Source organism: Scleropages formosus, chromosome 23 (assembly GCF_900964775.1).
Source record: "Scleropages formosus chromosome 23, fSclFor1.1, whole genome shotgun sequence".
Classification (NCBI taxonomy): domain Eukaryota; kingdom Metazoa; phylum Chordata; class Actinopteri; order Osteoglossiformes; family Osteoglossidae; genus Scleropages; species Scleropages formosus.
In genome coordinates this window covers 8,478,139-8,542,191 of record NC_041828.1, presented here as the reverse complement: position 1 = coordinate 8,542,191, position 64,053 = coordinate 8,478,139, and the positions used below count along the sequence as shown (strand labels likewise).

The window sequence follows — 64,053 nt, the reverse complement described above, 5'->3', positions numbered from 1 at the left end:
GAGATAGGACTTCTCCCTAAATTACTGTCATGACTTGCAGCTCCCTCCCTGAATAATGAATAACGGAGCTGCCTCTTGTAGCTAAATAAATAATGGATAGGATTATGTCGACTTTTCAAGTGCTGGATTTAAGAGATGCTGTTACAGAATTTATATATTCCAGACTACCTGGTAAGGTGATCCAGCGGCAGCACAAATCAAAGGCTGGGCTGGACAGTGTTTCCATCACCCTGGGAAGTAAACCATTTTTATGATGACAGACTTCTTGTTATATATGCACACTTCAGTTCAGGTGGCCTGGAGCAAATCCCTGTGTCACACTGCCTGTGTAGTAATCTGATATTAGAGTTAAAAATAAATACACTTTAATTATAATGGAATTTAAAAAACCAAATCCATCTGAAACATAGAATTGTATTTGTTACAGAACAAGTCATAATTATTAACCTCTGCATGGCTGTGCTCTGCGGCCAATGGACATCCTGTCCAGGGCATACCGTGCCTTGTGCCCTGTGTTTCTGGGATAGGCTTCAAACCACCATGACCCTTCATTCCACAAGTGGTCATTGATGGTAGATAGATGGATTTATTGTGCTGATATGTCTGTCCAAGGGAAATGATAGTGTTAGAAAATCACCTATACAATGATTTACACATTTGTACAGCAAGGTATTCTCACAGTAGGTGTGTTGACCAGTGGTCCTGCAACAGGAGTGGTATTTGAACCTAAGATGTTTGGCTTGTAAGGGGACAGCCTTAGTCACTACACTACCTGTTCACCCTTAAATTTGCTCTTTTAGTCTTTTACACCAAAAGGACAAATTGCTGAACTGCTAACATTAGTGTTTCCTGTGCCTGCAATAGTTTCTGACCGTAGGGAAACGAATGACTTGACAGGGAGAAAGATTTTCTGCCTTTTTAGAAATACCGGGTAATATTTCGCGAAATGTGCAATTCTGGACGAAGAAAAATGAAGGTACTTCTTTTAAGTAACCTTTAAGGCTTAATTCTCTGACCTTTTCTTTGCGTTGCTGGGCTGGTAAAAAGTAGAAGTGAAAATCTGACAACTTACACTCGATATGATTCACACTCATCTGTACATTTTTACTTCCCTCTGCTGTTTAGAGTGCAGCATTTCTCTTATTCTGTTTTTGTGCTTGACATTTGGTTTCCCGTGATTTCTGGAAGGGGCAGATGAGGACAGTATCTCCCCATAGTGGGGAAGCAGCAGTATCTGTTGTACTGAAGAGGTTGTCTAGATCCCACAGTAATCTTTTCGCAGATTTCTTGAGAGATTAAATTTTAAATATCAGACACACGTTGTTTCCATGCTTAGTGTATTTGTACTTTTTTAAATGAAAGAGATTTTGCTTTCTGTTATTTTGGTTCAAATGGTAAAAAATGTCTGATGTGCATATTTATTGGCCTAAGTGAATTTGCAAGAATACTATTTCTGGCCTTTATACATGAGAAAGTTTTTTCAGTCGTGGAGTGTTTTTTAGTAATCTTGCTTCCTTTCACCTATACCAGTGTCGTTGTTGTCGTTCTAGTTTCTTTGTGGTAGAAATATGTGAGCAAGGTAAAAGGACATTTCGATACGCCACTGCCCCATTAGAAACCTCTATAAACAGGAAGTGGTTAACGCTCGCCGGGGCCAGCTGTGCCCCTCTCGCTCGGCTGACTCGATCTTAGGTTGGCAAGTTAGCAAACAGGCACATGAAAACTAGTAAACTTTTTGGTTTGTTCCCTAGTCCATTCCTGTTCATTGTTAAGTGCAACTTTCAGTCACGTCCCTTTGGGGTTTTTTCCTGTTATATAAATATGTGCACAGATACTGCTGAACGTAAAGAAAAAGAATGTAGTGCTCTTTTTCGTTTGTTTTTATTCATTTGTTTCCCATTTTACATTCTCTTCTTCAAAAGCCTCATTTTTATACGTTTAAAGAAGTATTCCTTAACAGAACAACCACATAAAATAGATAAATGACAGCAGAGAATCATAAAACATGTAGGTGAGATCTGAAATGTACTTTTGCGCTTCTTTTGCTAAGAATAGTTTCTGTTGCCTGGCCTGAGTCCCCGCCATTCGGTTTTATCATGTGCTCATACTCTGGTAATTGGGCTCCCACGCACATTCCTCATTGTGTAGTTTGAATCTCTTTTGTTCATTTTTTTTAAAGTTGTCCTGTTCACACAGTGGTGGATAAACTGGCAATATCCACTATATATGCGCATCGTAACATTTACATAGTGATTTTCAATTATTGCACTTCTCTCCAGTTTCACTGCCTCATACCCACATCACGTCTCTTGAGAAACCACCATTCTGCTTCCTTTGTGTTGATATTTTGAAACACATTTTTCTTTAATCACACATTGAGATTTTGGAAATCCCTCATTTGTCCTGCTACACAGATACCAGGGGAAAGAACCGGAAGCAGGGGACTTCTAACCATTCACTTTCATATATTTCCTCTCATTGCACTTTCATATATTTTAGGTTTTTCTTGTTAGTGTGCTGTAAACAGACAGGGTTGCCGGTTAACATATTCATCAAGGCAACAGACCTAGAACCCTAGGTCTTGAGAAATGTTGTTAACCTGAATTATTCCAGCAAAAGATGCTGTTTTATAAATGAATAGAGTTTTAAGTAGCTCTCATCAAAAGCAGACCTAAACAATAACAATAATAGGTTTTTTGTCTATCTGGGTTCAGGGTGCTGCTTGCTATTAAGGACATAACAGGATTCTGCAGGCAAGATGAGCCTTGTTTCAGAGATGATTAGTGGCTTTGTATCCTAGAAAAGAGTTAATACCTACACAAACCCCACAGACAATCACTGAAGTGCTTTAATTGATACAATTAATTACAAGGCAATAAAGGTAAGATAAAGTATGAGAAGAGGAGACGGCCCTCTGGTCAGAAATCACACGGCTGCACGTCACTGTTGATGTCGTGATGGCAGGTTTGTGTGGCTCTCTGATGGCGACTGATCGAAGTTCTCCACAATTCCAGCGATTAATGGCCGCCTCCTCGCTCCGTGACTTCATTCGTCCAGCCGATCTGCTTCCGTGTAGAGCTCAGTGTCACTTCCAACAATAACATGCTTTAAAAAGCCACCATAACTCAGGCCTTTTATTTGCCATTTTCTCTTAACCTGGGCTTTAATCAATTGTTATGACATCCTTTTATTGCCCATATATTTCTTTACCCAATCTCCACATCAGCTCCCCGGAGAACATGGACCGGTAGGTTGCCCTCAATGCATTTGCTCTCTATTGTATCAAAACCCTTCAAAAACTGTGATTTTGTATAAAATGGTTTGATAACATGGGATTTTAAGGACATGTTGTGTTTCCTGTACTAGCTGAAATGCTCCACTCACACACATTTCATTTCTTACAGTGTACCAGAAAAAAATCACTGAAGGGTGATGACAAAATCTGGAAATGAAAGCAGACTGAAATTTCTAACTCTGAAGGTTGAGCAAATTAGATCATTCTTTATGCTTTTCACCAGGCAGTGCCAATATTTAGATCTGAGAAGGCTCCTTCACAGAAGCAGTGGCAGACACTGTGAAAGTCTATGGTTGGACTGGCATGTGGCGAGGTCCTTGATAACACCTTAGAAAATGAAGCACCACTCTGGCAGGTGAACACATGTACAAATACATATTGTCTTACTAACGCTGAGACTTTTTACTTACAGTGTGAATGTAACCAAGACCCAGAGTGGTACCTGAAGCAGTCCATTACAGCCAGGAATGTGGCCAGCAAACTTCAGCTTTAGACTCTTGAACGGAAGAAGCATGTTTTCTTATAATCAGTGCCTGCCTCGGACCTGGCTTGGAAACTACACTTCTGGACATGATGGTACGCAGGTCTACACTCGGATATATCATTTAGCAAAGGTTTTGTGTCCTGGGGGGGCTTCCTGAAAGGCATGGCATGCATGCCGACAGACACTGGCCCACACACAAAGCGAGAGCGGAGGACAATACGCACGCAAACACGCCAGCTTCCTGACTCTCATGGCACCAGTGTCCGCAGTGATCAGTGTGCCCACAGGGGTTAGCCTGTTTCTGGTTTGTGTACGTGAGGGGATCTAGTTCCAACACAGAGCCATTATATGCTTTCTATCAGTCAACTGTGAGAGGATCCAGGGTTCTTAAATGACAGAATAAAACACAGGACTGCAACAAGGAAGTAGATGGAACAGATATGCTGTTTTTTTCATCGGGATCAGATCTGTTGTGACTGTGCCAGACATGTCCCAAAACATTTTAATTTTTTTCTGTCCAGTTGACTATCAATTATGATATACTTCGTAATCTTGCTGTCTTTAGGACCCAGGGAAAGAACTGATGAGGGGTGGTCGTAGGGTGTGGGCGGGACTTGGAACTTTTGGACCAATGAAAAAGAAAGCAGCTAGAAGAAGCATGTTAGGTAGATCTGGGTAGAAATTGTTCTCTTAAACTCGAGGCCAAACTTGCCTAGCAAAAATCCTGACTTAACTCAGGAAGTACAAGTGGTGCTGAAATGTCACCGACATTCCTCTATTATTCATGGCACATACTATCACAAATTTTCACTTTGCTCGTGCTTTAATCAAAAGTATCTTGTAGTATTTCACTCATGTATACAGCTGGGTATTTTTACTGGAGCATCGCAGGACTAAATGCCTTCAATCGAGGGCAGTAGAGCAGGACTGGGGAGTTTGGCTTGAATCAACAGCCTTTATCTTACAAATCCACTTCCGTCTCCCATTCGGCCTCCACATTTTATGGAAAGCACCCTACCGGCCCCAGTTCAACGCTTCTCGTTTATAAATTTGCCAACAAGGTCAAGGACCTGTAGCAAATGTGTTGAAGCCACTGTTCTCCTACGGATGGAACCGAGCAGCGGGAGCAGCGTGTGATGTCTAATAATGACAAGGCATTTACAAGTTATATACTGAACAAAAAATAAACATCAGTGAAAAACTGTCACACATCAAAGAACAGAGTCAAATTGTAAACTGGATGTACATAAAGAGAATTTTTGAACTTTTTTCTAATTTCCTATATATGTCTGTTTTTGCCAGGAGTCTTTTTTTTTTTTTGTCTCGATGGAATACCCAAGACTTACGTTAAAATATAAAAATGAGCTGGTGAAAAGGAACTGGGTTTTTTTTTTTTTTTTTTCTGTGAAAACACTCCAAGACGCCTCCAAGAGAGCGTCCTCTCCTCCAGTTTGAAAAATACACTCGTGTTTTCAAGCTGTGTGTCTGGTAATATTAAATCAGGGTCTTTCTAGGGACAGGAACCTTAATCAACCTTAAATTACAGAGATCCATCAGTTTTCCATTGTAATTATTTTCTTTTTCAAAGTAGAATTTACCTTGTTTTGAAGGTCTGCGTTGAGCATGCATATAACACTGGTAATGTCAACAGGTTTCAAGTGTTTTTTTAATTAAACTGGCATTGCTATCTGAATATCTGGGTTGTTATCCTTGTTGCATAGCAACAGAGTCCAAGGAGAATTAGTTAAATGACGAGTGTTTAAATGGAACTGTGTGAAGTTATGTTTTCTGGGACATATCCCATATTGCACTCCTTCACCTCTGGAAAGAAACAGCTCATTAATGGCCTGTTGCCTGTTGCCCATTTCAGATTACAGAAGGGTACTGGGCAAAGCCCTCTAATAAGCAATTGCACACAGTCCTGGGAAAGGTACCAGGTCCGTTTCGGCTGCCAAGAAACGTGAGGCAAAGCATGGAAAAATATGCCGAAAGAGAGTGAGAAGTTAAGAAGAGATGTACCAGAGAAAGAGAGGAATGAAGAAAAATATTGTATTTCTGAACTGAGCGTGTAAAGAGCATCAGTGACAAAAACACTGAGCAAAAACAGTCCTTGGTACAGTGCTGGGTTTTTAACCACTGTATAGAGTGTGATACTTTGTCAGTACTTATTCAAAATGCACTTTTTACGTAAATGTTCTCTCCTGAAGAAAAATACAAGCAAAGCAAGAGGCTTTACCAAATGGGTCCAAGTTTCACCTTGTGCAGATATCTATTGACACAAGGCTCTCTTTAGAGGTTTATGGCTGGAGCCTTAACGGCTGATTACAGGCAGCTTTAATGCTGGGTGTAGGCCTCCGTGATTTAAGTGACATTTTACTCTCACTGTGAACCATGTGGGACATTAAATTAAAGCAGAACTCTGAGTCTGGGGGGTTGTTATCTCTCTCCCCGATGGTAAATCCCTAATTGAAGAACATTACAGAGTACACAAGGGTTTTATTGACATAATTGATACCTCGGTCAATGGATCTCTGTTTTCAGTACTGTGTCGCAGGTATTTTTACGGTGGGCTAAAGTGCCGCTCCATGCCCCTCACTCATCCATATACACAGCAGGAGCTCAGTCTCCGAATCACACAAACACACACTAACCCAGAAACTCATATGGACACATGACACGCCTTATCACAGGTCCAGCCAAAATAAACCTTTCCTCTTTATTTGTAAGCCTGTATCGAACACATGCATCCATTTAGACCCGTACATTAACTTCTTATTTTACATCATTTATTTTTCAATTTGACTGTGTCTAGGATAAATATGAATTAATTATTTTAAAAATGAATTTTAATATTTTCAGGAATGTACGTCAGTGTGTTGTGTGTTTTTCTTTAAAAAAATATGAGCCCATGTGCACACATCCATAAAGAATTTGAACATGTAATTCATGTTTAAAACATATATGAAATAACTCATTTATGGTTATTCTACACATAACAGAATTTGTAGTACCCAAGTGTAAATTACAAAAAGTCACAGCAAGACACAATAAGGTATTAACAATAACAATCCACTAATAATCTAGTATATTGTTAAAAATACTTTCATTAACCTGTCCTGAGGGTTTACATAACTGTAAAATGAATGATTCTTCTGAGTAAATTGAAACCCACACTATTATTATTACAATTAATGTCATATAAATATGAATCCCCATCTATATTTATATACATATGTTGGGAATGTTAATGTACTAAGTTAATTATTTAAATGTATTTATGTTTTTTACCACAAAATCTTATCTGTTTAAGAAAAATCTTATGGTACATTTTACAGATAATACAAAGTAACAAAATGCGAATTATAACCCTTCCGTAATCTTGCAATAGAGTAAAATTTGTTCCATTATCCCAGCATTCAGAGTATTGCCAAAGTGATGCCAAAATGTTATGCTATAGTTTGTTGTTTCAGTTTAAATAAACAGCATAGTTTTCAAAGGCAACATTTTATAGCTATATACATACATATTTAAAGCTGTTACATTAGTATATAAAACATTATTATAATTAGTATAATAGTGATAATAACATACAATACATCCACAATGATAATATAAAAGCTATAGAAATATTAAAAAAACATTTGCCTTGAGGGAACTCTAAATTCTCACAAGCTTTAATATTCAGTATTAGCAATTGCACAGTAATTACAATCTGATACATTGTTGCGGCATTACTCATAGTCAGAAAAACTATACAGTGTGTCTATTTCTACATATTACAAACAGGAAAGAAACCAAACGTAATCAAAATGAACAAGTGCATTTTGGTTCATCGGTAACAGTATTTTTTAAAAAGGCAAGCAGGAGAGGAGTACTTAAATATTACTTAGCAGGTCTGCTGTGAAGAAGATGTCTTGTTAAGAAACTGAATAGTTATTACTACTGGAGACACAGTAATTATAGTGTATGCTGACATTTCCTCACCATTAATTTAGTCACTTACATGTACATCAGTTTAGAAATATTTACATTTTTGTAAATATTTCTCAGGAACAAATATACAATTGTATCTGTAATTTATTAATATGGTTGAAATCATATGAATAAGATTAAACCCTCTTAATAATGGGACACAAAAGATGTTTTTTCACAAAAGGCCTTTTTTCACATTATAACATTCAGGTATACAAACATGTGTCTGACTCATTCTTTTGGTTGCAGATGAATTATTTAAACACTTTATTTGCAGTTTTTAATTTGTTTTCTTAAAATATTTCTGAAAAAACTCAAATTTGAATTCACGACTTACAAGTCTAAAGGACAACAGACACAAAGCATCCAGGATAACGGATTTTACCCACAAGCCGAAAAACATAATCCAACAATAAATCTTTTAAAGAAATAAAAATATCACAGTGAATAAAGAAATTTAGCTTGAAGTTATTAAACATCTAGATATTGTGAGATCTACGTTGCTTTGGAGGAAAGCATCCTAAATGAATAAATGTAAATGTAAATGTAAATATTCCTTACCCTGCCTCTTTAATGTGTCTTTGTATGTATCACTACAGACGTAAGGTCAAAGGTGCCGTTCTTTCAAACATAATAATTAGTTGTATTATGCTTGGTTAATTTATATAAACACAATTTCATTTCACTTGCTATGATTCATTTGTGACCTTTTCGAGGAAAGCGGTGATATTTTAGATTTATAATGTTTACTAAGCGATGCCTACTAAGCGTTTAAGATGTTCTTAGCAATGCTTAGTAAGCGACAAGACAGTCCTGCGAAATGCACGAGAATCTGATGGTGTCCTGCTGCCTTTACACAGCTGTTAATAAACCAACACTAGTCAGAGCTCACTGTTAAATATTAGCCCTGCCTCTGAGTTACTGAACTGTCACCTTTTGCCCAAGAAATCAACAATTAACTGCATCTCTCCGGGAAGTGATGAGTATGTACATCCACACACAGGCCTGTAGCAGCCTGCCTTTGGCCCGAAAATAAGATTTGAAGAAGGGAGCGTGTAATGCCCCTTTCTCGGTTCCTCACTCTCGGTAGTCTGGCAGGGAGTTTTTCCAGCGCAGAGCGCCACCTAGTGGCTCGTCCTCATTCGGTTACGTGCACACGTGCTTTACAACGGCATCGGCGTCTCGTATGAACGAGAAAAATCTTATCGAGGGCATCACGGTGCGTTTCGAGCATCATCAAAAAACATAATCGAAATCAAAACTTGAAATGCACAATAAGAGTACGTTTACTAACCGTATCGTTGTTGTATATGCTTCGGGGATAGGCAGTGGACCACCGGGACCCTGAATAACACAATCAGTTTATTGATAATGGACGGAATGGACGGAGTGGACGGACGGATGAACACACAGATAGATAGATAGATAGATAGATAGATAGATAGATAGATAGATAGATAGATAGAGCTCAGAGCTGAAGAGGATCAGTCTATTGCTGAAAAGAGTATTCAGCGCAACCTGTTCAGGATGAGCGGTTACTGAAATTGGATGGATGAATATAAATAATTAAGATAGGTGTGTTTTTTAAAAGACCTAACAGGATCACGTTAGGATCGGTTCCAAAATTATTCTTGATCTGCTAGACACGTCGCCGCACAAGAATGTGTGAACATTTTATTTCAGTTATTCGCATCATGCTCTTCCCTAGCTATTTTTTTTTCTTTATGCCTGTGTGCGCGCGCACCTGTGCGTGTGTGTGTGTGTGTGTGTGTGTGTGTGTGTGTGTGTGAGTGTGTGAGAGAGAGAGAGAGAGAGAGAGAGAGAGAGAGAGATTCTGAGATGAACGATAAACATTAAGGCAGCACTTGCGCTCCCCCCACCTCCCTTTCCTGAATATAAAAGCACATGAACTTCATGATGAAGGGGTTCAAGAGTAAGCAGAACTCATATTTCGAACATTGACCGAACTTGACACATACCGGACCGGTGCCACGAAAGCGAAGAGCTGTACTGTTACTGTACGTCACCGGCACTGGTCGGGAAGGGAAAGTATTCGGTAGCGGAGCTGTAACTTGGGTAAATTTAAAGAAGGTGGAATTCGTATATACAAGTTCAAAAATGGAAAAATACACACTGTCAAGAAATCTCTTGGGAGAACCGGTAAATAAGCTGCTAGATGCGATTAAAAAAAAAAAAAAAAAAAAAAAAAAAAAAAACAGAAAAAGAGGTCTCTTCCCCGCCGTAACGATCGCGAGCCTTTGGCAGCAACAGGTAGTGGTTGACGTCACGGACGTCACTCGAGGCCCCTCCTTCTCGTGATGCCTGGCGCGCCTCCCCCTTCCCCGCTCCTCCCCCTCCCCCTCCCCCTCCCTCGCGCCGCTGCCCCAGCTGCCGCCACCGCCGCCGCCGCCGCCGCTGCTGCTGCTTGGCCGCCGGTGTGTACGTGCGCCACGCTCCGTTCCTCCAGCTCCCTCCGCCGGATGAATGTGACACCATGACGGGCATCGCCGCCGCCTCCTTCTTCTCAAACTCGTGCCGGTTCGGGGGCTGCGGGCTGCACTTCGAGTCGCTGGCCGAGCTCATCGTGCACATCGAGGACAACCACATCGGTGAGTCCCGGGGCGCTGCGGCCGAGCTGCAGCTGCGCCTCCTGCTCCTCCTCCTCCTGCTGCTGCTGCTGCTGTGCTGCTTCTCTACGCGGCGCCGTGGCCCATGGGCAGCCATTCGCCTCCTGCGCGCGCGGACGAGACTTCTGGGGTGTGGTGGCGAGCGCGTGGGACTCTAAGCCTCCCAGGCATGACGAGTCCGTTCCGTTAACCCGAAACGCTCTTCCGTCGTCGATGCAGCGGAAGCGCCGGCACGGGCGTGGAAGTCCTCGCGCGCGCGCTCGCTCGCTCGCTCGCTCCCCCCGGCTCCCACAGGCTCGCTCAAGCACGAGGGGACAAGCTCGGCGCGAGCGGCTGTCATCGGCCGTGTTTACAGCTAGGCCCCGCTGGCGCTGCTCGGTCCATCCGGCGCGGGCTTGCTGGGGAGGGTTGGGGAGGGGACGAGACGGCTCACACACCCAACACGTTCGTCGAACGGAACGGACCCTCGGGGACACACGGCAGTTCACAAAGTTCGCGACGACAGCACTACTAGTAGTAGAGCGACAAAGACTCAGTTATTGAAATAATCATTAAATGTGCAGATACAGAGTGAGTGAAGAGGACTTGTACACTGGCTAAGTAAATGTGTTTTTCCTTACGCATTTGACACGAATAGATCAAACACGTTGCAGAAATACACTACTAGTCTCTGTGAGTACTCTGTGTGTGTGTGTGTGTGTGTGTGTGTGTGTGTGTGTGTGTGTGTTTGTCCGCGTGCGTGCGCGCGCGCGCGCGCCTCGACGCTGTGGATGGTGGTGTGCGGTGTTACTGAGATCGGAGTGACATGATGATGATGTCAGTTGTTCCGCCTCAGTGTGACTGCAACACCTGTGTGAGAGAGAGAGAGAGACAGAAGAGAGTTCAGATTTATTCGATTATCTGAGCTTTTTCTCTACAGCGAGTTAAAACGTAAGATATTTACCACCATTTACCCATACTATAGAGCTGGGTAAGTCTCTTCCTTAAGGCTGCTAAGAGAGTATTACTGTTTATTTGTATATTGCTGAAATGAGTGGTGGCAGTACTTGCACATTTTGTTCAGTTCTGGCTGTTGTAAGTCAGGCGTAAATGGGCAGTGCCAGTGTTAAGTACGGTAATAATACCCATCAGCATCAGTACCGTGCCGACAGAGCTGGGGAACCATGGCTCTGCTTCGTAGGGAGCTTAGTTCAGGACCCACAATGTGGACGTGTTACTGGAGGTAGTTACGTTTATTCGTTTAGCTCATGCTTTTCTCCAAAGCGACTTAGAATGTTAAGGTTACAATTATTACACTTACAGGATTACAGTTATTTACTCATTTATACAGCTGGGTAATTTTACTGGAGTAATTTAGGGTAAGTACCTCGCTCAACGGTACTGCAGCTGGAGCTCGGACCTACGACCTTTGGGTCCAAAGGCAGTAGCTCTAACCGCTATGCTACAAGCTGTCCTCCAGGTTTGCAGTTATGGGGAATCCAGGTTATGGGTTCAAGTCCCTCTCGCCATCCTTGCAGTAGCACCCTTGAGCAAAGAGTTTACCCTGAACTCGTATGGTAAGAATACTCAGCTGTATAAACAGCCACAACTAAGTCACTTTGCATGAACAAGAGCAGCAAAGTAATGTTGGGAGGTGTTATAAGGTAGCGCTGTCAAAACCAGGGCCACGATCTTCATGTGCTCAAGGCACATGTGCATTTTTTCCACTTTAATATGTCACTGTGCGCAATATTTAATTCCATGCGGTGATGAGCAGCGATTCTCCCAGAGCAGAACGACACCAGGGAAACGGGAACTCGGTGTCGGAGCGATGGTCTGTCCTGGAAGACCACGTCTCCTACTTTGAAATTAAAATACTGGAATCCCAGATGAATGTCCCAGAGTGGACGTGTGGGCCGGGGGGAATATTATTAGGGGGTCGCACTGCCTCCACTTCTTTTGGGGAACAAATATGTTCACAAACGCACCTAAAAATGACAAAACCACCGAAAGACACTGGAGGCAATAAAATGATCACACCACTGTATTTGATCATATTTATGGCAGTAATTACTGCGGGCTACGTACTGTACCACTGTACTGTGTCAGTCAAGTCAAGGGGGCAGGCAGTAGCGTGGTGCTTAGCGCTACAGCCGTTGGACCCAAAAGTTGCAGGTTCGATTCCCACCTCTGGCTGTAGAACCCTTGAGCAAGGTACTTACCTTAAAGTGGTCCAGTAAAATTACCCACCTGTATGAATGGGTAAGTAATTGTAGGTGGATTAACATTGTAAATTGTTTTGGTGGAAAGCGTGAGCTAAATGAATAAACGTTAAATCAGGTTTACAGGTAAAAAATAGCTTGTTTCCTGCTTCGTGGAGCCAGAGTTCACCCATTTCCATATGTTTTGACAAATGTTCATTTTCCCAGGAATGTGCAATGAAAGCTTTTATATATGCCGTGTCTTTCGGTTATTGATCTCAGCGCATTTAACCCTGGGTGTTTTGAGATACCCATATTTTACCTGTGTTTTACCACCCCTCGGTGACCTGTGCGTGAACCGCTGGGATGTGCTCGTTTCCGTCGCCAGCTAGACTGCAGAGGCAACCCGGTCAGCACACCGAACCGCTGGCCCGGGTAATACGAACATACACACGCAGAAGTGTGTCTTTCTTGCATTCGGACCAGAAGCTGGTGGTGTTTCTTCCTCAGGTCACGACTCTGTGTATTTATATGCAATACACATTTATTAATAAACACTGCACATTCTGTGAGTGTTTTAATTATCAGCAGTTATCATAAGCAGCCCGTTTCCTGTTTGTGCCGCGCTGTGCTTTGCTGTCCTTTAGTCAGTGTGGTGGCACGAGTCGCGACCCCACTGTTTGGTGTTCGAGCCGTCGTTTCAGCTTGCAAAATGAGCAGTCGCACCGAAGCCGCTTCGTTGAAGAGGCTGTAAACGTTTCTGTGCTTTTCCTGTGTGTGTGTGTGTGTGTGTGTGTGTGTCTCTCTCTCTCTCTCTCTCTCGATGCCTGAGCACCTGCTTTCCAATGAAAGGTCCTTCACACTCCAGAGTTTGGCAGAGAGGAGTCCCGGAAGAACGACTCTGTGTGCACGTTCCTTCTGCGTCTCACGGACAGCCACAATAACACCGGTGTTGCGTGTGTGCGCGTGCGTGCGATTGAGATTAGGCTGCTGTATATGCATAGTGGTCACTAACAGTCTGGTTGTGCTGTGGGCAACAGTGAAAGTATTATGTGGCGACGGTGTTGGTATTGTTGTGCATCTGTTGTGCGGTTTTCCCATGGCGGGGTGGTGGTGTGTATCGCCTGCATCGTGCCAGTAGGACAGAGGTCCCGCCTGTTCGTCTTCTGCCGGGCCAGCTGTGTGTCCAGGCCTGGCTTGAGCGGAGCGTAGAGGGATGCTCCGCTGAGCTGGTTTCCATGGGGACAGGCTGCCGGCGCTGGGGGATGGGCCGATCCTCCGGCCGAGGGAGCGTACACCTGCTGCCTGGCACACAAAAGGGCCGCCCGAGGGACGACGTGGGGGTTCCTGGCCAGTGGACTCGTGTGAAAGGAGGAGTCTCGGCGTTCCGGGTTCCGGCGGTGAGCTCGTCGATGGTTCAGCTCCGCTGTAGGAGGAGAGCCGGCGCGCTCGCCATTGTGCTCGCATCGCCGATTCGGCTCTGACCCATCTGTGCCGGGCGACTGTGCCGCTCACATTTGACCTCTGGTATTGACTGCGGCGGAGGGGCCCTATGGATTTCCTCCGGGGTTACGGGGTCAACCCTGGCGTTAATGAGCTGACCCTGCAGGCCCTTTGCTCGCGCCACGCCCTCCCATCCCATCCCATCCCATCCCATCCCATCCCGCCCCCTTCCTGTACCTCCACCCCTGCTCTCCATGGTCCATTTTAGGCCCTTCACTGAGGAATTGGACCGAGACAGAACCCCTGCATTTCTCATCAGGGACAGAACCGGCCCCCCGGAGCACTTCGCCGCCCAGAACGGGATCCGGATCCGACGGCACACCGAAACCGCCGGTCTTCTGTCAGCTCGGCAGTTCTATTTATTTAAATCGAAAATACTTTAAATGGTTATTGCCGCATCAATTATTTACAGCAGAAGACTCGATACGGCGTGGAAGCAGCCGGGTGCATGACCCCAAAAGTGTTTTCAAAGCGGATCGAATGTGCTGCAGTGCATCATGGTCTGGCTGATTGTTAATGACCTCTGTATTTTGACTGCTTGTAACTGTGTGTGTGCAGTTCTGCATCTGATTGCCGCTCGCTGTTTGAGGTTCGAACTTTTATCCGGTGGGTTTTAAACAAAGGGACTCGAGAGGTTCAGTATTGGTTGATCAGAACCGGCCCGGGGGCGGAACAGTTCAGCAGGATGTCTTTGTGAAAAAAAATTGTGGAAAATATCAGTACCACCACTCCTTACTAGTAAATACAGTTATAAATGATCAAGAATATTGGTGGTGTTTGTAAATGTTTAAGGTTATGGATAATTATGGGTATGAGCAGACTTGTGCTCCAAATGACACTTTTTAAAATGCTTTAATAGAAGGGTTCTCTTTATTTTGGAAGTAGTTCCTTCCCAACAACTTGGCCATATTATTAATTTTATTACAGTGATTGGTGCTGTAGTGGATGAGAATCAATGTGACACCCCCAGGCTTGCCATGTTCACCCTCTTCTGGGGGGCAGTACTGCAGTACAATAGCGCCCCCTACTGGCAGATGGTCACGGTGACATGTCTGAGGTGTCATTGGCAGAAGAGTGCATTTATATTTATTTTTACGCGACCCCGTATGGGGCGAGCGGTTCTGAAAATGTGTGTATTTCTCCATTAATCCCTTAATTATTAACCCCTTTAGACAGCTGGGTAGTTTTACTAGAGCAGTTTGGGGTAAATACCTTGCTCAAGGGCACTACAGCTGGGATTCGAACCTGCAGCTTTTGGGTCTGAAGACAGCAGCCCTAACCACTTCACCACCAGCTGTCCCAGAAGTTTCTATTTATTTATCTGACAGCTTGGTGATTTTACAGAAGCAATTTGATGTAAGGACTTTTGGTAATATAGGCATATTTGAACCTGCAACCTTTGGGTCCAAGGGTAGCTACTCTAACCACTACGCTACCAGCCGAACTTCATCATTTGTTTATATGTCACTTTACTTGTTAGGAGACTAACTGAAGGCTGACAGTGTGTCTGAAAGTGCATTCAAAACAATTACTGCAAAAAGGTTTATGGAAAAGTTTTTTGATCAGTTTGAACGCACAGTTCTCTTTTCAGCTGCTGCCTTGCACTCAAAGGACCGGGTTCGAATCCCACCTCCTCCAGCTGTACTACCCTTGAGCAAGGTACTTACCCTAAAATTGCTCCAGTAAAAGAAAAATACATGGGTAAATCTCTGTAAGTAACTTAACATTGTAAGTTGCTTTGCAAGAAGGTGCCAGCTAAATAAAAATGTAAATATAGCCTCATCAAAATATTTGAAAATAACCTCAACTTGTGACCTGATAATGGACAAAAAGTCCATAATTAGAATTATTGAGATTTTGTGCATTTTCTACTTTACTGCTTAACATTTGATCTGAATAGTAATATCTCTTGCTTGGTAATGGGGTGGCGTGGTGGAACAGCGGGTAGCTCTCTTACCTCACAGCTCCTGGGCTGTGGGTGTGGACATGGGTTCGATTCCAGCTCAGTCTGTTTGGAGTCTGCAGTTTCTCTCTCTGTTTCCTCCTGCATTGCAAAGATGTGTTTCATTTGAACTGGTGGCTCTAAATTGCTCATTGTTTGTGTGTGTGTGTGTGTCTGTCATTCTGAGATAGGCTCTGGTCCACTGTGAGCCTGCATTGGACAAGGGGTTTTTGAGAATGGATTTATTGATTTTATGTTTAAGTGGAATAGTCCTTTTAAATTTTCTCTTTTTTTTTTTGCATCGAAAGACAAAGAAAAAGTTTATTCTTAATGGTAAAGCAGTCCGTGTGTGAACACGGATGATGCTCTGATCCGCAATCTTCTCTCTGACTACTGCTGTGCTTCAGATAACAGTGAATTGATATTGATGCACTTTTTTCTTCCTTTCTAATTGTTATCTGGAAAAGACAATGAGTCATATTCATAAATAGTGAATGACAGCTGTGTGGATAAATCCTTCTTTGTACTTGGCCTTTGAACAGCGGGTTCTCATCGCGCTCTTGTTCGGCCCGTAGTCGAGCGCAGATTAAGGGCCGTGTCGACACCCTTCGCCTCGGCGCTCTTTCAAGTTCAGGTTCTCACCTGTACACACCTGCCTCTCGCCTAAATCTCCACGTCTCATGAAACCTCCTTTAAAACTTCTAAGGAATGGGAAGTGTGTATTCACAGGCAGCGTGTTGTCGCGCACGCGGCGTGTGTTTGATCCCTGGGAGAGCGCAGTGACGGGACCCGGCCCGTCTGCCCCGCGCGTCTGTCCCTTCGCCGCGGTTCGGGTGCCTCGGCCAGCCTGCTGCGCTCACTCCTCTCGGCGTCCAACAGGGGGCAGACGTACTCTCGCACGAGCCCGTGTCCCGCACCCAAATATTTCGACTTATACACTGCACTTAATAGGTTTTGCGTTGTCCTTCGACAGCTTGTCGATGTTTATTATGTGCCGTTTGGCCCCTAAATGCAGAGATGATAATTGCGGTCAAAGACACTGAAATTGTACCTTTAGATGGATAATTTTTTTTTTTTTTTTTTTTATCGCATTGAGTTATTTAAATGAGAAAGTGGTTGGCATAACTCAGACTAGGTACATATAAAGTGATCGACATAGGACAAAAAGAGTATGCTGTAGTGGTGAACCGGTTGTGAAAGTACATTTCCAGATGTTGACAAATTTTTTCCCGTTAACGAAGACTTTTTTTAATTGTTAATTTCTTGCCCCAGATATGTACTCTAATAGATGAAATTAGATAACGTGACATTTGACCTCCAGTTCTGGAAGGGGTGGAAAACTCTTCATAAGACCAAGCTGAGACTTTGGTTTAATCCCATAGTGTATTCTACAGAAATTTTTACAACTGCATAACTGTATTATACCTTCACAGTTTTTATCTGTATGCGTTTGCGTGTGCTCTTTGCCTGCTTTACGTACTGGCTGAAAATCCCGGCATCACCTCAGTGCTCCGTGCGTTTAAGATGTCTCGCGGCGAGCGTCGACATTCACGCAGAGGCCTGGTAGCATGGTGCGCGTTTGCCGAATGACCGTCGCTTCTGTTTGCAAACCGCCGGCCCCAAACGCACCCAGCGTCTCTGCTCACGTGTTTCCGAGGTGCGACTCCGAGTCGGAACGGTCCAAATGACCTATTGGGCCATAATGAGGCAATTAGTGTGTCCCACAGTGGAAAAATGGCCCCCGCTCTCGTATCCGCTGTCCTGTATCCGCCTGCGGATGTGCAAAAGCCGCCGTGTCCCGCCAGGCGCGGAGGGGCCTAATTACAGGGAGCTCTAGCATGATTTGGCCTTTCTTTTCCCCATCCGGTGGCCTGCTGCTAAGAGCACATTAAAACACATTCTCCGTCTTAATTAGGAGCCTGGAAAACAAGGCCTGCATTCTTGTGCGTGTGTGTATCTGTGTGTGTCTGTGCTCCCTCTGCCCTGCACTTTGCGAGAGGGCCCAACAGGGGGCGCTGTGGCTCCACAGCCGAGCGCCCTTCCCCTCGCGGCGTTCCCGAAACACCATCACTTTTTGTTTTTTAAGGACGTGTCTGCTAATCCAAAACATATTTGTGGAAACCCAGCCCCTTCATCTCATTCTTGTATCATGTAGGTAAAGCATTTGACCACCTTGGGAAAAAGAAATGAGGAGATTAATAATGGCAGAGGTGATAAAGCTGCGGGTTGTTTAATTGAGAGTAATTGCGGTGACTCAGCCTCGCGAACATAAAACAAACTGTGGTTTGTGCTCCAGGAGCTGCTATTTGTGGAAAAAATGTAGTTAACAATTTACTTCAGCGGCCCGCTCCGCTCGCTGGATTCTGGACCCCAAACTTGTTTGGCGTCGTTTTACTGAAGTCTGAAGTCTAAAATTAAACACCTGAAATTAAAAGGGGAAAAGTTAATCCAATTATCGAGTGTTGAAAATGAGCCGTGTCCGGCGTGGTGGCGCTGACTGTCCGCTGTCTCCCCGCTGACCGCGTGCGGTTCACCTTCGGCACCGTATAAACAGCGGAAAAGTGTTCGACTGCCCTGACCTTTCTGATCTGTCAACCCTAACAGGTCGCTGGCTTTGGGTTTCTGGATTTTTCCGTTTACGTACGTTTTTTGAGACACTTTCCATTTAATATCGGGTGTGTTGGTTGTCGGTGTCGCCAGTGAGAAGCACAGCTTGGATCACCTCTTCAGTCTGAGAGCTGCGGGGACCTGGACCTCCGCTCTGGTGGTTGGTTCGTGTGCGTGGTTGAAAAATATGCAGTATCTATAACTCAGTGCTGTATTGGGTATTTAATAATTATTACACCCTGTAACGTAGGGTGTTCGGTGGTTGGAACTCTGTTACGGAGGGTGTTCTGTGGTTTCAACGCTGTTACAGGTGGTATTTTATATTTGCAACACTTACAGAGGGTATTTGGTGGTTATTAATAGGTATAATTAACAGAAAAAATAAAGAAATAAACATGGAAAAAGTTTGTATGAGTAAAAGCTTAGTAAGAGTACACACTAAGAGGGGAAGTTTAATAAGGGTTAAAAATTAATCTGGGGAAAATATAAATTTGGGATATAGAGCGGTGGGTTTGACCGGGTCCTGCTCTCCAGTGGGTCTGGGGTTCGAGTCCCACTTGGGGTGCCTTGCGATGGACTGGCATCCCGTCCTAGGTGTCTTCCCATCCCCCTCCGGCCTTCCACCCCGAGTTGCCGGGTTAGGCTCCCTGCGACCCCATATGGGACAAGCGAGTTCAGACAATATGTATGTGTACTTTAGGGTTACTGTGTTTTATTCGCTGTTTATTTAGTCTTTCATGGAAGCGATAGATGAATCATACTGCCTTCTGCATTTTTTTTTTTTGACCTATTAAGTGGGGGCCAAAAAAGAATTGTGCAAAAAAAACTTGTTTTAAGGGCACTAATTGATCCCTACTAGTTATTTTTGCTTTGTAAACATTTTAGCTATTGCAAGAAATGAGGTTTTCTTTGCGAAAGAGCAATAATGGCACCATATTGTTTGCAGGGAATAATTTCAAAGGCCGAATGTTGCAGAAGATGCCTGGAGGAGCTGAAAGCGTACAGTTGGCAGCGGTGCCCAGTGTGTCCATCGCAGGCACCAACCCATCATCCGACTCAAGACTGGATGTCCAGTCGAGCAGCTTCCAAATTTAGCTCATCTAAACTTTGCAGTGGGACCAGACTGGCTATAGAGGAACTTCATCAATATCCTGTGGAGCGTTCAAAGGAGAAGATGTCATTACCCCAAAAACCGCAATCGTTCCATCAGACGTTCCGCTCCTCCGGTTGCCTCTCGGTGTCAGGTCACTTGCCGAAGACGACCGGTTCGAACCCGGAGTCATCGCGCCGCTCACAGGGACAGCTTTATGTCGGATCCTCGCTTGTTGGAACGAAAAACATCTCCGTATCTGTCTCCTAGAAGGAACAACCAAGAACATTGCTGTCCAACACTGAAAATAGTCCACTCCAATGTAGCAAGCTGGATAATAAAGTTCACTGATAGATATCTTATTATTCAGTAACTCAGCAACTGTAACAAATCTGAATTTTCAGAGCGTATGGTCAGTATGAATGAGGTTCTGTACCTGAATAACACCTGTTTTCCTGTTATTTTAGGAAGTTACACTCAAAGCCATTCGTTACCATGGTGCAAAGCCATGTGTGTTTGCACTGCCCCTGTGTGTGTGTGTGTGTGTGTGTGTGTGTGTGTGTGTGTGTGTGTGTGTGTGGGAGGGAGAGAGAGAGAAAGGGAGAGACCTCTGGCCACCGAGTTTTGACCCACTGGTCTTGCTCTCTCTTGGATTACACTGAAATGTGCACCTCGGGCCTGAGCGGAACTAATAAAATTGGGAGAGGTTTGTTGTCGCTCCCTCTGCGCCCGGGGGCCCTAATTGCATCCTCTGCCAGTCCCGCGGCCGCCATGTTCTGATACCCTTCGCTTCCTGTATCGTGGTGATGCACGTGGAAACCGGTGAGGGTTGTGCTCCCATAGATCCTGAACTGTGGGGTGGCTTTCTCAGCTGTGGTGGTGCGGGGGGGGCGGGGGCTGGACAAGCCAGTCTGTCTCTCTGTGCGCTGCTTCTAAGGACGTGCTGACTGGGCACCTCGCGCTGCGGGAGTGTGTATCCGCGGGGGGGTGGTCTCTCCCCAAGTGATCAGAAGGGGCTTCGGGGGGAACTCGGCATGCTTGTAAAGCAAACCCTGAGCTGTTGGGCTGTGAGCTCCTTCTGTAGCTCTCAGATTGCTGTCGCCATCTCATGGTGTGTGTGTGTGTGTGTGTGTGTGTGTGTGTGTGTGTGTGAGAGAGAGAGAGAGAGACTGACTTCATCATTCCCACATTCCCATCTACTCCTTTCTGTTACTCTTTTCCTCCTTTTAGGCTCATGTTCTTGTCTTCCCTTTCCTCCTCTCTCTCTCTCTCTCTCTCTCTCTCTCTCTCTCTCTCTCAATCCAGAGAGGAAGTCTCTGGTTCCCAGCAGCAGGTAGTTAAATGAATAAAGTGCAATAATAAAATGCCAATTAAAGACCACCATTGCGGACCACCTGTACGGAAGATGGAGGGAGACCACCCCTCCCGTCACGGTGGCGGCCCTCGCTCCTCCTCCGCCCTCCCCTCAAACGCGGCTCTGATTTACAACGTGCGGCCTTGGATTGATCAATATGTGACAGAGCAGGCGGTGAGCTGGTAAAAGCAGAGCCCCCCACAGCGCCGCCAATCCCATCCGAGACTTTACAGCACAAGTTGAGTCGGTGCTTCGAGGTGCGTTTGAGACCAGCCCCTGTCTCCGTGTGTGTGCGCGCGCGCAGACATGCAGGCACCATACCGTGCTGTGGATGGCATCTGCCCATCAGCACAGCAGAACAATGTAACACACGCAGTGAGCAACTGAAACACAAATCTGGATGGTGGGGGGGGGGGGCACACGCAGACTCCACACAGACTGATCCGTGTTGAAACCCATGTCCGAACCCCTGGCCTCGAAGCCGAGAGATGCTGGGGCTGCCCGTATTAGTGCTCATCCTCTGGTGCCGCCGCTCACGCTCCGGCAGCGGCTCCGTTGTTCCCGACCCCCCTGCGTTTGCCTCCGATGGCCTGCGGGGGGTGAGGCGGGGGGTGAGGTGGCGGGGGGGGGGGGTTGTCTACGTTCTTTCCTAATTATAACGTGTTAAAGGGTTCATTTGCAGCAGTGCTGCTGGCCAGAGCAAAAACGCAGATGCCCGCAGTGGCCACGTGTGGCTTTGCGTGTGCACTAATATGGTTCCAGTTAAGCCTCGCAGAGAAGCTTGTTTACTCCCAGGACGCATGTGAAGCGGCGCGGCCGGACCGACTCTGCACGGGCCTCATTATCGTGGGCGCGCCCGTGCCCGACTGGGCTCTCTGCTCGCTTTAATGAGTTCGAGTAAAAGCCCGAGCAGCAGCGCATCTGCGAGCCATTATGCACGCAGGCCTTAATTACGCCAGCGGAGAGTGCTGGCGGGGAGGGGCATCGGGCCTCAGTGCTCCTCCCCCTGGCGGCGGAGCAGCGACTCGTATACATGACCAGCGCGGCACCTTCGCTTCGTTAAGATGTGCGTGATCACGTCCTGCCCCCCCTCCCCCGAAAGTGTGTCGGTGGGCTTGAGTCGCACCTACGTCACCGTGTACGTTGGTGCGTGTGAACACACGCAGTTCACCTGGATTCACAGATGGAAGGATGAGCACGCAGAAAAGCTGTTTGTTTCTAAGTGTTGTTGTTGTTGTTGTTGTTATTAGGGAGCTGGAAGGTTAGAGCTGCTGCCTTTGGACCCAAAGGTCACAGGTTTGAATCCCACCTCTAGCTGTAGTAGCCTTGAGCAAGGCACTTACCCTAAATTGCTCCAGTAAAATTACCCAGCTGTATCAATGGGTAAATAATTGTCAGTAGCTTAACATTGGATGTCACGTTGGAGAAAAGTGTCAAGATAAATGAAAATGCAGGGTTGTTGTCCATTATTTTTCCACTGCTTTTCTCCAAAGTGATGTAAAATGTTATTTAAAACGATTTGTCCATTTTTATAGCGGAGTTGTTTTAACGGTGTCTCTTCAGAGTAAGTACCTTGGTCCGGGGTACTGCGGCAAGAGCTGAGACTGGAACCCGGGCTGTTTTAATGACAAGAGAACAGGTCTAGCCACTACGCCACCTGCTGCCCGTTGCTGATACTCAGGAAGCATGTGACTGCAGTCCAGTACTCAATTGGCCTGGAGTAGCGAGACCGCTGGACTCTGGACCTGGTCACTGGTTAGTGTGGATCAGTGCTTTGAGATCCCTTGTGGTCGGCGTGTGTCTTCGGGAACGGGTAGGACCTCTGTCTCGTACCCGCGGCGTTCCGTAGCCCAAATCGAGTGGGAAAACAGAGGTTCGGAACACGCTAGGGCGTCTTAAGCAAACAGACGTGCAAAAAGTGTTCCCTCTTCTCGTTCACAACGGTTTGCTGTCTGCCAGTTACCCATTAAGTCTTTTCAAATGCGGTAAAGTGGTTGTGCGGCGATGAGAACAAAAAAGGCAGCGTGAGCAATCCGCTGCGAGTCCTCGTCCACCACGGTGCCTCCTTCTTACTGCCATTGTAATTCCAGTGGATGCTGTGGTTTCTTGAAAAAATGGAGTCGGGGGGGGGAGAGAGAAGCGAAAGAAAAATCCTGAGCTTGGAAGTTTCTGGATGTGTTTGCTGTGATGCGGTGCAGTGCTCCTCCTCAGCCTCACGGTGGCAGCGTTGCCCTGTGCTGCTGTGCTGGAGTGCAGGAGGCTGTTTGAAGTTGAGCCCTGTTCAGCTCGGGCTGTTAGGGGGTAAACGCACCGTCTGGAGAAGGGCTTTTGGTGGGGGGGGTGGGGGTGGTGCTTGCTGCCAGCAGGGGGTCTCGGTCACGTGGTCTGGGCAGGACGCAGTAAAACTGCACCGTGGAGCCTCTGAAAGAGACCAGACAGTGTGTTCCAGCTGCTTCCTCGGGAACTTCAGGAAGTGCACTTTCCCAGAAGACTGTGTGTGCGTGTGTGTGCGCGTGTGTGCGCACGCGCGCTGAGCTTTAAAGAGGTGCCGGTCCTCTCATAACTTTGGACAATTTAATGAGCAGATCCGCCGTATGTCATTAATGTCATTAGAACTTGTAATGAAGGTGTAACCATGGCAACAGCCTGTCAGCCTTGTAGGTCGGTGGAGGGATCCCCTTCCTTGCATTCCTTACAATTAATTTGATTAAAGTGGCAGCAGGGGGCTTAGTGGTTAGAACCATTGCCTTGTCATCTGTCGGTCCTGGGTTTGAATCTCACTTATGCCGTAGCTCCCTTGATCAAGGCACTTACCCTGAATTGGCACAGTAAGAATACCCTGCTGCAAAAATGGGTAAATCATTAATCATTGTGGAGCTGGTAATGTAATAGAAAGGCATATAAATGTCAGTTAAATAAATAGTAGTAATAAAAGGGTGTGTACTGACAGCACTGGAGTGAGTGTGTGTGTGTGTGAGTGTGTGAGAGAGAGAGAGAGAGAGAGAGAAAGAGAAAAACAAAGAAAGAGATCCTGAGCTCTGACTCTGCTCTCTCCTCTTCCCTAACAGACACAGACCCTCGGGTTCTGGAGAAGCAGGAGCTGCAGCAGCCCACCTACGTGGCCCTCAGTTACATCAACAGGTGAGCAGGATCACCCCCCCGCCCCCGAAAACACTGAAAGACGGCGCAGCCTTGTGGCGACGTCATCGGGCCAGAAAAACGCTGATGTCACATTTAAATATCCTCCTACGTTAAGTTCCTGGTGTAGAGCTGATGTTTGTGACACTTATTCGTTGAAACAACACTCTTCTCCAAAGCAACTTACAATTTTAACGTGGTTATTTACTCATTTATACAGCAGGGTAATTTTACTGGAACAACTGAGGCTGAATACCTTGGTCAAGGGTACTACAGCTGGAGGTGGGATTTGAACCTGCAACCTCGGGGGTCCAAAGGCAGTAGCGCTAACCACTACAGCACCAGCTTCTCCTCAGCTTCCTTAAAATGTACTTGGTGTAAACCACCAGTACGGGGACGGACACACACACACGGACACACACACTTTCAGGGACTGAATAGGTGCTCAGTGTATGAACCTGTTTAAAGTCGTGTGCAAAAGTTTGGGCTCCGCCGGTCAGAGGACACGTTTTGGAGATTTCCTCCGTGAGCAGAAGCTCTGCAGGGAACAAGCTGCTGTCTCCCGTTTTGGGTGGAGGATGTGGGACAGCTTCTGGTTCTGGTGCCGTAGACGGGAGCCCTGCCGACGTGGCCCGAGCGCTTGCCGATGTTCTCTCGCTGCTTCCTCAGCATTGTGCTCTCGATTCCCCTCCCCACCCCCACCCCGCTTCTGGTTCAGGCACCAGGGCTCCTGGCAGTGGAAGAGCACCTCCAGCTGGAGGCGTGTGTGACTTTGGGCTCCAGGGAACGGAGGAAGGATGCCTGGATGGAGAGGGAGGTGGTGGAGATGATGTGGGACGGGTCCATAGCCCAGTCAGGGACACACACACACTACTTCTCTCAGAAAGCCACACACAACGGCAGGCGCGTGCGCGCGCACACACACACACACACACACACACACACACACACACACACACACACACACACACACAGCAGACTTCAAAAGAGCATCTGGCTAATTAAACAGACTTTCCAGTGGCTGGCTGCAGAGTGGAGAGACGTGCTGTACTGGCAGTGTCTGCGTCTCTGGGTGAGGCGTGTGTGTGTGTGTGTGTGTGTGTGTGTGTGTGTGTGTGTGTGTGTGTGTGTGTGTGTGTGTGTGTGTCGGGCCCGGACTGCGTGTGTGGCGTGCGCCGCTTTGTCTTCCTTGTTTCAATAACCTGCCTCCATTTTGAAAGGGGTCCGCTTCGCTGTGCTGGGCGCTCGCCTGAGGGGGGCAGTGTTGAGCTGCTGGGAATCGGGGGCTCTGCTCCTCTCCCTCAGTGCGGAGCAGTCGGTGCTGTGCCTCCGCGAGGCCGGGGGACAACGGCGGGGATGATTCTCTTGGGCCGCTAACATAAAAAGACACGGTTAGGCTCAAGAAGAACACAGGTGTTGTGCAATGAAATTAAGCACTGTTAAAAAAAAAAAAAAAAAGTGTGTGTGTGTGAGCTGAGTCGTAAGGCGAAGCTCTCAATTTACCGGTCGATCTACGTTCCTACCCTCACCTATGGTCATGAACTCTGGATCATGACCGAAAGAATGAGATCGCGGATACAAGCGGCAGAAATGAGTTTCCTCCGCAGAGTGGCTGGGCGCACCCTTAGGGATAGGGTGAGGAGCTCAGTCACCCGGGAGGAGCTCGGAGTAGAGCCGCTGCTCCTCCGCATCGAGAGGAGCCAGTTGAGGTGGCTCGGGCATCTGTTCCGGATGCCTCCTGGACGCCTCCCTGGGGAGGTGTTCCGGGCTTGTCCCACTGGGAGGAGGCCTCGGGGCAGACCCAGGACACGTTGGAGAGACTATGTCTCCCGGCTGGCCTGGGAACGCCTTGGGGTTCCCCCAGAGGAACTGGAGGAGGTGTGCGGGGAGAGGGAGGTCTGGAGTACTCTGCTCGGACTGCTGCCCCCGCGACCCGGCCCCGGATAAAAGCGGAGGAAGATGGATGGATGGTGTGTGTGTGTGTGTGTATAAACATGTACAACGCTAACTGGCTATGTAAGAAAGAATATTAAAAATGAACAGTAATTTTTTGGAGAAGTGCATTATTTAGTCTATTATTTTGCATTATTTGCATTATTTAGTCTCGCGAGGAATTTTATGAATGGAACAGCAGGTGGCGCAGTGGTCCGAGCCAGGACTCTGTAATGGAAGGAGTCCTGGTACCCTTGATCAAGGCGCTTACCCTGAATTGATAGTTAAAATTAGCCTGCTGTGTAAAGGGGTAAATCACTGTTAGTATCTCAGTACACAGAGTGAAGTCTCACTTTACTGTTGATGGTAAAGTGAATCAGTAATTAACATTTTTACATTTACAGTAATACCTTTAAAAATAAATACGGAGGATTATCGTTCTGCCTTTTTCCACATTCGCGTCACCGAACGTTCCACGAGGTTCCCTTTAATGAGCGCGGCTCCGCTTGCGTCTGTCGTTTTTACGACGGCGGTGTTGTTTTTCACGTCTGGCCGTTCAGAAGGCGCAGCTGCGGTCACTTTGTCTTGACCGCTCCTGGAGGCCCGAGCCGTGAATCACCGGGTCGCTCTCTGCTCCTCCCGCAGGTTCATGACGGACGCCGCTCGTCGGGAGCAGGAAACACTGAAGAAGAAGGTGCAGCCCAAGCTGTCGCTGTCGCTGACGGGCGCCGTGCCGCGCAACAACGTCTCCACGCCCCCCCGCCACAGCAGCGGCAGCCTGACCCCGCCCGTGACTCCACCCATCACGCCCTCCTCCTCCTTCCGCAGCAGCACTCCTACAGGTACGTCTTGCTCCACGCAGCTCGGGATGTCACTGTTTCCCCACAATGCGCCCTTTCTCCTCACGTACGCGTCTGCTTCGCGTCTCGGGTGTCGGATCCTTTCGCTGAATGTCTCATGGGAAGTGAATCAGAACAAGTCATGGTACCGGCGGCTGATAATTGGCTCGGGAGACGGCGCGGTGCTGAGTCACGGATGGACACAGAGCAAATCCTGTCCCCGCTCTGGACGAGGTGCTTCACCGTGACTCAGGCGAGACTCATGACCAGGGCCTCTTTACCGTAAACGTACCGATGGGAGAGAGTTCGCCGGAGAATGGGGGGGAGGAAGGTCAAGGTGCCCGTAAATCAGGAGGGCCAAGAGTCGCGGCACAGGGCTGCCATTCTTGGAGACGCGGACCACCAGAAGGGGGCGCCTCCTGGCCATTGTGAGCTGGCAGCGGTGGCGATAAGCTTCACGCATCCGGAGGTTCGGCGTCGAGGTGGCGTCTCCTCCGCTCGTGACTTTGCACCGGTCCTCGTTGGCCCTGCCCTGTTTGCGGCTCCTCTCGGCTGGTCCAGCAGACCTGTCCTTCAGCTCCCGGCTCGGGCCGGAGAGCACCGATGTAAAGTGTGAGTACACCTACTAGAAACGGCTTCCACGAGGTGTGCGACTCAGGAGTTTGGGCACATGTTACCCAGGGTCCCGTGCTGGACTGGTGCTCTGTGTCATCCAGTATCGTCGCTTCTGGGCGTGCGGTTCTGCGTTTTGTTAAACCGGCGAAAATAGGTGATGGTGACGGCGACGGCGCTGAACTCACTCCGGGGTGGGACCAGAACGTGTCTCTGGTTGATCTCCAAAATGGAGAAGATTGAACTTCCTTTCTCTTCCACTGTTATGAGGTGTGTGTTGCCATGGGAACCTGCACCTCTTGACCCTTCCCAGTAACGCATGTCCCACGGGCCCCCCCCCCCCGCAGGCAGCGAATATGATGAGGAGGAGGTGGAATACGAGGAGTCCGACAGCGACGAGTCTTGGACCACAGAAAGTGCCATTAGCTCCGAGTCCATCCTCAGCTCCATGTACATGAACGGGGGTGACGAGAAGCCCTTTGCCTGCCCCGTCCCCGGGTGCAAAAAGAGATACAAGGTGAGTGGGACTGGCTGGGGGAGGTGGGAGGGGGTGTCAGGGGTTGCGCCACAATTCCCAGGTTCCTGCTGTGTCCCAGATCCTCCTCTTTGACAGCTGCCACATTCTGGCATCTACACGGCACTTGTTGTTATTTTGATAATTGTTGCTTCCAGAAAACGTGTAAATCACTGTACATTTCACTTGAGCAAAACTGCTCTCAAAGGTACAACTGCAGGATCCCTGTTGGAACTGCAACTAAAATCCATTTGCAGACCAGTGTTGCATTGAAAACGATCCCGTAGAGTTGGCCCCGGCGCCTGTCGCTGTCACTACCACCGGCTCACTGTGACCCCTCCCGTTTCGTGTGCAGAATGTGAACGGTATCAAGTACCACGCCAAGAATGGCCACCGGACCCAGATCCGAGTGCGCAAGCCCTTCAAGTGCCGATGTGGGAAGAGCTACAAGACGTCTCAGGGCCTACGGCACCACACCATCAATTTTCACCCGCCGGTGTCGGCCGACATCATCCGCAAGATGCAGCAGTAGCGCTGGTCGCCGTGCCAACCGAACCTCCGAGTCCGAATCTCACCAGCGGTCGCTGAGTCCCCTCTTCCTTACACTACAACCAATTGCATGCTTTAAGTTCTTTTTTTAATGTTCACTTTTGTTCTGTATTTTGGAATGACCCATCTGTGCCGATGGTTTTGTATATTGGCACATTCAGCTATCAAACCTATTTTTCATGATTTTCAACATAAGGTGCTAATTGTTTAAAAAAAAAAAAAAAGGTAAAAACAAAAAAAATGGGGGGGGGGGAGGTAAACTAGGGAGAACCTGTCTAAGACAGTTTAAGCAGAAGCTAGAGCTCCTCGCATCCACAGGCCTCATACCCTTAGTTTCACTAAAGGTCGACTTTGCTGGAGTGTGCGAGGCGCATGCAGACCGGTGTGAAGACGGTTTGGCCCATAGCATAGTGTACTTTGGTGCAGCATGGTACACTGCAGTCTACTGTAGTGCGTACCGCGGTGAGCAGTGCTGCTGCAGTGTGTGGGACGCGAGAGGCTCTCCCCACTGTGGAAACTCCATTTCATCACTCCAGGATATGGGTCCTTCCTCTTCCACAGAAGAGGGAAATAAATCTGAATGTTTGGACTATGACATGGAATATGACATATTCAAAACATAGATCTATATATGCGTGTATATAAATATATAAAAGTATAAACTTTCATAATCATAAAACAGTTAACGCTTTATTTCCTAGTTTTATATTTTATTTCACGTATGTGTTGAGAGATTTTCTAAAGGCCATTTCTATATGACTGAGTATTTTTCTCGTCGAGGCCCCGGGGAGGACTGCTGTCGTGTGTCGTCGTTACAAAGACCCTCTCGGGTCTCGTCACAAGTTGCCAGCATTTTCTGAACCACAGTCCTGCCTGGAGAAGGAAAGCGACTATTCCCATGGTGTTTGGATCAGCTATTCTTGTGCTTCCCCGGGGGGGGGGGGTCTGTGGCCGGAGTTCGGGGCTCTGATTCTACAGAATCGGGACCCGGACCCCGTCTTCCGCCGGCGAAGCGTTTTAAGCACTTTGTAGTGACCACTTGCCAAGAGTTTGGGCGTTTTTCTCATTGCCAACATCTCTCGCTTGCCCCATGCCCACTTTGTCACGTTCCTGCAGTGGGTAGTTACTGGAGAGGTCGTGTTTGGGTCAAGGGAATTTCTTTTTTTCCACTCCTCCTCCTCCTGTGTTTCTTCTGTGTAAGTGAGTTTATATATGACCTTCCATTGCCTTGTGCGTTAGATCACAGCATTCCAGTATGATGTGTTTTTTTCATGGTTGACTCCCTCCTCAGATATTCCACTTTCAGCCTTATTGATAGTATTACGTATTCGTGTTGCAGTGCCAGGTGATGATTCTCAAAGAAAGCCCGGTCCTCGCTGTACGGACCTCTCGGCGCTCACGAGAAGAGCCACAGACAGGATCTCAAACAGGGAAGCACAACGCTGCCTCTCGTTGCCCATTTACCGAGTAACACGACCCCGGTCGCATCTGTGTACGAATGCTCCCAGGACAGGGACCACATCGTGTCGCTCGGCCGTAAACTGAGTTTGCCAAAACGTAGCCGTCTTTATGGCTCTGCTCACGGCAGGCCCCTTTGAGTTACACGCAAGGCTAGAGGAGGCACCGCCAAGCTTCCATGTGGTTACCGCTCCGATCAATGGACAGCGATGGCGTGAGGGGAGGAAGAACCGAGCGGTACAAAAAGTTTAGTTTGCGAACTGTGTTCCAGGGACTCTCTGACGGCCCCATGCTTGAGCTTGGCCCTAGTTGGACATCTCAAGTCGGGGAGGGGAGTCGTCTCCAGATTCCAGCGGAGAACAGAGTCCGGGATGTCAAACACCCATAAACACGGTGCAGGAGTCAACGGTGTAATGGAGCTGCAGTTTATACTCAGCTTAACGGCGTGACAGTATTACATAGCAGGCATGGAGGGGACGATTTTGATATACTGTGTATAGTGAATGTATTGTAATGTGCGTCTGTGTAAGTGCTTTTAAATTATATTTTCGTATGTTCCGTGGAGATAAATGTTTCCTTTGTGTATGAAGGCAACAGAGGCCGTGTTTTACTGAAGGCGAATTACTACGTCAGACTGTCTTTAAAGAGCTGCTTCACAAATGTCAATCTGATTACATTTTAAAAAAAATAAATAAATAAATAATAAAGGAAAATGTCTCCAGTATGTGAGAGGTCAATTTTATTTGGTCTGATTATGCTACAGCGGTCAGTGTCCAGCCGAGCCCAGGTGAGCAGACAGCAGAGTTTATTAGAATATCTACTGCTGAACAAAGCAACCTAACTTAAAACATAATTACAGGCAAAGAGTTTTTAAATAGAATAAACATGGAAGGCTCCACTATGAACAGGTCCATCCACTGACCATGGCGAAGGACAACTCGAAGAGGTAAAATGACTACAGAATTGCTAGATAGAATGTTTTCAAGGTATTTCTTTAACGTTAGTGTTGCCATTCATACTTGGTTCTACGGGTTCTGATCCAGAGAGGGAGATCAGGGCCCCGTTAAGGTGCAGAACTTCAAGAAGCCACCTTGAACAGAGCAATGTGTCTCAACTTAGAACTGATTACATAATGCTACTCTCGAGTGAGACATGGGGGCTGGACACTGGGGCAGTGAAAACAAGCAGCAGTGGTTTAGTGCTGGCCCACCCCCCAGCCAAGTTTCTACGAATATTCTGACTATACAGTAGCTCTGAAGAAACCTGTGCAATTAAATGCAGGCTGTTCTAAAAATAATTGCTGTGATTAAGATTCTGTATTCTCTCTCTCTCACACACACACACACACTCTCTGCAGAGGTGACAGAGTGGATTTAGGTTCTACTATCCAGAGTGACACTAGAGAAATGGCGTACAGGAAGAGGCTCGCACCCAAGGTAGCAAAAGCCTTCGCAGGGATCGGGGCTGCTCTGGGTTAATCCTACCAACACGTACACATGCGACTGTCTCTCCCCACCCTGCTCCCCGTCACCGGGTGGGGGTACTTTTGCCTAAAGGTCCCAGCAGTTTCTGCCAGGTGGGGCCTAGGGGAGGCTTAGTCAAAGTTCAGCACGTTGCCATCGAAGTGTGTGAGCACGTGCTTCTCGAAGAGGCGCTGGTCACAATCCAGGGGGAACTGCTCGCTGCACATGGGGCACACCTTCCAGTGGCTCTCGACGTGCTCCTCAAACTTGCTCTGCTCGTAGTGCGGTGGGAAGATGACCTCACAGAGCGGGCAGCGCTTGTGGATGTCCACGCTAATGAAGCAAAAAAAAACCTGTTACAGCCCATGTTCGCCGACATTCTGGCCACTTGAACAGCAATGACCACAGAATGGCTGACATTAAAACATCAGTATTATTGCATTTAGTCATTTACATTTTTTTTTAGCTGATGCATTCCTCCAAAGAAGCTGAGAGTGTTAAGTTACCCATTGACACAGCTGTCATTTTTTCTGGAGTAATACAGGGTAAGTACCTTGTTCAAGGGTCCCACACCTTAAGGTGGGATTCAAACCTAGGTCCTCAGAGTTCAAGGTGGCAGCTCTAAGCACTCTGCCATCGGCTACCCATATTATGTGCTGCTTTTGGCACAAATGACTGGAAAATAAAACTAAATGACCCTGGAAAGGAAATTTCATCTGAATATTTAACAGATCTCCAAAAACCAGCATATTACCTGGAGTCAAAGCAGAAGGGAGTCTGGCTGTCTCCAGGGACGGCTCCGTGAGAGTCGGGAACCACTGGCTGCTCGCTGTCACTGCCCTGCTGGAGAGGCATGGGACAACATCAAATAAAGCCCTTTTTTTTCCTACACCTTGTCACCAGCCTCTCCTACTGAGACCACCCCACCCCGCTGGGTGGTACCACACACCCAGTGACACACTGAATTGAACAGACTCATCCATTTCCACAAAGGTTTAAAAGCCACGCCTGTCTGAACACTGATGGGCTCCAGCAAAGGTTAATAATCCTTAAATGCGGCAAACTAGAGGAAGCGGGAAACAGGTCACGATACCACTGTAGCAGCAATGAGACGAGGCAGTGATGCTGCCCTCGCGCAGAGACCAAAGTCCCGCACCGCTCCAATTAGCCTTTCCCTCATCAGTCTAATGGCTCAGACACTCCACCAATTATCTCGCTGCTCGTGAGCTAACGAGTGCCCAGGAGCCAACTTTAATTGAAGTTTTATGTAAATTCCTTTTCCCCCGGTTCACCCCGAGCCCCCCGTGCATGTGGGTGGGATGCAGAGATCTGACAGGAGAGAAGAGGAGAGCGAGCAGGAGAGAGAGAAGAGAGGGAAGCGATACAATAAGAAGTGCAACAAAGGTAAAGAACGAGAGAAAAGAGCACAGAGCTCAGTCAGTGCAGCGGGCACAGATCTGTGGAGAAGGGTCCCTGTCCTCAGTTTATGGGTCCCTCCCAATCCCAAGGGACGCACCACATTGCTGTGCTCCTCGGTGTCCTCCAGGCCATCTGGTGGGCTCAGATTGCGGGACGGTTGGATGCAGACCACATTGCTTTCCCATGAGGGGGGTCCTGCAGGCAGAGGTCTGGAGGTTCGCTCCGGCGAGAACTCCCCGTCCGCTCCGTCTGCAGGGACAACATGAGCATCAGGGTGTGCCGCTGTGGAGGCAAAGAACACGGACGGATGACCAGAGACTAAGATCAAGACGTGGTTACACAACCTTTTGGCGTTGGGTAAAAGGGAAAATGTGGTGGCAGGTAGGGACAGAACAGGGGAACCCACCTCGTGTATTTAGGGTGGAGTATGGATTTCCAAACTGCAGCTCAGCTGGCCGCTGTTGGACCAGGGAGGCCGGAGGGGGGTCCTGGGGGTATGGGAGCGGGTACTGCAGGAACACAGGCTGGACTCTGCCAGATCTTGAGTCTTTAGCCACACTGCTGCTTTGCTCTTGTGCTCTCTTCTGCAGCTCCTGTGAAAGGACGAGAGCCCCAGGGCAGGAGGTTTACCCCGTGCTGACTGAACACTGCCAGACCAGCGAGGTGTGGCACTTGGACCACATGAAGAGCTTCCAAAACCTGAAAATCTGGGCACTTGTTCTCTTCCAACATCAGTTCCTTGAAGATGCTCCAGCTAACAAGACTTGTACCCAACTACACAAAGACACCAAGACCCACAGTAATGATGCTGCCTGCACATGAAGCGTTAGTCCAGCACTGAGCGCATCAGAGTCAGATGTGAACACTTTCTATTGCTGAAGCTTCACCAGGGTCTCGGGCTTTGAAAAGGATCCAAATGGAGAATGATCACGAGACATACTGGATTATGGATTATGAGACACAACTGAGCAGTAAAAAAAGCAGACTCGGAGAACTCACCTCTTCGAGGTTCTCCTTCTCTTTCACAACCTGTTGGAGACACTCCTTCAGTTCCATCACCTCACGGCTCCTCTCTGCCACCTGGCTCTGCAGTGGAGAAAAATGCAACAAATCACTGGAATGAAGCTGCCCAAGCGACAGGGAAACAATCGGCAACAGCTCCTACGGAAACCAGGACGCATGAAGTGCAGCGGGGGGGTGGGGGGTGGACAAAACATAAAGGCTTTGACCTGGGGAGCCGGTTTCCGTGACTGGAGCCCTCTCTTCGCAACAACATATAAAATTCATGTCTCCGCAGAGACGAGCTGCCGTCGGCAGGTTTCAGATGAAGAGCCGTGAGCCAGCAACTGCATTAGGACAGGCTGAAGCCAGGGTTCCATCCCGCACCACCTAATGCCCCCACTGTAAACAGCCATAAACAACGTCTGCAAAGCGGCTGGCCCATAAAGCATCCTGTCCGTGTATTTACCCTGGTCTCCAGATCGTATCAAAGACACGGGCCCTGTTATTTACAGCTGGGATAAACAGGCGCTCCCATGTGGGCCAAGAGTGCAGACTTCTGAGGCTGCGAGCGCAATGCGAAACCGCATGGCCCGTGTTCCGCAGCGTGGTCTTGTACCATGTTGTTGTTGTTGACCTCACGGCTACCCCGTACACGACTTACAGCCACGGGCTCAATTAGGACTGACTTTATAGCCACCTTCCCCAGGGATACACAGCTGACAGCTATACGGAGGGTCACCGTTGGCTGGGCGTATTGACCACAAAGCACACAGAGTGCATGTGTAAGCAAGGGTCCTGTACATCACGCACCTTATAGCGGTCCTCCTGCTCAGCCAGCTGCTGCTTCAGCTCCTCGTTGATCCTGCACTGCTCCTTCCACTTGACCTCCATCTTGGCTAGTTCATCTGCAAACATGCAGCTGCGCTCTCGCTCTTCCTGTGGGAAGAGCAAGAGGACTGAGTCCTGACCACCATCACTCATCATCCATAGCATCCAACCTCACACTGCTGTCACTGGTGGTAGATGTGCTGTAACACCCGTGCAATAAGCTTGTATCTTAGTATTTTCACAAACTATCACCCCCCCGCCCCACACAAAGCTAATGCCAGACCAGTGTGAACATGTGGCTCTGCTCAGTATGATGTCATACCATCTTACACTTACATTTAGCATCTGTTTGCACTTCCTGTATTTGTCCCCTCTTTCGCTTGCATCTTTACTGCCACCTTTGTTTCTCTCCAAGGTCATTGTGTCTAGAAACACGTCCATGGCGGGAAGTCCTCCTGAAGACATATCAGTGTCATCATCATCATCAGAGTTGTACTAAACAGGTTACACACACACCAGATTATCTGCCATCCTCCATCCTAGGAAATGCTGGAGTATCAGTTTGCCGTTGTGGATATGACAGGCAGAGATTGTAGGTACCTGCAGTGGGGGACTCGGGGCTTTCGGGTCGGATTTGTTCTGGTGCTTCCGCTGCATGTGAACTCCCTGCTGCTGCACTTTTCTTAGAATCCTTACAAGAAAATCAGAGGAGCAAAATGTTTTAGGATTTACTGGTGTGGCACCTACATTTGTAAATGCGCTTAACACAACTGATGTCTCTCCACAAACAGCAGCCTCTTACTAAGCAGAAATACCCAAGTACAGTTGGCATGAAGATCATCACTTTGACCTCAGAGCCGCAGTGCATGTCATCTTGATTGTGGGATGTCCCACTCACCGCCTGCTGCTCCAAAAGCCGGGCCACCTGCCTCCTCAGTCTCTGGCACTCCTTGTACTTCTCCTTGTAGTGTTCTGCTGCCATCTGTAACCTTAGCTTCAGTTCCTCCACCTCTCGCTGAAGATCCGCCTCTGTCCCAGCAGCCGCCCCCACAGCAGCCTCCTCTCCAGATCCCTGTCGAGACAGAGGAGGTTGAACCACAACATTGAGGATGGCGTGTTTTGGCTATTATAGACCAGTAACAACTTACACAAGTTATATATAATGTACATAACTATCTAGTTATTTGTAGAAAAAACTAAACTAGTAATCAATGTATTAAAAAACCATTAATATATCTAATTATGACTATATGTACTATAAATATCAAATGATTGATTGCAAGTTAATTAAAAATATCACACTTTTAAATATCAAAATTTTGTAAAAGAGAGTATAGCTCTTTGAAAGATGGAATCTGAGGAGAGAAAAGTGGTCTTCGCACTGGTTCCTGCTGGCTGGCCTTCCTCATCTTCTCCAGCTGGCTTTCTATGCGGCAGCACTCAGTCTGGGCGTCGGCTAAGCTCGAGCGAAGCTCTTCCACCTCCAGCCGTGTGCGGTACAGCTCCGACATGGTGCGGTCACGGGTGCTGGAGGCATCACGCAGCTCTGAGGCCAGCATGGAGGCCTGCTGTCGCGTGGCCTGTAGTTGCTCCTCTGTCTGCCGGAGCTGCTCCTTCAGGCCAGCTGCCTCCTCCTGGGGGGTGGGGGGAGCAGCATGACTAAAATGCTTTCACACACACACACACACACACACACACACACACACACACACACACACACACACACACACACACACACACACTACCTGTACCATACAGCCCCACACACACTGTTTAGCTCCTCTTGGGAGTGTAGCTATGAGGTATGTGGATGACAGCCTGGTTACAAATAAATTAAAAACTCTAAGGGCAATCTACCATCACATTATGTTGTGCCCTGTAATGAACTGAGGTTCCATCTAGAGTGTACCCTGCCTCACACCATAAGCTTCTAGGATAGGGTCTGGACCACCACGATCCCAGACCAGACAAGCAGCTGTTGATAATGGATGGTTGGGTAAACCATGTGTTCCATTAGTGTCTCGCACTCCCTGTCTCTGAAGCTCAAGCATGAAGTGGTGTGCTGTTGGACCAGCTTCTAGTCTTGCTTCCAGCTGGAATTAAATGAATATCAGAGCCTGCTGTTTCTGTGGTATGGCTGTGCAGTTCCACAGGGCTGCCACACACCACTGCATGAATCTACCAGCAGGCAGCATGCAGTGAGCTGACTGCCCATATTCCCCCAAGTAATACAGGAAAGGATGGATGAATGCGCATGGAGAGGCACACAGACAGATGAACGCGAGCTTACCGAGGCGGTGGAGTTGGCAAGGATCTCCTTCTGCAGCTTTTCCTTCTCAGCCACACAGGCCTTGAGCCGGCCCACTTCCTCTTGGAACTGCGCAATGGTGATCTCCTTGTTCATGTCCACCGACTTAAGCATCTGCAGCTCAGTTGTGAGCTTGGTGTTCTCCAGCTCCGTGTTCTTCAGGTGGATCTGTCACATCACATCACATCACACACACACACACACACACACACACACACACACACACACACACACACACACACACACACACACGCATGCACGCACCAAACAATTCACGCCAAGATGCTTTAGCAAGTCTTTTCAAAGAGATCTTCCACTGAAAGATGTGGGACACCATCTACCCTGCACTGCCCCACCTTGTACAACTCCCTCTCATCTCTTTCGTTCTTCAGCAGGGACTCCAGACCCTCCTTCTCCATTGTTAGCTTCTTCAATCGGTCCCTGAGACTGAATACATTTATAGACAAGTGCATAAATTCAGTCAACCAGCACCCTCAAACTAAGTACTATAATCACACGGTGCATCAATTATGTAACCCCTTTCCAAGTCTCCACATGGTCAGAGGTCCTCCTTGTAAATGTTGTCTCTCCCCAAGTGTCTACGTTTCCCACCTGTCCAACTCTGTCTCTTTCTGGATGCCTCTCTGTGTCACTCCAATGAGGTCCTCCTCCAGCTGGTGCACCCTTCCCAATGCCTGGTCATGCTTCCTCTTCATGTCCTCCTTCTCCTCCTGCAGGATTTGCGAGGACTGCTGAAGTTCCTGGAACAGGAAGTGAGCAGCTGGATGAGGATGTGGGCAGCAAGACACAAGGCACCTCCTGTAGTCACAATATTGGCATCATTATTCTGATGTGGGCTGTGTTACTGCAGTATAAACACTATTGCTATACTGTCAATAGTATTACTGTATGATCTACACCATCACTACAGACAGGACACAATCAGTGCAGTTCATTCAGAGTCCATCTCCACACATTGTGCTTCACCACTGTGGTTTTGATTGCTGCAGTTGGTGCTCCAGCAACAGGAACTGCGCTCACTGAAATTGCAGAGTTCCTAGAGAAGCAGAAAGTATGCTAAATGTGAAAGGAAACATGGCATGACTCCAGTTAAAGCGCAGGTTAACCATACCACACGAAGTCCAGGCCGTCCCACGACCCGCCCTTCCACCAAGACGTCCTAACAAGCATCTGAACCCATGTCCTGCTGTGTGTGGAGCACAGCACAATTACAGCCAAAAATACCTTAAGGCTAAAGTGGGATACCGCTGTGGTCTGGCTCCCATCTACGACGCTAGACTGGCACTCTTGCATCATACTTGCGAACATATCGAAAGACTACAGATACCCATCAGCGACAGATTGCCCTTGCAGTGGTTCGAATGTCAGATATTCTTCCGTAGAGCTTTGACGATCTCCAGTAAGCGCAGGTCACTGGTGGGTCTAAGAAAGCCACAAGGAGCCACACAAGGCATTGCAATTTCTCTACAATTAGTTTTCTGTAATGGTGATGAGGAGAGGAAAATTTAAAAAAAAAAAAAAAAAACGGCTACACGCACACATTGCGTGATTCTCTAACTTTCTAAATGAACTCACCAGTGGTGGTATGGTGGTTAGAAATGAAAGGAAGACTCAGTTTGAATCCCTGATGCTTCTATACCCTTCATCACAGTACTCGCCGTGAACTGACACAGTAAGAATGTGTGCAAATCATTCTAAAAATACAAAAACCTAACACTGCAAATCTACACGCAGCTACTTGTGCGATCTATGCTAGTTAAACAGTGGTATGTTGGTAAAATGTTTTCTCAGAGTTGCATGCTGCTTTGGAGGAAAGTGTCTGCTAGATAAATAAATCAATGCAAGTCACCAGGGACAAAGATGTCGGATAAGTTAATAACAATAAAGGATCCTTAAAGTTGCAACAGAGCACATTAGACATCCTTACCGCTGTCAGGGCCACCTGTCACTGACAAGTACTTATACAACACACACTTTCACAGCAGAATACATCATGCTTTGCACTGGCACACAAATACACATACACACTAAAAATACTCTCAAGCTGAGCAAAAAGCCCTGTAAAGACTTCTACAATGTTTTCATTAAAAAGTAAAAGCTTTATGCAGGGGACTGCATTTGTCCTGCCCGGAATGCACCATTCCAGTGAGGATGCACCTTAGGAGGGACAGCGTGGGCAATTAAAGGCCATCTCACTTCGCTGTCTCCCTGAAGGCAAATCCATCTGAATTACTGTACCATTAAATTGCCAAAATGTTTGAGTTACTTTAGCAGCACATAAAGACCTTATAAAAAATGTAGTCGTAAAATTAACAGCCACAAAATATGTACTTATGTTTTCATGTTACAGCTACTGGCATTTTCATCTGAGGAGATTTACAGTGAGGGCAATACCTCAGAAGCATTCCTCATTATACCACACGCAATTAGACAAACGACTGACATCATGTGCAAAAGTAAATCTCGGAACACTTCGGATTTATGGTTGTTTTCTGTTCCGCTTTTGGGCCTGGTGAAGTAGCCTACTGCTCTGTAGCACCACGGTTCGCTGGGATCACAAGGGCCACTAGTGAGAGGACTGCCCTACAGGGGGCGCTACGAGACCTCATTCCACAATCATCCTTAACAGAAATACTCCGCATCTCTCAACTGTCTTAACTACATTTTTTTTTTTACAAACTACATTTTAATGAGGGTATTTATATTGTCCTAATAACTGTATTTTTTACAAATTAGGGTAGATGCACTAACTGGCAACACAGCAGACAGTAACAGATGTTTTAACTCATGTTTAAAAATGGGGGCTGGCTGGCGAGGTCTGATTCAGCACCGAGACACGTGTGACGCAATGCTGCCTGTTGTCTCCCTGTCCTGCTCCGAGCCCCTGTGGAGACGTGGCCCTGCAGGGTGGGTTCGGGCGCGAGCCGCTCCGTCCTCACACTTGGCGAGAGTTTGACGTCATGTCTGTTCTCTCTGTACCCAGGCTGGGTGCCAGGCAACCCACTTCCTGCAACTCTGTGAGTCAGTCACAAAAAAAGAAAAGCTGCTGCCAAAACACTCATTTTTTAAAAATCTGAAAAGAATCAGACTCATGGACTTTTCACACATTTTAAGTGGTCTTCCTTTTTCACTCAGCAGATGCCATTCTCTGTGGTCAAATCCAAAGCATGTTAATTTCAGGACAGACGGCTTGTTGTTTAAGCAAAGCACTGCACATTAATGCCGCAGGAGGTAGTGATTAAGGACATGGACTTGTACCCTAAATGTTGAGTCCTTGAAGGGGCCCCAGCTGTAGGACCCTTGAACGTGTGTGCTCTTGGGCCGAACCCCCGTCCTCCAGTTGTGTATCGCACTGTAGCCTCGAGCTTGGCCTTTTCACCAATTACCCGTACGGATCTCTCCAGGAGCGTGTGCAGGTTTGTTAGGGCCATTTGGCTTTGAAGTGGATCGCTGGTGTGTGAACCTGTGATCTCTGGAGGGTTACCGGCTCCACAAACAGAGCCAGCCACAGGAACAAACAGTCACACAGCCTCAGGACAGTGGGTTCCAGCAGGGCAGAATCATAGGGCCTCCTTACAACACACAGTGCAACTGGCTCTTTTCTGCATCTTCCCACTACTCCTTTTAACCAGTTCCTCTCATGATCTCCTCTTACTTCTCCCCTCTATCAGAGCTGAGCCTCCATTTCACCTCCCAACCTCGTCTCGTACCTGGTTCTTAATCCTCAGCTGACTGCAGGCTTCTCTCTCCTGCTCGCTCTCCATCCGCAGCCTCTCCTGCTCCTGCTGGAGCTGCTCCTTCTCCTTGTGCAGGAGGCTCATGGCTTTCATCAGCTCCTCCCTCTCCTTCTGCGCCTCCTCTACCTTTTGCTATAGGGTTAGGAGAAAACCATGGTTAAACCTGCACATGTTCATGCAGGTTTCCTCTTCTTCCCTGGCTTCAGCTTTGGCTGCCTACCTCCAGCAAGCTAGCCTTAGTGGTGACTACTAGGATGTCAGAGTTGCACTCATCCTCCACAGTTAGCAGGTCATCCTCAGTGGGTGTGTCAGCGCAGAACTGGAAGGGTGTGCTGGCGCCCCTGATCTCACCCTTGTGTGTGACATAGCAGAACTGGTAGAACTCCCCATCATCTTTGGGGACATAGTATCCTTGGGAAATAAGCAAAAGATCTGAGTCAGAACAGGAAACAACTGACAAAGGGCATAAAAATAAAGAAGGAAATAAACAACAAACATTTATTTGCCAAAACTGCATTAAAGAGGGTAGCAGCAGAAAATTTAATGAAGAATGTGAGACATCAACAGAGAACAGTCACTTTAAAAATACAACCAGGATGTCTCCAGAAAATACCCAACAAGGACAACTGCAACTTCCAATAGTTCTTTCAGTCCTTTATGTCCACTTATTTCTCATTCCACACTATTTCCACTAAACATGGTGTCTCTAGATACCATTGCTTTTGTACTGGCACTTTAAAGATATCATTTCTGCACTCTGTGAAAGTTTACCTTGAAATACTATTGTTCGGTTGACAGTAGTGCCTTCCACATAGTTTTCAGGTAGAGGTGACCACAGGAAGGTGTAGTAATCCCGCGCTGTGCTCCAGCCCACCTAGGAACACAAGGTCACATCTTTAAGCACACAGTGCCCACTGCCTTGAGAGAGAGACCTCAGTGACCATCCAGCCCAACAACCTAGAGTCCATCAGCACAACTCTCACAGCACTGAAGACACCCAAATGAAGGTCACACACTGGACTTCATACTAACACCAGCCATAGACATGTAATAGTGAGGATAGACCGTCATCACTCCTAGAAGTATCAAAGAAATTTAAAAAAAAAAAAAAAGACACGTACTCATGGCAATATAATCCACTGAAATATGTATTTTAAAAACCCATCAGACTCCTCAGACATGACCTACAAGGACAATGGAAAAATATATTGGCTGCCTGACACACCATCCTCACAGTACCTGCTGCTGGCAGGAGCTCATGGGGGAGACAGTGGAAACTGCAACAGTAGGGAAACATTTCACACATTCTCACAAAAAAGGGAATAAAAGATGTAATTAACAGATTTTTATGCATGTCTGACTGATGGCCCAATGAGGAGCACACAGAATATAGATCCATAACTACAGCCCTCCGCAGTAAACCTGTCACCCAGAATGACATTCTCAGAGGGGCCGAGTCGAGTTCCAACACACGCACGCGCACTCACAGAGTCAGGAGACCACACACGCTCTTTCAGATACAAGGAGGTAGGCTGAAAAAAGAAAACCATTTGCACGCACGCGTGCACACAATCAGAAGGAGCAGCCGCTGATGTGCTGTGCAAAAACAGAAATACACAACTGGCCACAAAAAAAAAAAATTCCTAGCACAGAAACAAGGACATTACCACACAAACACACACACTGTACATTCTATTATTTAACCTGAATGCACACTAAATTCATTTAGGGTCTGGTCAAACCTAACTTGAAGCAAGGATTTTACGTGAAGTCTGTGGTCTGTCCACGGAATTAAATAACTGACTCACACAGAGCCCCGCAAGGCACAAGGGTGACCCTTCAGTGGCAGCTATAACAGTCTAAGGCAAGTATTGATAAGACTGGTAATGCTTCCATAAATAATGTGCCAACAGCAGAGCTGTGGGCTCCAGGTACCGCTGGGGATCACACAATGGAAGTGTGGTGCAGGAGCCGCTATGAATCAGAGCGTGGAGCCCCACTTAGAATGCAATGACAGGGTAATTACAGCCCTGCCCCAGGGCCACAACCGCTTGGCATGCTGGGAAAAGCGTGTGGGTACAGTCCGCCATTTCCACTGTCACAAAGATGTGAAACATAGGACGTTGATGGAAATTTAATACTACCTTAGTAAAGCTGGTTAACATAACTGTAGGGGTAGCAGATGGCATAGCAGTCAGTCAGAGATGTTTGGCTGCAGCCTTGTAATTTGTGGTTTCCTGGTTCAAATCTCCCTCCTGCACTAGTACCCTACTGATACAGCAAGAATACCCAACTAAGGCACTATATAATTGTGTAGATCATTATAAAGGTTATTATATAAAACTATAAGTCTAATGAAAAAGGGGCAAGATACATAAAAGGTTTCTCATAACAATAATTTGCAAAAGTCCATTTTTGGGGGTGGGGGGTGCGGTGGCGCAGCAGGTTTGGCCTGTGTCTGCTCTCTGGTGGGTCTGGGGCTCGAGTCCTGCTTGGGGTGCCTTGCAATGGACTGGCGTCCCATCCTGAGTGTGTCCCCTCCCCCTCTAGCCTTGCGCCCTGTGCTGCCAGGTTAGGCTCTGGCTCGCCACGACCCTGCTTGGGATAAGCGGTTTCAGGCAGTGTGTGTGTATTGGCCATTTGTGGGTGTCAGTGAATTCACCCTGATTTACGCACAGCTCACTGAAGACATCCGGCTGTATAAATTAGCTAGCATGCAATGAAGTACTTTGTATGTTTCCATAATCCAGACAGTGAAATTCAAAGAGTTTGGAGTAGAAGACAGATGGCTTGCTGATCTACAGCTGGTCTCTGACACACATGCGTGCAAGCTGAAACAGTCTTACAACACAAATTACACATCTGAAAAGGATGTGTCATGATACAACCCAACAGGACAGAACAAAGGTGTACCGTTGTGTTAACAAGGGGGGTGGCATCCCCTCCAATTTCAGCTCCAAATGTTGCTAATACTGCAACAATCTTTATTTTGTGGAGGTGGGCATCTGCCCTCAGACACCACCAACCTGATTCTAAACTGAGGGATGAATTTTCATACTTTGAACAAGTCACCCCATCCCCTGGACAACCGTGATGAGGAAATGTTTAGTATATGGAAGCGCCAATGAACAGGACCAAAGTGGTGTAGCTGTTAAAAGCTGCTTTCTTGCACTTAAATGACCCACTTAAATCCCAGCAGCCACTGTATTGTCCTTGATCAAGGTACTTACACTGAACTGATATAGTAAAATTACCCAGCTATATAACCTGAGTAAATGACTTTCAAGTAGCTGTGAGCACAAAAAACATTGTTAGCTGCCTTGGAGAAAATTCTCAGCAAAATTAATGAAGGGGGGGGGGGGGTGACTGCATTAGCAAAATTCCTTGGACCTGGTTTTATTTTGTTTGCCAAAAGCTATGAGAAGAAATTAAGTTTCCTGAAGTCCCAAGATTGTGATGACTTGCATTTACACAGCACTGGGTTTGCTCCAAAACACACAAGAGGAAACATAAACCCTGATCTTTTTCACTGGCCGAGCAGTGAGACAAGACATAGCAGCTTCCAGACACCGGGGGGCGATGCAGGCTCATAGAGGCGAGGCTCTGGAACTGGTCTCCGGGCCAGTGAGTCACAGCCCAGCTATCTGCATGCTTGCCGCAGCCCTGTCTGTCAGCGTTGCCTAGCCGATTTATTGGTCCGAGCGGTGCTTTTCCTGGGGTTCTGCATCAAGTCCACCCCTCCCCCCATCCTCCAACAAGCAGTTATGACACTTTTGCTTCTGTTGTCGGCCATCGCCCCAGAGGAGGAACAACACTCCCATCCCCCACCTGCAAAAGACCCTTTCAGAGTGCCTACAACACAGGAAAACAAACCGGCAAATACCCCCACGGCCCCAGCTCAGTTCCACGATGGTGGAAAGTCCAGGTTCAAACACAAAGACCCGGGGAGTAAGATGCGGCTCCAAGAGGAGGAGGGGGCGCAACAGCCCTTTCATCTTTTCATGGCTCCTGTGCGATTCTCCACTTCACGGAAAGGGCCACCGCCTCGAGGAGAGGAACTCGTACCCGGCTCCGTCTGCTCTCAACAGCGGCTACTCATTAGTTCAGCACACAACCATCAAAAAAAATTCATTTGTGGGGATTAACATGGCTAATGTAAAACTCCCCATTAAACCCAAATCTTATTGAGATTTTATTGAGTCTTGATTTTAAGTTACTCATCAAAATGATAATAAAAGCACTCGAGTTTTTTTTCCCTCTTTATTCTGTTTTAATGTGACACTAAGTTGGCTTCCTCCACATGGCTTCCTGCATCCTAATTAACTTTAAGATGGAATTTTGTAATGAAAGCCTCCGGAGAGAGTAGGGTGCAGGCGACCCACCAGGCACCCCACACGGAGGGCGAGAGACGAGTCCTGCCCTGCTGCTTTGATCTGGTCAGATCAGAACCAGACGCATGGTTCGTCTTGTACCCCTCGCCACGCGCCCCTCACCACCTGGTACGCAGCAAGCCCACGGCCTACTCCCTCTCTCGCCAGGAAACGGCTTCAACCAATTACTGCCCTTGTGTTTAATTGCCTTCCCAAACCAGATCCATCTGGGATGTTCCACTTCCTCAAGCAAGATAAGCAGCCAACTTAACCTCTACACTGTACTTCATCTGAAGGTCTAAACTAGTGCCATTATTCATACTATATCCCGTATGATCATTATTATAATTCCTGCTGTACCACAACACCAAACTGTCTTTTATTTATGCTGTGAGTAATTACCCAAGTGGCACGTTACAAATGTTTCAGATTTGCTGCTACCTTTTACCTTCCAAAAGGCCACTGAGAATAATACTGTGGAAAGAATAACATTAACGATTTTTCTAACAAACTATATAGATTCCATGCAATTACCCTGTGATCACACCCACAATTTTCTGAACTCACACTGTTTGCCTTTGTGGCAGACTCTGGATCACCGCCACCCTGCACTGGACAAAAAATTATGGAAATTGAATAAACTGTGCGCATATTTTACTAAACTAAAGCTGGACATAAGAATATGCTCATATTTCATAACCCTAATTCCAAGCACTATTTTTGGGGGGCTCTATTTTGGAAGTCTATTCTGGAAGAATCTTGCAGTCTCAGTCTGAAGAGTTCAGACTTTGAGGATGAGAGGACAAGAGGAAAAAACCAGGCAGCACGGTGGCACAGTGAGCAGCTCTGCTATCTCACAGCGCCTGGACAGTGTGAGAGGACGTGAGTTAGATCCTTGCTCAATCTGTGTGGCGTTTGCATGTTCTCCTCGTGTCTGCATGGGTTTTCTCTGGTTTCCTCCCAAAGACATGCTGTTGAGGTTCACCCATAGTGTGTGAGTGACAGAGACAGTGTGTGTGTTCCACTGATGTATGGATGAGTGACCCATTGTAAGTAGTGTATCTAGCAGTGTAAGTCACCTTGGTGAATAAGGTGTGTGGGCTGATAAAACTAGAGAGAGTTCACTGCAAGTTGCTTCAGAGAAAAGGGTATGCTAAATAAATAAATGTAAATGAAACACAGAACGAAACCTCACCTTGAAAATGCCAACCCAGTCCTTTGGGTGTGGCTTGATGAAAGGGGTGAGAGTGTAGTGACACTCCAGGGCTGCATGAGGGAGGAAGCTCTTGCCAACATTCTGAAAGATGACATGTGCAAAGTTTGATGTTTCCATCGTGCTGGTTGGGGATAAGGCTTCGTGAAATGATGCCATTCTGTGGTCAACAGTCAACTGACCTGGAGCACAGGGTTGCAGAGAACACACACTTTGTATCAGAGGCCTCTGTTATACAACTGGTAAAATGTAATCTAATTCAATAAACTACAGTTGAATTAAATGCTGATTACCACTGTTAATCACGAGGACTGTTGAAAAAAGATTGACTACGATACAATCAGGGGAACAGAACAGCCTGTGTTGTGTACGGTTTCTGTAAGGTAGCAGAAACCTGTGTGAGATTACACAGTGTTACTATCGTAGAGCCACAACAAAATCAGGCCTGTTTGTGGACGTTTAGCCATGAGATACCACACAGTACCAGCCTAACTAGAAAATGCCCAATGAGGCAAGCAGTTCATCCATGGCACAACAATACAATCCCTAAAGATACTCATGGCTATCCAGGCACAGTGAGGGCACATGCTGTCTAGCTGAACGTCTGCCAGGAAATACAGGGGCTCCACTGTGCCCTAGAAAAAGCTCCACAGTGCAGATATGTAATGTATGCAGTCTGTTGTACTGCTGCCATTGCAGAGGTAAGCGATGACACTGGAAAGACACCTCATACTTGAGCTGATTTATACAGGCTGCCCAATACATCCATCAATAACTCAGTATATACTGGAAAGAGCTTAAAGAAAATGTTTGGGTCTCTGCGTAACAACAATAGGAAAGTTATTTCATCTATAATTAGTCCCATTTGCGGTAAATTCTATGAGCCGTACACAGGATCATTTGAGTGCAGTCGCAGGGACACTGCACCCAATGTGCCATTTTCTCACTGAGCAGAAAGAAGGCAAGCAGCAATAAGTGTGTTTCTGTTTAGCAAATGTGGAGCGTTTTTTTCCAGAATGTCTTCCAAACAACAATGTGACCCATTTCATCACGCCTGCGGATTAGAGTGACCCAAGAACAAAGCTTGCAAAATCGCTCCAAGCTTCGTGATGACCATGCCATGGAAAAAAAAAGAGAACATTCTCAAAGACGAACTAAAGAATTGACTCAACAGCCCATGATGAGAACTCAGTGTAATTCGTCATACACTCAAGTAAAAATTAAAGAAGCAATTTCTTTTTCCAGTATCTTCGTGGTTTTGAATAACCACATTTGTAGAGTATAAAGACAAAAAACTTAAACTGAAAGCCCAAGTAACGGTGCTGTGTGTGTGCCATATAATACATATATAGTTTAGCTTAACTTAATTTTTAATAAAAAAAATTACTCAAGGCGAGTCTTTACGTGCATAATTCCAATAAGTGCATTAGTCAACCGTAAACTCGGCTGAATTTCCCGGTCACGCAACAACAGATTTCTTCCGTTGTGTAACTGTAGTTTCTTCTTGAACAAGGTTCGTACGAAACACGCGACGTCACTTTGTTATTTAAACTTATTCATGGACCGAGCCCACCTTCCATCCGATTGGCTGGCTGCACTGGACTGATTGGCTGGTTGAACTAAACTGTTTACGTCATCACTGTCAACAATATCAAAGGGTCTTAACAATGTCACATCATGGCAACTTGCTGCACTTCTCTTGGTCACACGCACGCGGAATAATTTATTCATATTTTTTTTTACTGAAACGGGTTAATTTATATACAATATGAGTTTAAATAAGCTGTCGTGAAAAATAACATTTGAAATTGCGGGTTGGAAGGTTCGTTCGGTTCGATGCGACGGATAACCTCCGTCGGAGAGCAAAAAAAAATAATAGCAATCTATACCTTATCACCTAATATAACATAACCAATTTGCAGTGCTGCGCTACATAAATAGTACAGCTGATCTGGATGTCTGGATGAGGCCTAACTCTACAGATAGTTTATCTACACAGCTAGGCTAGCTCATTTGCTAAAACTAGCATAGAATCATCGACATCAGATGAACATAAATGACATACATATAATAACGTCATATTACGACTTTGCAAAACCTTCTTTCCTATTAATGAATGGAACGTTCAAATCTTGGCTCTGAAAATAAACACATATTTTTTTAAAATCGCAGCTGACCGAGTTAGGAACAGAGATGGCCGGCTAGCTACCCCCCAGATTTATTTACCATCGTCGAGAGCGGCGGGTATTCGAGTATAGCAGCACCTAGGTCCTACTAGGCCTAAGTTAGGCTTCGAAACAATGGAAAAACAATTGTCATGAAAACCTTATTTAATACAATAGTTACTTACCTTACTTTCCTGTTTTCCATGTGAAATCTAAGTGCAGTGTATCTAATCTGTCCTCTAGAACTGCTACTGACGCAGTTCTTCACTTCCTGAAATAGAATATATGTGACGTAATTTCCGCATTTTTATTACCAACGTCACAGATGTACTTACAGCGTGGACACGTCACTGTTATTATTTTCTTTTGTAACTAAGGAGTTCACGGAGTTTCGGTTTCTTACTCAGCTAAAATTATATCGCATAGAACAGTACTGCGTGAGATTCACTTTGTTGTTGGTGTATCGCCTCTGGCCCTAATTAATAAACAATATATTGTACCGTGCGCCGATTTGGTAAATACAAATCGTTGAACAAACATTTAAAAACGTCTAACCAGAACGTTTACATGATCTGTTGCATTTTCATTTTTTAAAGGCTTTGTGTTTGCTGTCTCAGGTTTAGAGAATTTAGTAGCCATGCTGCTTCAACACCGTTACTATTTGAACATACCAGAATTGATAGTTTACATTTATTTGTTGAGCTGTTACAAAGCAATTTAAGGTGTTAAACTACTTATTATTTACCCATTTATACATACTGGAGAAATTTAGGATAAGTACCTTGCTCAAGGGTATTAAGTTAGAGGTGGGATTCAAACCTCTAACCTTTAAGTTCAAAGGCAATGGCTGTAACCACTACACTCACTACCAGCTGCCCCACCTTAATTTAGCTTTTGTTTTGATGGCTCTGAAATTCTGTTTTCTGACTCATTTTAACTACTTAATAGTATTACAGTGACTGGTTGACCATTTTATTTCAGATGTTAACAGAAAGCACGAGGATGGAGCAGCAGTATCTCTGGTGCCCCTCAGCGTCTGAGTTTCACGTTCTGCCTTGGGTTCAATTGCGCTCACGGTGTGTAGAGTTTACACATTCTCTGTGTAGTTGCAATCCAGGAAAAATGTGCAGAGGATGGCAAAGGCAAACCCCCTCTACATCCTTCCTTCTCATGAAAACCATGCAAATGGTCACCATGATTTGAATTCAACTCCACTTACTCTGTGATAACCATTCCGCTATGTACAGTAAATGAAATCGATTAAGTCCATGATTCAACCTGAAAGTTGTATGGAATCATATTAGAGCACGAGTGCTCCTAAGGTTATGAATGCCTGTACATATTTACCTGCCGTGCCGACCGATGCAAAACACACCCCCTACGGAACAAGAGCGTGGGACCATGTTAATTTCAAGAAGAGCAGGCATTGTGTTACCATGGGAATTATACTGAAGATAACAAAGAACGACGCAAGTGACAATACGACAAAGAAGTCAAGAACTGCAACTGCTATGTCTGCAGGCCCCGTCAGGTGTACAATGTCCAATTTGTGTGATAAAGTATCACTTTGTTTCTGCTGCGCATTTTCTCTATGCGACTCACAGCATTTATTTCTAAATTAATAAATATTATCCTTTATTTACTCTTATCATTCATTTTTGAGGAAGTGACAACCTGTTACATTGGTGTGCCACCTGATTGCGGCTTTCTTAAGTACGGGACACATAGTTTACATTTATTTAGCAGATGTTTAATCATGTTATCAGCCCACACACCTTACTCACCAAGGTGACTGACACTGCTAGATACACTACTTACAATGGGTCACTTATCCATCATCAGTGGAACACACTCTCTCTGTCACTCACACACTATCGGGGAACAGCATCATGTCTTCGGACTGTGAGAGGAAACCAGAGCTCCTGGTTGATACTCAACACACAGACTGACCTCTCGCACCACCCAGGCACTGAGACAGCAGCGCTACTCGCTGTACCGCCCACTTTACTTTAGCGTTGCTTCATAAATTAGCTTTTGACCTATAAGTTATTTTAAAAACCCCTCACAGAACTCCGAGTGTACTGCAGAACACTTCATCCAGAAAATGCGCAAGATTCAGCAGCTGCCACAGGACGTACCGCCTCTATTGCGTTCTCATTCGACGTCATGTTCGGGTTCTACTGCTAATTGGAGGAGCGCCGTGTCAGTCAAGGGATAACGCAGCCTACTTCCTGACTTGGCAGCGGTCTCTGCGGCGCGGAGGTCAAGGGGAGAGAAGCATGGCCGCGCTGTTCAGAGCGTCGCGGAACTTACTGCAGCGGTGCACCAGACATGGGGACGTGGCGCTCGGTAACGTACTCTGTAATTACCCCGTTTTCTAGGGCTGCACCGAGAACCTTCGGTTGCTGATGGCATAAGCACGAATGTTAGTGGCTGCGCAATCTGCACAGTTCTGACTCGACTAAGGCTTAAGCATCTCTAACGGTGACCAACTGTTGCTCAGCGCTGCACATCATCATCATCATCATCATCATCATCATCATCATCATCATCATCATGATGATCACCATCACCACCCTACTCTTTTAGGATAGTTTTCAAAAGAATGCGTAAAAATCTTCCCCCAGTATTGATGTACAAATTAAGTGTTACAACACTGTAACAGTGAACAACACGTGTTGAGTTAAAAATAATCATGTTTCATAAGTCTTCAGTTATGATTTTCATACATACACTTAATTTTGGAATTGCTGATTTTATTCCAGGTGGTGCAGCACACAACTTTGTGGCTAAAAAGGGTGGGATTGTTGAAATCATACACTGTATTTAGGTCGTATGATGAATGAGAAGCGTAAATCAAATGTCAGTAATATTTTCAGTTTTTATTCTCGGTTATTTTCTAATATTTTAATGCGCATCCACTGAGAGTCTGTTTCTGTCGTCTGGCCTGATAAGCTTTATCTCGACATACACGCTTTTAAAACTGAAATATGCACTTATGTTGGCCCTCTGTCAAGGACTCTCTAAAGGACCAGTCTGATAATTTCTCAAGTTTTAATGCAATGAACACCAACACAAGAAAAAGTAATGTTTGTAATCATAACCTTTTAACAGGTACTGATACTGCACAACTCCACAGTGTGATTTTTCCTCATATTTGCATAAGAATTGCGTAACCCTTCTCTATTTTTCGGGTTGCAGATACCTTTGGACTGTCACACATTTATTTTACGCTGTGTTCTTCTGGGTTATCGGAACACTTCCTTACATTCCAGCAGGGAATCTTTTTCAACACAGAGCCCCTTGAATCCGTAAAGGTGAAATTAGTGTCGCTGAGAACCGGTTACTTTCTTCTGTGACACGTCATACTGTGGACAGGTAACATAAGTGTCATATGGGTTTAAGTGGAAAGAGCTTTATCACTAGTTGTAAATACTGCTTATGTGCAGAATGTATCTAAGTACAGTGGAAACTTATTATTAATTGGTTTAGCTGATGCTTTACTCCAAAGAGATTCACAGCATTAAGCTGCTTAGAAAAGTTAACCCGTTTATATGGAGAGGTAATATTTTCTCGGTCCATTCGAGGTAAGTACGTTGATCAAGGGTACTACAGCAGGATTGGGATCCGCACCTAGGTCCTTTGAGTGCAAAGCAATGGCTAAACTGCTGTGCTGCCCGCTGCCACTTGTCGGTCTTGCTGTCGGGTTGCCACCTTTCAGAATTTCCCCGGTTCAGATGGAGTGAGAGCATCAACACGTTCGCTGCTTTGCACTTAATGGCATTAGACTGTGACATCTGACATTCGTTCCTTGAGGATTCTCTGCAGAGGTACTACTAAGTTTAGTACCGTGTGGAAGAATGTTGTTTCACTGTTTGTCTTTAATAAATATGCACAACCCAAGAAATGGAGATTGGTTAATAAATGAGCTAACTAACTATAATCAAAGAGTGCCTGATTAAATGTTGTACTCTTTTAAAAGCTAATGACAAAGTAATGAGCTGTTTTTTTTTTTGTTTCTTTTCCTGTAGTTGTTTGACTGGCTCTGCTGTGGAATTGTTTTGCCCCAGAATACTCTCGACACTCCCCCACCTTCCTTTTGCACTCATGTATTCAACAAAGTTTTATGTTTGTAATTTCCTTTCGTCTGCAGCACTAATTCCATGTGGAATGCCATGCTGTTGTGGTATGATTCCTCCAGCCTGGTGGCTAATGGTATATTTCCCCTCTCCAGCCTCCTCCAGGTCTATGGCCTCCAAGACCCCCGTGGGCTTCATCGGTTTAGGAAACATGGGCAGCCCCATGGCGAAAAACCTGCTGAAGCACGGCTACCCGGTCATTGCCACCGACGTCTTCCCCGAGTCCTGCAAGGAGCTGCAGGACCTGGGCGCACAGGTGGGGCTAGTGATGATGTGCTGCATCTCTCTGCACCCCGTACCCCTACTCTAGAACAATATTAATATTTATAGCCTTGCCGTAGCAATAGTAAAGCAGCGTGGTGCGGGTAGCACTGGTGCCTCACAGCTTCTGAACTGTGGTTTTATATTTGAGGCTCAAATCTGTCTCTGTGAGGAGTCTGCATGTTCTCCCCATGTTTGTATGGCTTTCCACCCACAATCCACTGTGTATGTAAGAAGGCAACGGTGAACCGCTTCCATACCCTGTAGTACCACAAAAACAGTGTAAGTGGTTGCCAAGACTCCACAATACTTGCCATACCGCAGGGAATATTCACAAGCAAATGGTTTTTTTTTTTCTTTTTTTTCTTTCATGTGTGTGTGTGCTACTGTGTATATAAACATGGATTTTGGAACACGCTGTTGTCCTCCAACTGCCCTTCCAAAAACTACACTGTTGACTTTGTCCATTTATGGCTACCTCATAGGACTGAAACTGTAGGTGTTTCTTCAGTATTAACCAGTCATTCGTACGGTAAAGCTGTACCTATTGTGGCCAGCGCTCCTGCACTTCATCTGGTTGCGTGTTGCTAATCTCCCGGCTGGTTTTTCCTCCAGATTCTAGACTGCCCAGCAGAGGTGGCTGATAAAGCTGATCGGATTATCACTATGCTGCCCTCCAGCCCCAACGTCATTGAGGTGTACAATGGACCTAATGGGATCCTCAAGTGAGTGCGGTCCCTCGGAAAAGTTTAATTTCACCTTAACGACTGGTAGTCTTGGTTTCGGTGTTTCGTTCATGAAAAGAAATCCTTTCTTCATTACAGAAAGAGTAAATTAGTCATGCACTTCATCCACAGACTTTATTAATTTCTAAGTGAAAATCCGCATCCCGTTTTAGGCCTAGTTGCATTAAAAGAGCCGAATTCCCTGTTTCCGAAAAAACGCCAGTCTTGCTGCTTGGTGTAACTGTTTGAACAAGTTGTGGTTAAATATTCCTCCCTCCCAATGTCAGCCAAAGCGCTTTCTGGAATGAACAGAATTTCGTAACTGTGAAAAACGATAAACGGACTAGTATTACTCGTTGGACTACTTAGAGGCTAGTGTTAGAAATGTGTTTTTGAAGAAAAATATGTTGAAAGGTGGTGATTGTACCAGCTGATTCATAGGCACCTCAGAGCAGTAGTAGAGCTGCACGTGCATGCCCTCGCATGTACACATTTTCCCAGCATTCCACTGAATTTATTTTCTGCAGGAAGGTGAAGAAAGGCACTCTACTCATTGATTCCAGCACCATTGATCCATCTGTTTCCAAGGAGATGGCAGTTGCTGCAGAGAAGATGGGTGCAGTGTTCATGGACGCGCCCGTGTCGGGAGGTAAGGGGAACGCTGAGGGGTGATTCCCCTCAGGAAAAGGAGTTACAGTCAAGTCCCTCCCATTCCTCCACTTAATAGTACTGCATGGTTGAGTGGGATGGGTGCTCATTGGCCCTGTACAGGGTTGGTTGGTGTGGTATATGGTATCTTTGGTCAGTGATGTGTGGCCGTGAAAGTGTCACTTCTGTGTACGTCACCTTCTGTGTGGAGTGCTAGGATGAGCTGTGATTTAGCCACTGTCCAGTAACGTCTGCCAAGTGGATCACTCTTAGTCTTTCTTTATCCCGTGACGGATCTGATTTGTAAGCTTGTGCTGGGATGGGTCGACCGATACCCTCTCAACCTCTCAGATTTTTTTTTCCCCCTCTTTTTTTAAAATGGTTAAAACAATAAGTTTAGCCCCACAAGTCACAAAGATATTAAGACAGATTTGTCTCATACGTTATCATTCCACTCTGGACATCTGTTCAGTTTGAGCTCTGCACTGCCCTGATACAGTGGTTTTTAAACCGGTTTATAGTCAAAGCGCTACAGGAACACCAGTACGTTTCTAGTTTGACAACTCTAGGTTTGTGGGCTCAAATCCAACATTAGATCTGTCACTGCAGAGCCTGTATTGTCTTTGCACGTTTATATGGGCTTTCTCCTGCAAGCCGGAAAGACGTGCTGTTAAGGTAAATCCATGTCTTCTTTGCATTGGAAGTCTGTAGCATGACACCAATCAATGAAAAGACGGCAATTAGTAGATCAGCAGAAATCAATGGGGAGTGGCATGAAAATAAGGTCAAAATAAATCCCAGGGACAACAGTGAAGGAGCCCTACAAACCTGAACATTATGGCGATTATTGCCCAGTTTTGAATTAAAAAGTAACTAAAAATTTCTGTTCTGATGTGAGCTGTTTAGGACAAATGTGTAACGTGATTTATAATACCGTTGATATAAATTTGTAGGTTCTGCATGGTTGCCTATGGAATTTGACCACTGTATCATGTATAATATAGGGTTGTTGGGCCTTGTTAACATCTCATTGACGGTCCTTAGGAGTCATTAATTATTGCCTGAGCCGAAATGCTGAATGTGTCATCGTTGGCTTTTGTGTACGCAGCCATAATGGCATATCCGTGTCATTGCCTTTCATGTAGATAACAAGCCATGATGGCGTGTCCCTGTGCCATTAGCTTTCGTGGAGATAAAGAGTTATTAAGAGAACAGGAATACCTTGGACTTTATTGCCGAGAAGTTGACATTGAGGGCTGGGGGCGAAGCCTGATAAGAGCGCTTGTCTCTCTGTGAGAGAGACTGAGCCGTAAAATACGACCTTTTACTTGAGCTGTTTTCCAAGCAGCCCTGGGGTTCTCGCACACAGATGCACCCACGCTCTCAGCAACTGCGTTTGCTGACCGGCGTCTCCGCCGAGCGCCGTCTGCAGGGCCGGAGCCCACCCTTTCAAGCGCCTGACGTTCACGTCCACTCTCGGTTGAGGTTAAGTCCCTTTTATGGCCCAGAGATTGAGAATGATTTACTCGTTTCCTCCACATCAGGGCGGGCGGGCTCCCCCTCCCATCTGCCCTGGATTTAAAGTAGCCCACCAGCACAGTGAACTTGAGGGGGAGTGAACGTAAAGCGCAGGCTTGCATACCTCCAGTTTCTTCGCTTAGGTCGCTGTTTGCGGAAAGGGGCCGTGCGCAGTGACCGGCGGGGCCTGTCTGCAAGCGGTCAGGGCTGCTTTGCTTCCGCACCGGAGATGTCTGATTTACAGGTAAACTTCACTAAGTCCAAGCATTGGCTTGCGTTGCAGAGAGGGAGCTGTCAATGAGAGAACCACTGCTTGCATAGTGGACCCTCATGGCATTCTTCAACATTTCATCCGTTTGACATCATGCATTGCTCCGATTTTCCCGCATTGTCTGTCCCTTAACTTGGCATGTGGCCGTGAAGAAAATATAGCATATCCATAGTACCAGTGAAAAGTTTGAGTTCTCTTGCTGCAAACCAACTTTTTTGCACAGGGTATTTGGTTACCAAGTTTTGGCAGGAAAACAACCAACATGTCTTTCCAGCTGTTCTGCAGCAGTTGCCAGACATGCAGGCCACTTGTGGGTTGCTTGGCTTTTACTCTGTTCTCCAGCTCATGCCATAGAAGCCTTGCCTGGGTGTACTCAAACTTTTGACTTGTACTGTGCATCAGTCTAGGATTGCTATTATACTGTTAAGTCCCCGGTCGTTTACACTGTTACCTGTGCAGAATGAGTTGTTGCTATAGCAGAGGGCTGTTCCCGAAAAGCAACTCGCATCGCGTATCTTGTACTCCAGCCATGTTTATGACTGAATAAGTATATGAGTGGAATGTTGCTCGCATTAAGACTAGCGGGTGTTTTAGCCCAGGCTCTTGGCCGTGAACGCAGGGAGTCTCCTGGGAAGCGAGAGAGGAGGGGGAAGACGGCCAACGCTCTGATTTTGTGCGAACCAGGAGGTGGTGCTCTAACCAAGTGCGCAGCCGGCTGTACCGGAGTTTTGCGCGAGCGTCCGCTCGACACCCGAGGCCTCTGTGAGATGGAGTCGTGCGTAATGAGATCGCCGGAGCTCACGGTGGACGCATGACCTGCCTGCCGCATTTTTGACGAGCGTGTTGCTGCGGTGCGAAACGCCGCCGTGGTCTCTGCCTCACCGTACCGTCTAACGCACTCCACGGCCTCAGCACGCACACGCCGAAGCTGCTGTTTGTTGGACACGTTGAGCGATTGATACACGCCGACAACAAATCTGACTACCTTCTCATAAGAGCGTCCCAATGAAGCTCCTGTCGTATTCTGAAGTATCGCATTCATTAGTAAACCCTACAGAGTGACATGTGGATTCTTGAAGTGCGTCTTGTTGCAGATGATGACCCAACATTGCGGATTAGTAAATGTCGTTTCCGTGCAAAATTTTTTTTTTTTTTTTGCTTCTCTGGTGCAAACGGGTTTAAGGTGGCGTTCGCTGCTGCTCTGGGGTTTACACTTTACGCAGTTTGGGGAAGGGATGCTGAAGGAGTACCGGCTCGGTACAACTCCACGTTGGTGCCGCGTATCCGTGGGAAGCGGGATGTCGTTTTTTCAGATGGAGCGGCTGTGAGGCACTCCGTAGGGTAAAATGCGTCCCTAGATGGTGCCCTTTCGTGCTCAGAGCTGATTCCACCCTTTAACTTCAACCGTGTGAATGTCGCCGCTCTTCGCCCCTCTCTAACAGCGTCACGTTGTTTTTAATTTGAGTTTTTATCCTCCGTCCTCTGGTTTTTTTTTTTTTTTTTTTTTTTTTTTTTTTTTTCCGCGGCGTAAACAACGGGGCCGGATTCTGCTTGGCGAGCCGCGGACGCCCCGGCGGGTCCTACCTCGAGTGCGTCATCAAGGTTTGGCAGGCGGGTCGCCGGAGCGGCAGGGCTCTGATGTCGGGCTCCGCCACGGGGTAATAAAGCCGTAAAGTCGCTCCCTCGCGCTGACCGGTCGTCTGGCCCAGTCGGCCTATTATGAATTATTCATAAAAAAGCAGCCTGCGTTTGTGCCATTAAAAGTGTCCGCATGCAACGTGGGGCCACAACAAAACCCCGGCTGACGTCACTGGAGCAGGGTGTTGGCACTTCTGGGTAAAAATAGCGAGAGGCTAACGAGCTCCAGGGTCATTAACAGTAATTATACCGCATTCCTCGTCTGCCGACGACGTCTGCACGATTACTAACTGTTGTGCTTTAAAGTAGCTGCGGTGGGCTTCGCTGCCGCCCGCTGCCGAGGACACGTGGATGTTCCCGTACCGCTCTTCCGCCCTGTCGGGACGTGGGTACGAACCGGCGCTGCGCAGCTCGCTCGTCCTTGCAGGTTCATTCGGAGCAGCTCAGGTGCCTCTTCGCTCGCCTTTCCCCGGCGTCCTTCTTCCAGCTCACCGGCGGTTTGGCTTCCTTCTCCCTCTTTTGCGTCCCGCCGGAGTCGCTCGGCAAGTCTGTCGATAAAAAGTTTGGGTTTCTGCTGCCGAGATCGCTGCTTTCGCAGGAAATCCCAGTCTGTGCACCTGGCTCAGTGCGGCGCTTTCCGAATGGCTGCGAGGTGCGGCGATGTCGCTTCCTTAGGATGGGAACTCTACTGGGGGGCACGTGTCACATTACTAGACCGTCCTTGTCGGTACCGAACGGGGGAAGAGGGCCCAGGGAGGTGTTGCGGAGCACGGCGTTTCTGGGCAGGACCGGCATTGCCGCTGTCAGCGCGAAGGGCCACTTAACCAGCACCGACGGGGGACGCTGGAGTAAATGAATTTGCATAACAAGGACCCTGCTCGGGGCTCCCGGACGAGCGGAGGGGACGGGGGCCGCCGAGGGTCGTCTGGCTGGAGCTCCAGATGGAAGCAGACTGGCGGCAGCTGGGCGACTTGCCTCTCAGCTTGGCTCGTCGCTCCCTGCATGTCATCTGGCGTGCCGGCCTCTCCCCCGCCAGGCCGCTGTCCGTCAAACCTGCCCGAAGCCCCGCCTTAACTGCTTTCATCGACTGCGTTGTCAGCGTAACCTCATCAAAAGTGCATTGATTGTGCACGTGTGTGCATTTGCGTTAATGTGCTGCAGGCTCCTTTGTGCTTTCTTATCGTCACTACGCCAAACGATTGGAATGAGTGTAAGGCGACTCGTGTGTGTGTGTGTGTGTGTGTGTGTGTGTGTGTGTGTTTGAACACGTCCTGTTCCGCCCATCAACCCGCCTGTATGCGGCCGGTGTTCTCGGCACGGGGAACGTGTTGCCGCCAGCCCCCACCCCCCACGCAGGGCAGACCTGATTGATCAGGTGCCGACTCCCTGCGGTGCGGGTCGTGAACTGCTGATGATAGCGTTAACTGGAGCGGTCGCGGTCTGTGGGCGGCCAGTACATCATTGCCGTTAATAACCGGCCATTACCAGGCGGCCTACTAGCACCGTACCTTCATCCGCACCCCCTCGACCCAATCGGCTGCTCTTCACCAGGAATATTGATTCCGTATCTTTCTGTCCGAACCGGCTCCCGTGCGGTCCCGCGGAGGGAGAGCGCGACGGTGCCGATGAAAAGTGAGTCCGCTCGCTGGTCTGCAGCTTTTGGTCGGGAAATGAGCCCACTTATGTTTCCAGCTCTTCGGCAGCACTTCCCGCAGATGTAGGACTCTTATGAGATGCTTCGCTCCTGCTCTTCTGTCCAGATCGTCCCGCGCAAGTCTTATCCACGTTGCTCACGTGGACTCGTCCTTTTCACTGGTAAAGTACGGTTAATCACGACAACAGCGTACTTTTTGTATTCTTTTCGGAGATGGACGTCTCTTTGGAGAAAAGTGACTGCCGGGTGAAGAAATGTGAATGTGAATGAAGACAGATTCCGGCAGGTTCTGTAGCGTGCCCCCCCCCCCCCCCCCCCACCCACGTGTAAAACGGTTCGGCCGAGCCTGTACACGTGGTCTGGAATAGAGCCGTGAGACATCTCGGAGCTGAACTCGGTGACTGCTGAAATTTTGCAGTCTCCGTTGGTGCCGCTTTCTTCGTAAGTATGGACGTGTGGAGGAGAAGAGAGCGCTCCGGTGCAGACGGAGGGCCGTCCGCTCTCCCGTTTCCCATGGCGTGTGTGAGATGAAGGCCTAGAACGCGGGCAGCTCTCATTAACTCGAGCACGAAGATAAAGGGCCTGCTCTCTGACTTGAAGGAGGCGCATTAGTATCGCTGGCAAGCAGATTGTCGAAAGTGCTTTTTTTTTTTTTTTTTTTCCCCCCCCTTTTTTTTTTTTTTTTTTATGTGCGTGTTTCGGTTAACATTATTTTATCTGTAGAAAATTTATTAAGCTTGTTTGGGTTTTTAATTTGTTTGAGAAAATATCTCCCCTTCAACTTAATTATAATGCAGAACCACATTTGAGGCTACTTGGTGTGGCTGTAAACGTTTCCCTTTCTGGGCCCTTTCGGGCGACTCTGCCATCTCGGCCGCGTTGCGTCACGCTCTCGCCGAGCTCTGCCTGTGAGAACGTGTCGCAGTGTGTGTTCAGCAACACGCTCTTACCCCAAGTTCTCCCAAGCAAACTGTCCCCCTCCACCACCTTTTTCCAATACAATTTGAAGTATGGATGAGATCTGAATGGTAGAAAATAAGTGTCTATAGTGATGTTTGTATTCCTAGTTAGAATGTATATTCTAACGTAATTCTGCATTGGCGTTAGGCATTATTTGTCGTTAAAATGTTTATTGCCAAAAATGCACTCGGTAGGAAATGGCTGTGGACCAGAACTGCATTTTCACACAGGACTGTAGGGCGATGGTTCAGTGCAAGTGTTTGCGATTTTTATAAGTGATTTTTATAAGTGCACTTCAGACATTTTAATAAGACGTTCACATATGGGGGGGGGGGGGTTAATAGCCTAAGCAACATGTTTTTTAGAGCCGGGGTTAAAATGTTCTGGAAATGTGAGAAGCAGCGCGAATCCCCTTGCTCTTTGGGCTCTCGAGGTCACCGTACCCCCCAGCTGCCCCCCGGCATGGGAAAAGACTGAGTTAAATTACCTTACGTTTCCAAAATTTCCCTTAATTTGATGGACCATCTGCAAAGACCTCTAATGGCGCAATGCTGCTTGTAACTTGGATATTGCTCCGAGTAGCAGGACCTCGCGCCGGAGCAGTAGACGGACGAGTCGGGGAAGCGGCACCTGTCCATCTGTCAGGGGCACGGGAGACCGAGCTGTAATTGCCGTTACTATTCATTGTAACTGTGAAATGAATTCCCAGAATTATTCGGTTTATAATTTTGGCGGCGTTAAAGATTCCGGTCCTTTTCTTGCTGATGGCGGCCGTAAGCGACGGGCCGATCAGCAGCTGTAGCGGGGACGTTACGAGAAACTCTGGTTTCCTCTGGTCCGTGAAGCCCGGTAGGCTGTAATTAAGCGACGGGCCGGCTAGCCGTGGCTCGCCGTGAGATCCTGCGGCGCCGTACGCTTGCTCGGCTCCGAGAGTAGCAGAGGTTCGCTCTACGTCCGCCGGGGCCTCTGCGTTCTCGGCGTTCGGCTTTGCGGTCGGGGTCTGGCCCCGCTGCTTCAGAGGTTGCGCATTCGTGGCATCCCTGCTGTTGTACCTTTTGAGAAGGAGACTTAGCCTAGTTTTCTGCAGTATCTGTCTTTATGGAGGGATGCAAACTATTGTTTTGGATGCGTCAGATTAGTTGCGAAACGATGATGATGATGATGGTGGTGCCCCTTCCTCCCCTCCCCTCCCCTCTCCTCTCCTCCCTTCTCTAGAGGGCGCTATTCTACAGAGGGCTCTTAATGAACCAAAAATGTCAGGCAGGTGGATGAATTACACAATGCACCTCGGCTTATTAGAATTCCCTCTTAATCTGTCAATGACGAGGAGGTGCTGGCTGCTTCCTCTGCCGTTGCGCTTTACATACACATTTATGCTAATCTGCCGTTATATTCCCAAGGACGTGGCCATCTATCCTACGAAAAAGCCCTGGTTATAGGAAGATCTGCTCCCACATCCTAATTGCTAATCATGGGTGATTACTTTGTCCGTGCAGCGAAGAGGATCCATTCGTTTTGGCTTCCGCAGTCACCGTGTCCACGGTTTCGGCCGTTATCGATCGCTGGCGTAGGCGGTCCTTATCGATACTCTCCCCTTGTCCGTAATTGGGGATCTGCGATCGTTACGTTTGTGCTCTTCGTTCACTTTCGGCACTTTGAGTCGGCAGCTTGCTCAGTTACCTGTATTTACAAACTTCACGGGGTCCCGGCTGAAGCCTCTTATTGCTACTATTTATTTATTTATTTTTTTTTTTTTGGCCTGAAGTTGCATGAAATAAACACATTTCTTCTGGCTCTTTGCTTGCTTTTGCCCTCCTGCCCTTTTGTCCCTCTCTAACATCTCTTCCTCCCCATTGTACCTGCTCTCCCAGCCATCTCTCTCTTGCCCCTCTGCTGCCTCACTTGCCCCTCTCATGCAGCGAGACTCATTTGAATTCTGGCAGCGCTAATTAGTCGAGCCGCTGTCAGTTGCTGTGATGCGCCGGCGACGGCTGTGTGCAGGTCATTATGGGTAAATAATGAGGCTCTGGTGCAGTTGCAGCAGCTGCTGACAGACCAAGGTGGTGGCGGGGCGCTGCGGTGCTGTTGCACGGCCCAGTCGGGACAGTCCGGTGCGGTCGGTGCGGTCGTACCGCCCTGTTCCCACCCTCACGACCCGCCTTGCCCCCCACGCCCCCCACCCCCACCCCCACCCTCCTGAACCCTAGTCTTGTTTTTGTGGTTTCAGCTGTTTCTCACGCTGCTCCTAATCCCTGTTTAATTATTAACACCAGCATTATTTGCTCTTCACAATTAACAGCCCTTTCATTAGATACACATTTTACAAAGAACACAACTGCCATCCTGTGTATTGGCTTCACCTCAGAGAATTCAAATTACCAGGATTTAAATGCTTACAGACCAAAGTCTGTCGCATGGCATCACAAGGCATAAAGAGGCCAGACGAACACTGACATTATATTTCCCTGTATCGTTGTCTTCTTTGTTTGTAATCTTTCTTGTTTTGTTTGCTTGCTTGCTTAATGTTTTTTGAAAAGGAAAACGGAAAGCCTTGTACGTGCGTTATATCCCCGTGAGCCAAAAAAGGTTTCGGAATTACGTCTGGGATTTCTTTCACGTTTTGAAAATGTGACCCCATATATGTGGTGTAATTTTAAAGGCACAGAATATGCTCCGTGAGGCACGTTGTAACTCATAATTGTAGCACGTAGTTTGTGAGAAACGCTTAATGTCTGCCCGGTTGAGTGGACAAAAAGAAACGAATGGATCTCTAGAGGATATTGATGGTATACGATATGTGCGGTTTAATTTTCGAATCCAGCGACTGTAGTTGGGTAGAAAGAAGAGCCGCTTTTTGCCTTTTTCCCTTTGCCTTTTAAACAGCGTGACCCTTTGCCGGATGAGAAGAGCAGAAGAGAAAATGAACGGAAGGGTGGTCCGATGAATGGTTAGTTCCGTACCGGCATATTCGTCTTCGCCCTGTGCTATTCAGCTTTATAATTATGGCCAATGTCCTGAAGGGCCTCGGATCAATAGCAGGCAATATCGGCGACGTGAGAGAACGGGGCGCTTGGTGAAGCTGATGTACTGTCTAACGGCATTTGGGTCACGGCTTAGGAAGGTGTCCTTCCCCTAATGGGGAGTCGGTCAATATTGGTTCTGTGCGTAGATGCTGCGGCATCTATGCTCAGGTGTTACTGTACTTTGATTCCTTTTTATTAAGTGTAATGTAGATTAGCATGAAGTCAAAACGACTTATTTAGTTCAAGCTGGGACCTGGTGGAAAGGAACAAAGTGCACTTAAGAATCATGCGTCTGCGTCTGAGCTTCTCTTCGCACACATTGCATCTTCTACGAGATGTACGTCGCTTTGGAGAAAAGTGTCCGCTACGTGAATACGTGTAAATGTTAACCGGACGCTTGTCATCCTTTCGGTTTTGTCTCGTTCGCCCCGGTCGCTTCCGAGATCTTTCCGACGTGGGTTCCGTCTGCGCTCGCCTCGCCTTCCGAATACGTGTAAAAACCACAAGAATAAGTGATGGGAGCGTGAAAAGGGGGAGGGTCCTTTCGGTTAGGCGAACTTGTTAGGACCATCCCCGTGCCGCTTCTGGTCTTTT

General features: G+C 47.1%; 3 protein-coding genes across 6 annotated transcripts in view; 2 read left to right on the top strand and 1 right to left on the bottom strand.

The window, feature by feature from the left end:
* The first annotated feature begins 10,130 nt into the window (after positions 1-10,130).
* Positions 10,131-30,657, top strand: jazf1a (JAZF zinc finger 1a). Its single transcript, XM_029248086.1, has 5 exons — positions 10,131-10,360; positions 24,123-24,195; positions 26,770-26,966; positions 27,923-28,092; positions 28,445-30,657. The coding sequence occupies exons 1-5, from the start codon at positions 10,246-10,248 to the stop codon at positions 28,619-28,621; spliced, it is 732 nt and encodes a 243-aa protein (XP_029103919.1). The 5' UTR covers positions 10,131-10,245; the 3' UTR covers positions 28,622-30,657.
* Positions 30,658-30,866: 209 nt separating this feature from the next.
* On the bottom strand, positions 30,867-48,899 carry tax1bp1a (Tax1 (human T-cell leukemia virus type I) binding protein 1a). 3 transcript variants are annotated; one of them, XM_018750427.2, is made up of 18 exons: positions 48,808-48,899; positions 46,440-46,639; positions 41,646-41,748; positions 41,095-41,285; positions 40,848-41,006; positions 37,729-37,877; positions 37,473-37,563; positions 37,099-37,284; positions 36,191-36,442; positions 35,707-35,880; positions 35,409-35,499; positions 35,145-35,263; positions 34,791-34,916; positions 33,978-34,064; positions 33,385-33,571; positions 33,076-33,260; positions 32,314-32,402; positions 30,867-31,892 (listed from the first exon to the last, which is right to left on the bottom strand). In XM_018750427.2, exons 2-18 carry the CDS (start codon positions 46,614-46,616, stop codon positions 31,691-31,693), a joined length of 2,568 nt encoding a protein of 855 aa, XP_018605943.1. In that variant the 5' UTR covers positions 46,617-46,639; positions 48,808-48,899; the 3' UTR covers positions 30,867-31,690. The 3 variants fall into 3 exon arrangements, with proteins under 3 accessions (XP_018605943.1, XP_018605944.1, XP_018605945.1); XM_018750428.2 differs by having other exon boundaries at positions 32,314-32,399; XM_018750429.2 differs by having other exon boundaries at positions 33,076-33,227.
* Positions 48,900-50,846: 1,947 nt separating this feature from the next.
* hibadha (3-hydroxyisobutyrate dehydrogenase a) overlaps positions 50,847-64,053 on the top strand; it is a 22,273-nt gene continuing 9,066 nt past the window's right edge. Inside the window, exons 1-4 of one of the 2 annotated variants that reach the window (XM_018750205.2) lie at positions 50,847-50,971; positions 52,857-53,017; positions 53,638-53,747; positions 54,275-54,396. In XM_018750205.2, coding sequence (XP_018605721.1) covers positions 50,902-50,971; positions 52,857-53,017; positions 53,638-53,747; positions 54,275-54,396 — 463 coding nt within the window. In that variant the 5' untranslated portion in view covers positions 50,847-50,901. Of the gene's footprint in view, positions 50,972-51,876; positions 52,001-52,856; positions 53,018-53,637; positions 53,748-54,274; positions 54,397-64,053 lie in introns of those variants that run through there. The other variant, XM_018750206.2, reaches the window with a different exon arrangement.

Excerpts from the sequence above, each read along its gene's own strand:
- tax1bp1a (XM_018750427.2), bottom strand. The coding sequence starts at position 46,616 with ATGGCATCATTTCACGAAGCCTTATCCCCAACCAGCACGATGGAAACA. Across the intron at positions 37,878-40,847 it reads AGCTGAGGATTAAGAACCAG|GAACTTCAGCAGTCCTCGCA; the intron begins GTACGAGACGAG and ends TTCCTGTTCCAG. Across the intron at positions 33,261-33,384 it reads CTCCACCCTAAATACACGAG|CGGCACACCCTGATGCTCAT; the intron begins GTGGGTTCCCCT and ends TTGCCTCCACAG.
- jazf1a (XM_029248086.1), top strand. The coding sequence starts at position 10,246 with ATGACGGGCATCGCCGCCGCCTCCTTCTTCTCAAACTCGTGCCGGTTC. Across the intron at positions 24,196-26,769 it reads GCCCTCAGTTACATCAACAG|GTTCATGACGGACGCCGCTC; the intron begins GTGAGCAGGATC and ends CTCCTCCCGCAG. Across the intron at positions 26,967-27,922 it reads CCGCAGCAGCACTCCTACAG|GCAGCGAATATGATGAGGAG; the intron begins GTACGTCTTGCT and ends CCCCCCCCGCAG.